Source organism: Ornithodoros turicata, chromosome 9, assembly GCF_037126465.1.
Source record: "Ornithodoros turicata isolate Travis chromosome 9, ASM3712646v1, whole genome shotgun sequence".
Taxonomy (NCBI): Eukaryota; Metazoa; Arthropoda; class Arachnida; order Ixodida; family Argasidae; genus Ornithodoros; species Ornithodoros turicata.
Genome location: NC_088209.1, coordinates 4,000,788 through 4,072,876, shown reverse-complemented (window position 1 = coordinate 4,072,876; position 72,089 = coordinate 4,000,788). Strand labels below are relative to the sequence as shown.

Sequence of the window (72,089 nt, the reverse complement as noted above, 5' to 3'; positions counted from 1 at the left end):
CCGCTCCCCAACAGAGCACGAACATCATCTTCGGGCACTCTTTACCCGCTTACAACAAAGCGGCATCATTATCAACGCCGCTAAGAGCGAATTCGGAGTCGGAGAACTCGACTTCCTTGGCCACCATGTCAACAGCCAGGGCATCATGCCTTTACCATCCCGAGTCGCTGCCATTCAAGACTTCCCGCAGCCCGTTTCCGTCACCAAACTACGACAATTCTTGGGGCTGGTGAATTTTTATAGGCGCTTTGTGCCATCATGCGCAGCCAAACTGAGTCCCCTCGAGGCTCTGCTCTGCACCAAGCGCTCGAAACACTCTGTGCTGGTTTGGACCCCTGAAGCGGCAGCTGCCTTCCAGGCAATCAAACAGGCAATCGCTTCGTCGTCCCTTCTATTCCATCCTCAACACGACGCCCCAACGTCCATCATGGTCGATGCATCCAGCACAGCTGTCGGCGCCGTCCTCCAACAACGTATCTCTGGCGCTTGGCGCCCTCTAGCATTCTTTTCACGCAAGATGAAGCCCCAGGAGACTCGCTACAGTGCCTTCGGTCGCGAGCTCCTGGCCATATATCTCACCGTCAAGCACTTTCGCCATTTCTTGGAGGGCCGACAATTCACTGTATTCACCGATCATAAGCCCCTCGTTTACGCATTTTCTTCATGCAGCACAAGCTACACCCCTCGTGAGACCCGCCACCTCGCATTCATCTCGGAGTTCACCACAGACGTTCAGCACATCAGTGGTGCAGATAATGTGGTGGCGGACGCTCTCAGTCGCGTCAACTTCATTGGGACAACCTGTCAGTCTTCGCTCGTCGACGCACTGGCCCAGGCCCCATCATCCGATCAAGAACTCTCATCTTTCACAAGTGACCCTTCGTCTTCCTTAACCATAGAGGATGTCGACCTGCCAGGCACTACACATCCTGTCGCGTGCGACACGTCACAAGGTCGACCCCGCCCATTTGTTCCGGCGGCACTTCGACGAGAAGTCCTCTCGACCTATCATTCATTGTCCCATCCTGGCATACGCGCAACTCAAGAACTCATTTCTCGGCGCTACGTCTGGCCCTTCATGAACAAGGACATCAAGCGCTGGGTTCAAGCCTGCATTCCGTGTCAGCGGACTAAGGTTCACAGGCACACCCGCCTCCATCCTTCTCAGTTTCCCGCGCCAGACAGCCGCTTCGCTCACATCCACATCGACTTGGTGGGACCACTCCCAATATCATCCGGCTATCGTTACATCTTCACCATCATTGACCGCTTCACCCGTTGGCCCGAGGCTGTACCGGTACCCGACGCCACTGCATCCACAGTTGCAGCCGCCCTCTTGAACACCTGTGTGCCGCGCTTCGGTGTACCGTCTATCATCACGTCAGACCGAGGTCCCCAGTTCGAGTCCGCCCTCTTCTCTAGACTCGTCAACACTATGGGCTGCAAGCGGATTCGAACGACTGCCTACCACCCGGCGTCAAACGGCCTCGTGGAGCGCTTCCACCGACAGCTCAATGTTGCCCTCCGGGCTGCTCCCGAAACACCCTGGCCAGAAGTCATACCGCTCGCGCTCCTGGGGATCCGCTCCACCTTCAAACCTGACATAGGCTGCGCCGTCGTCGAGCTGGTATACGGCACGTCCCTACGCCTCCCCGGAGATCTCATTTGCCCGTTGCCAGGCAGCACTGCTCTCTCACCAGCTGACTACGTTTCGCGGCTCCGCCGTACTATGGCCGCCCTTCGTCCAGCAACATCTCGGCCCTCGCGTGTGTCCTCGGCCTTCCAGCATCCAGACCTCGCCTCCTGCACACACGTCTTTGTGCGCTGTGACGCTGTACGGAAGCCCTTGCAACCGCCCTACACAGGCCCTCACCTCGTGCTGCGCCGTTCACCCAACTTTTACACCATTCAGCTGAACGGCCGCGAGGACACTGTTGCCTTAGAACGGCTTAAGCCGGCATACGTCGACGCTGTACCACCGTTGCCGCCCTCCTTCTCCGTGGAGCTACTCTACGACTCACCCTCCACGGCAAGCTGTCCGCTCACTACTCCAACTACTCTTCCCCCACCGTCGCCTCCTCGGCTGTCTACCCGACTCAGACCGCCCCGACAAGTCACTTGGGCTCCCAAGCTCGTTTCTGTTCGCCAGCTTCCAGCGCTTGGCTAGGGGGGAGGCCCTGTGGCGGCATTGCCAGCGCCATCACATCAAGGCGCGAATAATAAATAGCCTTGCCTCGCTCAGCCCGAGCTCTCGCTCTGACCTGGCAATTCCACCGCCATGTTGTTGTCTGGTCTCGTTAGTCTTCAGTAGCACTACACATTTCCTCATTCTCCGCATTCCTCATTCAAGTAACGTTGAAGAAGTAACCATGCGAAGAAACAATACAACAGTGAAGCTGGCTTCAGTACACTACAACATGTAACAATATACAGTATGCCTCAGTGTTTCCCAAACCGTGTGTCAGGACCCCCATTGAGGCCGCGATAGCCCAAACGGGGCCCAAGAGAAAGCAGATGAAGTGAGGGCAATATGCCACAAAACCAAGGAAACTATCTCTCTACGACTGCATTATATTGAAGTTGTTTTACAAAAATGCAAGTTCAGTTCAGCACACAATCAGTCGGGAAACAAGCTAACTCGCAGCAATGCTTTGAATCAAGTGTGCCGCAGTATTCCTCACTGTATCATGACGAGACCGTGGACCTACATCAGACGCTACTTGCACGCACTAGCATAACATTCATATTTCTTTATTTATTTCGAGAACCCCAAGGGTCCGGAGGACATTACCTGGGGGGCGGGAACTGGAGCGTAAGATACATTTACAGCAACTTGATAGAAACAAACAAGCAAGCAGAAAAGAAGAACACAATTAGCAGTAAGTAAACAGGAAAATAAAGAAACGACGACAGTAAAAACTTATATGAAAACAAGTATTAAAGCGTGAAACAGGGAGTTCGTTCACATAAGTACAGATAATTAACAAATATGATAAGGGGGAGGTGAAAAATTTCATAGCAACTGACATACAAGCGTGGTGGTCTTGTGGGTGGAGTGAACGGGAGATGGTGTTACAAAATACTGTATGCTCGATAATAGTTGCGAGAGGTCATGGGAGGTTGTTCCATTCGATGGCAGTTGAACAAAAGAATGATCTGGATAATGCATTGGTATTACAATGAAAGCATGTGACCTTATTAGTGTGGTGGATGCGATGAAAAATGACACTCGGGCGGGTGATGGGCGATTGGTGCGGTGGCAAGATGAAAAAGAACCAATGGAAGAGGGCTAACTTGGCAAGACGGCGACGATGTTCGGGTGAGTCGAGATTAAGATTTGATTTTAACGCGGTTACAAGGGATCGAATTTGTAGTCATTGGAAATGAAACGGGCAGCCCCATTCTGGATGGCTTCTAGGGCGTCGCAGAGATACTTTTGGGGAGGGTCCCTAATAGGTGATGCATATTCCAGCTTGCTTCGTACAAGAGCCGTGAAGGTTAGGAGCTTAAGATGGAGCCCCCCAACCTGAGGGTGCGTCTAACAAAGCCTAGGGAGCGAGAAGCGTTAGTTATTATGTGGTTGATGTGCTCGTTCCAAGTTAGGTTGGAGGAAAGGTGGATTCCAAGATATTTGTAAGAATATGCTCGGGTTAATGTGATATCACTTAGAATGTAGGGGAAGGGAGGAACTTTGCAATGTTCAGAGGCATTTGCCACTCATTGCACCAACGCCGGATTAGTTAAAGGTCGCTTTGTAAGGTTAGTTGGTCAGAAGGAGAGAGGATTTGCCTGTACACTACACAGTCGTCAGTAAAGAGACGAATCGTGGAAGATATGCCTGAAGGAAGGTCATTTATATAGATAAGGAAAAGGAGAGGGCCGAGGACTGAATCCTGAGGGACACCAGAAAGCACAGGTACATCTGGGGATAGGTGGTTGTTGCAAGTAACAAATAACGTACGATTAGTCAGAAATTCAGCTATCCAATGGACGACATACGGGTCGAGGTTAAGCAGATAGAGTTTGTATAGAAGCTTAGAGTGCGGCACCATATCGAAGGCCTTGCGAAAGTCTAAGAAAGCGGCGTCAGTCTGATGATTATTGTCCGCGTGGAGAAAGATGCCATGAACAAAACTGACTACTTGAGTTTCACATGAAAAGAGGTTTCGAAACCCGTGCTGCAAGGGATAGAAGAAGCATTTTTCTTCAAGATACTTAACTACGTTGGAGTATGCGTTCGAGAATTTTACATACTATAGAAGTGAGTGAAATGGGGCGGTAGTTATGAACGATGTGGCAGCTGCCTGATTTGTGAATAGGGACAACCTTCGCCGTCTTCCAGTCCTGCGGTAAAGCAGAATCTTGGAGTGACTGAGTCAATATGCAACATAGAATCTTGCTGGAAATAGATCTCGTGTTGTATAGAACCTTCGGGTTAATAGAGTCCGGACCAGCACTTGACGACAGCTTAAGTGACTCAATGATTTTACAAATGCCATGAGTGCTGATATGAATGGGGACCATAGGTGACAAGGCGATTACTGATAATGGAGTTTGGGTGTACCCGTTATCGGTGTTGAAAACGGATGAAAACAAGGAAGCGAAAGCGTTGGCGCAGTCGTTGTCGGCAGGTGTCAGACTGATACGGTGGGATTTTGGTGGAGATAAGATTTTCCAAAATTGTTTTGGTTTATTCGTCAAGAGAGACGGGAGGTCGATGGTAAAGAACTTAGGTTTCACTTCCTTGATCGAGCGCCTGTATTCCCGTTCACAATAGTGAAATTTAGCCCATGATACGTTGTCGCCAAGACGCTTTGCTTTCCTGAATAAGCGCTTTTTCTTGGTTAGCAAGATTTTAAGACTTTTCGTGAACCAAGGATTGTGATCATAAGATTTCACTCTTTTCTTTGGAACATTGTACTCGGTAAGATAGTTTATGTTGTCGCGAAAGAGGGACCAGTTATCCTCAATGGAGTGAGGCAAGGTGCCATGAAATGAATTTTCATACAGAGCTTCAAGACCCTCGTTGATGGCTTGGAAGTGAGCTCGAACATAGTCGTATATGGTTTTATCGTTGAATTGATGAACATTTGGACGACTTGAAGAGATATCTTAGAAAATGGCCTTGTGGTCACTGAGACCATCAGTGACATGCAAAGCAGTGATGTGCTCAGGATGGGAGGTTAAAACCAAGTCAAGGGTTGACTGCGTGGCATGAGTTATTCGGGTAGGATGTGGAACGACATCCGATAGATTAAATGTAAGGCATAAATCCACAAACAGTGTCTCTTGTGAACTCTGGGAAAGAATGCCGTGGAGCAAGTCCCAATTTATTGACCGTAACAACAACAACAACTTTATTTTCGGCCTTGGAGAGTGGGGAGTTTCATCGCGACAGGCGATACTCTACCCCAGTGCTTGGTGGAATGGGGGGAATAAAATAACGAGCCCCTTTACAATAACGATCGAAGTCCGATGGTGTCCAGAAATGTCAGAAGAGCTTTGAGCGCAGAGCGTTGCTGGGCTGGATTGGGCCAGGGACCAAGCAATTTCGGTAGGGAGAAAGGGCGAGAGTCCAGCTGACGAAGAGACTCGGAGAGTGTCATTCGGGAAGGTTCGTAGTGAGGGCAATGAAGAAGAATGTGCTCCAGATCCTCAAGAGCACCACAGTGGCAACAGGTGGGAGAATCAATTTGTCTCAAGCGGTAACGCCACTGAGCTGTAAAGGCCACATCGAGGCGCATGCGGTGGATTAATGCAGCATCCTGACGACCGTATATGTATCAGCGTATATTGAAAGTGTATATTACTGTATATGTATCAGGGCAGATTGCAAGCTTCCTGAGCGGCTGTCACACACACAGACTATGCCACAGACGAAGGCTATGCCTATCTTTGTTGATGCACGACGATGTATGACGACGACGGTTGATGTATTCGAACGACGACCTTGTGCTCTATCTTAAAGACGCAGGGGTTTTATCAGCACGGCGACAGGTTCGGCATTCCCTAGCAGAAGATGGCAGTGATGTGTTCACCCCGTTACGGAGCGTTATCCTGACTTTTGAACCTACAATCCGTCTTCCTCCCCGAATTGCCCTTGGGTTTCAGACCTTCACAGTCCAAGAGTACATAGAAGGCCCCATACAGTGTTATAACTGCCAACGATTTGGCCATATTGCACGAAATTGCCGAGGTTCTACACGGTGTGGCATCTGCGCCGGACCTCACCGGAGATCAGACTGCAACAACAAAAGAGAGCCAAAGTGTGCTAACTGCAAATCCAGCCATCCCGCATCATTTTCTTTATGTCCTGTCAAGACCGCCGCCACCAAGAGGCACCAAGACCGAACCCTACGACTTCCGTCTGACGCTCCTAGGGATGCTAGTGCCACACTCCCGTCTCGTACAAATGCACAAGAATTTCCTGCACTACCCCCTCGATCTGCACCAGGTAAACGAGGGTCGCTGAACACAGTCGCGGCTACGCCTATCACAAGCGCACCGCCTCCTCGTCCATCAAGACAGATTACAAACACTTACGCCAGTGTGACGGAACCAGCACCCTCATCAGCCCCCCAATATATGCCTCCTCTGGGACTCTTCTCAGCGGTACTCGCTGCCCTTAAGGCCATTGTCTCTGCTTTTCCTGGTGCGTCGCAACTGCCCGAGGTTCAAGCGCTTCTGGCACTGGAGGCATTATCTTCGCATCAGCATGACGGAATTGTATAAAAACGCCCTGGCCATGCAGTGGAATCCTCGAAGCCTGCGTAACAAGCTCCCAGATTTTAAATTACATCTCCAACAGTACAAGTTCCCTTTCATAGCTATATGCGAGCACGGCATGGATTGTACACATCGTGTTAGTGGATACACAATCTATCGCTCTCATCATTCCCCTGAGAGTAGAGCAGCGCTATACGTTCGCAATGACCTCGTTGCTGCACCCATCGGCTCAGTTTGCCATCGCTCTTATGATTACGTCACATGCAGGATCCGCCTTGGCCCCATGCTGTTAACGGTCGTCAGTATCTATATCCGTCCCGCGGTACAGGTCCCGTGGAGTGACCTGGAACGCTTACTTGGTTCTCTGGAAGCCCCGGCGCTTGTGCTAGGGGACTTCAATGCACATCACTCGGCCTGGGGAAGCCGAAGGACGGACAGTAGGGGAAGGAGGTTGTTAGAGGCAATGGAGAATAATAACATGTGCCTGCTGAACAACCGCGAGCCCACTTACATGCGATCCCCAATGTCACATGATGTATTGGACCTCTCGTGGTCCTCAACCGACATAATTCGCCACTTGTCGTGCGCTACGGACGTCGACACTAGAGGTAGCGATCATTTTCCTCTATATATTTCGCACGACAGACTGCCCCTCTCAGCAACTGCTGGACTGATTTCTTTCACAAACTGGAGACGTTTTCGTGCGGGCCTCAGAACATCTGTGCACACCGGTATGTCCCCAGAGGCTCTCTCTCAAGCAATTACCCGCAGTATTCAGGACGCGGTGGTCATGTCTAAAAGGGTAACAGGCCATATCGGCCATTCCCCCGCTATTAATCACCTTAGAGCATTACGTCGCCGAGCAGAAAGAACGGCTTGTCGGACAGGGCAACTTACGGACATTGTGGAATACCGCCGGATGAAAGCTAAAGTAACACGAGAACTTAAAAACGAGGACAGGAAGCGTTGGCGTAAGTTTTGCCACCACCTTTCACCGTTCGATCCGGCCACGAAGATCTGGCGGACAATCCGATCTCTGAAGGAGGCGCCCCCTCAAAAGAATCCTCTCGCGGCCTTGGCTATCGTTCAGCGTGTAGACGAGAACACGCTTGCGACGGACTTCTGTGTGGTACTAACGACTCCGGCGGCTGCCTCGACCACGCCCCTACACCACAGTTTTGTCCACAGTTTGACGGCTGAACTTCACCACGACTGGCCCCGACCCCCGGAAGTTATGGACCGCGACTTCACACTAATCGAGCTAAAGGCAGCGTTGAAGCTTGTGAACGCCAGCTCGTCCCCTGGGCCCGATAAAATCACCTATGCCGCCCTACGAAACCTTGACGGGCGGTCACTCCAAGCTCTCCTTCATGTCTATAATACGTCTTGGCAACAAGGATCTTTACCACATACATGGAAGGAGGCCTTGGTTGTTCCCATCCTGAAACCAGGCAAGCCCCCAAATGCCCTATCCTCCTTTCGCCCGGTGAGCCTGACAAGCTGTGTGGGGAAACTGATGGAGAGAATGGTTTTGCATCGCCTCGACTGGTGGCTCGAAAAACGACGTTCGTTCCCTCACGAAATGGTTGGATTTCGTCGCCACCGAAGCTCCATCGATCCAGTTCTCGACCTAGTCTCTACAGTTCAACATGCTCGAGCCCATCGACGGATCGTCCGATCGGTCTTCCTTGACATCAAGCGCGCCTATGATACCGTCTCGCACATTTGTGTGCTGCATGCCTTGCGCTCGTTTGGAGTATCCGGTCGGCTCTTCATCTGGCTCCAAGACTTCCTTACGGACCGAACTGTCGCTGTCCGTACGTCCCAAGGCGAAAGCCCTCAGCATCCTGTTCCCCAAGGAGTCCCCCAAGGAAGCATTCTCAGCCCGACACTCTTTAACGTGGTGATGGCCGGCCTACAATCAGTAATTCCTCGCAAAGTGTCGTTCTCCGTGTATGCAGATGACGTCGCCCTTTGGACAGTAGGAAAATCACGCCCGGCTCTCCAGCGCCGCCTGCAGCTCGCTTTAAACAACATCCATACGTACCTGACGCACCTCGGGATGGACCTTTCACCCGAAAAGTGTGTCGAGCTCCCTTTCACGCGTAAAGCTATGGCCAATTTCCCACTTTGGCTTGGTTTAAAGAAGCTAGAACCAGTACGCTTTCACCGCTTCCTTGGCGTGGTAATCGACTCGGACTTGCGCTGGGCTCGGCACATTAAACACCTTGAAACTAAAGTGCAGCGATGGCTCCCCGCAATCCAACATCTTTCTGGCCCAGGATGGGGCTGTGATCAGCGTTCCCTGCTCGCGGTTCACGCGGCATTGGTAAGGGCAACTGTGCTTTACAGCCTTCCTATTCTGCACAGGATATCAGCAACTTCATTAAATACGCTTCGGTCCCTGTTTGCTCGAAGCCTTCGTCGATGCCTCGGAGTTCCAAGAATGGCTGAAACACGACAAGTACTGGCTGAAGCTGGTGAGCTCCCGATTGAAGTTCTCCGTGAACGGGAAACGGCTCGGCAGTACCTCCGTTTGCGTGCTCACATTCCCCGCCACCCGCTACTCAGGAAAATTCGATACCGCCCTGGAAGCGACTTCTATAGAGTAGCGCAGAGGACACGCCAGACTCTCACTGGCTTCATAACTAAGGACACTATACCGCCGGAAGCCCCCTGGTCTCTACCGGTACCGCCCACTTTTGTACGCCTCCCAAACCTTCTGCAAAGAAGAGATCAGGTCCCCCCTCAAGTCCTCCGAGCCCATTTTCATGCTCTGGTAGACGAGAAGTTTTCTACGTTTACGGCAGCATATACTGATGGCGCATCCCGAAACAACAAGTCCGCCTCAGCCTTCGTCATTCCATCCGAAGGCGTCGTGCACGGAAGACGCCTTTCACATCCAACCTCCTCCACAGCTGCGGAACTCTATGCCATCCTTTTCTTTCTACAACACATCGCTGATTTTCCACCCCGGGAATGGGCAGTCTTTACAGACTCCAAATCTGCACTTCAAGCAATTGAAACTTCCGGCATACGAGGCCCATCCGCACCCCTAGTCACAGACGTGTTAATGGCTTACCACACTATCTACGCCGCAGGCCACAGGCTAGTTCTCCAGTGGGTTCCAGCCCATTGTGGTGTCGTGGGGAACGAGCAGGCCGACAGCGCCGCAGAAGCAGCACTCTCGTCTCGGAACCGGACCCGTATTGTTCTGCTCAGAGGAGACCGCCGTTCAATTCTGCGACGTCTAGTGACACCCCTGGCTTCCCGCCAACGGACAACCGACATTCTTCCCCCCTCTATGTTGAACAGAGTTGATCCCACGCTCGCTTTCCGCATGCCACGAAACACATCTCGTCAGGATGCTGCATTAATCCACCGCATGCGCCTCGATGTGGCCTTTACAGCTCAGTGGCGTTACCGCTTGAGACAAATTGATTCTCCCACCTGCTGCCACTGTGGTGCTCTTGAGGATCTGGAGCACATTCTTCTTCATTGCCCTCACTACGAACCTTCCCGAACCACACTCTCCGAGTCTCTTCGTCAGCTGGACTCTCGCCCTTTCTCCCTACCGAAATTGCTTGGTCCCTGGCCCAATCCAGCCCAGCAACGCTCTGCGCTCAAAGGTCTTCTGACATTTCTGGACACCATCGGACTTCGATCGTTATTGTAAAGGGGCACGTTATTTTATTCCCCCCATTCCACCAAGCACTGGGGTAGAGTATCGCCTGTTGCGATGAAACTCCCCACTCTCCAAGGCCGAAAATAAAGTTGTTGTTGTTGTTTGTTGATGCACCCACGAATTAACAGGAAGACTGCCGAAGCTCTCCCACTCGTATTAAGTACCTGTAGCTTGAACTACAAACAGTTTGGTGCACACTCCACAAAACGAGAACAGCTGATTGCTGCTTTCATGGGCGCGGCCATGCGAGCCGAGAAGGACAGTTCAACAGAGGAGCAATTTTAGGTAAGTTCGAACGTGGCGCTAGTCGTCGGTGCAACAATTTCCAGAGTGAACCGAGCTCGATCAGCTCAGATAACGTTTTTTTCATTCTTTTTCTTTCTAGTAATATTTATCATTCTTTTTGATTCATTTCCAATTCTAATTCCAATTCCAGCTCAACCGCTCAGCGTGCTGACACTAGTGCAACGTAGAGTCAAAATCTTTCGCTCGCTTCCCTAACGAGAAGAGTACTTGAAGTTTATTCGTGTTGTGTGATTCCTTTTTTCCCTCTCTACGTTCCAGAAACATACGGTTTCTGAGCCAAGACAATATAGTTGCGAGCGCAGTTGACTTACAGAAGTATCCCATACAGATCCCGTACCGTGAAGACCACCACCCTAAACGTGGTTGCCACGGTTTCGGTTTTGGCCATTTGCATGTCAAAATTCAGGGATTGATATTTTAATACACGTATGCGTTTCAAAATTTTTAAACGTGGATTTTAACTAGGACAGTCTCTCATATCGGTATCTGGCTTTTGTTCAAGACATCCTTATTAAAGTTTAATTTAATGAATTTAATTGATTAGTCATCCTTATAGTCATTATAGTCTCTCTTGGAAAAGATACGCGCCCGTAGAACTCAACTGTGGAAATGACGTGCTCTCGTGACTTTTTTATAAAAGTTTGTCCCCCACCAAGCTGAAACACACACACACACAAAATAAACGGGGTGCCACAAACGCATACTTCGTGGTCGTAGCCATTTTTAATGGAGATTTTTTAAAATAAAACAACGAGGACTATGTGTACATTAGTTTCGCACGTACCCGTACGCGAGTGGAGGAAAACCTTATCTGCAAGGTATTTTGGCATTCTAATTTGCATAATTCACTAAGATGTATTTTTGTGTGTGTGTGTGTGAAGCTGTTTTTCTTTCTTCGAGAAACAGAAAGAGCAGAATTGCTGGCAATCGGTTTAGATATGAGATGAATCCTTCATCTATATGCGTCAAATTATTATCCACAGAGGTGACATTTGTTTTTGGTGCACCGTTTCAGATTTTCCATCATCGAGATACCTCGCTCGCACTAACTCGGAAGTCGGCAAGGGGGAGCGAGCCCTAACCTAACCTAACCCAACCTAACCTAACCTAACCTGAAGGAGAGCACTGCTGGACATGGAGTTAGAGATTGAGAAGTACGGCATTTTCAAAGAGGTCCTCGGAGGGAAAATTCGTGGGGGGGGGGGGGGGGGGGGCAGAGCCAGCACCGTGAAAACTCGAGGAGCGGTGGACTGTTCCCCCTGCCCCCACATTCCGATTTATACCGAAACTAAACAGGAGCAGCTTTCCAAGCTAGGGCTCCGGAACAAACCGACAACAGTAAAAAACAACAAAAGAAAAACAAGAAACAAAAAAAAGAGGAAGGAAGCACAAAAAAGATGTATTCGCTTGAACCGCAACGGGTGAAAAAACATTGCAAACTCGTTTTTCTTGTGCCAGTCATCGGCATTTTTAGCAGCTTTTCTGAACCGTGATGTGGATTACAGGCCCAAATAATCACAAATGAGCAAGCACGCATCCTCGCTGCTTAATTTTTGGTCACTTTACGTCGTTTGAAGTGCAAATTGTTGCGCCTACCACTAGCGCCACATTCGCTTCAAATTGCTCCTCTGTTGAACTGTCCTTGTCGGCTCGCATGCCCGCGCCCATGAAATCGGCAATCAGCTGTTCCCATTTTCTGGAGTGTACACCAAACTGTTCACAGTTCAAGGTACAGATACTTAATCCGAGTGGGAAAGCCTCGGCGGTCTTCCTGTGGATTCGTGGGTGCATCAACGAAGATGGGCATAGTTTTCGGGATGGCTGTGTGTTCGACAGCTGATATCTGTGCGCTGAACTAACTTCTATTTTTTAAAAACAACTTCAATATATTGCAGTTGTAGCGTGATAGTTTCCTTGGTTTTGTCGCATATTGCGTTCATTTCATCTGCTTTTTCTTTTCGCCAACTGGTGTAACCCCCGCTTTGACTATTGCGGCCTCCCTAAGGTTTATGTGTCAGTCTTGGAAACACTGATATTGTTACATGTGACACATTGTAGTGTACTGCAGCCAGCTTCACTGTTTGACTGATAATTTGCACGGTTACTTCTTTAATATCATTTGGATTACTTTCATCTGATACTGTACCATTAAATAGGATAGGAATCCATTATGGTTCAGAATTATTTTTCCTTTGCAATGTTCCCACACTGATCTTGATGACAAGTTGTCTCTCATTAAATTGCTTTTGGGTTGTATTTCACACTGCTTACAGAATAATGTGAGAATGAGAAAATGTATGCTTCACATGTTCTCAGCATCCTCTACAGCAACTGCTCCTGGGCTTAAAATCCAGAAAATACAGACGAAAAAAAAAACTGTAGAACAGACGACATATCAAAAAGGACACGACAAAATGATTGGGACTGTGTTATGCTATACTTTTTTTTTGTGTGTGTGTGTCTGGTTCTGCATTTTTGTGAACATGTGCCATGTTGCCGGCACCCTTGCCCTCTTGTCACAAAAACGCCCTCAGACATAAAAATGCAGACAAAAAAGTAGAGAACTCCAACTTAACATAACAAGAGAGAACAAAGATGGGGACACAGGAAGCTTCTAGAGTCTCGGAACATACGCAGTGACCCCTCGGTTTTTAAGAAAAACCGTGGCCCTTACCTGGACAGTACTCCCATCTTCTTCAATAATGACCGGTTGTGCAATCGCTCATTCAGTTTGGCACTGATGATGTTCGTTGCATGACGGATGAAACGTCTGAGTAAACCTTGTTATTTTGTTATGTTAAGTTGGAGTTCTCTACTTTTTTGTCTAGTTATGTCGTCTCCCGGCTTTTGGAGTACTTTTGCATAAAGATGCAGGTTGTGAGAGGCACATAAACCCTGCTTACATTGCTAACCTGTCTATCACAAGACATGTGAAAGGATTGCCAAATTAAAATTCAGTAATACAAAAATGATTCTGAAATACATAATTCCAATAGAAGGGAGAGTAAACATTGGAATAACAGGTAAAGGTAAAGCACTGAATTGTTGGCATTCTCCTGATGTGTATGATATACTGCTCTATTTAACCCATGACATATATGTTGTCAAACATTAACTTCTTGCATTCAACGTCAAGATGTTGTACCTATTCCATCTAAGCGACTCGTCTTTACACAGACACGTGGCATTTTGGCACAAAGATTTGATATCTCTGCTTGTTGGACATATCAAGCAAATACTGTGCCAAAATTGTGTTACCTACATGACATACTGCATCTGCTGAGATATGTTACGGGAGAAATACTCCTGAAGCGATTAAAGGAAGTGCATACGAGTACATATGCTTTGCAAAGTTGTTCCAAAGTTCCAAGTAGTTGTTATGAAGTATGTTCGTGTTGAATTGGCAAAGCATTAGTCATCTCATAAAAGAAACTAGTGAGAAATACGAAGCCGCAAGCAGTGTTGCATGGCCATGTTCACAATGGGCAATGACGCTTTTCACTTTGCGTATCGCGGACTGACTATGCTCAATGAATGGTTTGCAGTGTCTATGATTGATGTAGGCCATGGCAACTACCGATGCAGTTTGCAGAGTGTGCAATGATATCTTTTGTGAACGAGACAAACCTCAATATATTCCCATGTAATTTTGATCCTACAATTAATTGAGTTGTGGGTTTCAGGTATTTAGGTGTGCACCTCTCTTGTGATATTTAGTGGAAATCACACAGTAGTTACGCATCCTCTAAGCCTCTTAAAAAAATTGTCTTCTTGAAGTGGACACGAAAACTACCTTTCGCAGACAGTACGCTGCTGGCATACAAAACCCGTGTACAAAGTGCCTTAGAAACGGTACAAATGACATCATACTGTTCATCATAAAAACAAATGACATCGCACTGTTCAACAGAGCCACCAGTGTGGGGACAGCTGAGCTACGCTCAAAGCTAGGGGGGACGAGTTCGCGTCTAAAAGGCACGGTCTTGAGGGGATTACGGTGGTCTCTGAGAGAGCACGCGATTTCCGGTCCTACTTTTCTTTCAAGAGGAGGCAGTGAACAAGTGCCCATTCGTGGATCCCAGCCCTCCCCTTCCGATTTGTTTCGGTGTCAGTCTGTCTTTGTTTCGGGATCAGTCTGTCTACTAATGTCATGATGACATTTATGAGTTTCTTACGTGCTGTCCGGGACATAAATGTAGGTAGGTATGCCAAGAAATTTTTTTATTATTAACTTTTTTTGTAGTTTGAATCCTTGGAAAAACCATTGTACAGCACCAGAACACAAAGGCTACATAATGACCCAGTTCCACCAACTTTTTCAGCATCTGAGCTAAGATGAACGGCCATTAAACTATCTGCTTCACTAAATGAGTTATTACTGAAATATTCCCCACATCACTGATGAAAAAAAAAAAAGAAGTGTCTGTTAAGTTCAAGAATTGGCAACCCTTGATATTGATCCATAACTTAAAAACCCGAGACTAGGGGACAACAGTTATGGATCTATATCACCAGCTCGCTTGCTACCTCTCTATCCTCTCGTTGTCCTTGATATTGGTTCAGTTAACCAGAGTTGGTGAAACCGGGCCTATGGAAGTCACTGAAACATTCATCACATCACAAACCAAAGTTTGTAAAAAGAATTGAGTGCTAGCATGAAGTTTTGGCAATTGTGAGTAGCATTTGAACTGCTACCTATGTAGCTGCAGCATAATTACGAGTAATTCAGAAAAAGTAGTACAAAATTTGAGGGTACTCTACTCTATCTTCGTCTGCATGGTACTAAAAACTGTGATGATTCCAAGTGCTCATCGTCTTGGCCCACATTCCGTAGCAGATTTGTCAGCCATTTGTGTTCCTATTTCTGGTGCTGTGGCAAACTAGCCACTCCATCCACATACCAGCATTCCTAGGTTACACATAACATGTAGTTGAAGTGTATACGAAGAGGGGTGTGGGTTTCTGTATTTTGTTTATATAACATGCAGTTATAAGAGTGGTTTAAACCACCTCGCAGAAGTTGCAGATGTTGTTCATCAATTTTATTTTGAGATGGACAGGGAGGTTCATTTCCTGGGGCAATACTCTACCCCATAGCTGATTGTCGTGTGAAGAAGGAAATAATGTCCCATGGAGTCCAAAATTGCCAAAAGAGCTTTGAGAGCAGGCATTCGTCGGCTCGATTTAGCCATAAGCCAAGCAATTTTATCTGAAAATGGCAGTTTGGAAAGCTTGGTAGTGTGTGCAATGACACAGAATATACTCTGGGTCTTCTACAACACTGCAGTGACAGTATCTGAGAGAGTCAACTTGCCTCAGATGGTAATGACACTGAGCTGTAAATGCCCCATTGAGTCACAGTCCATGAGTGACAGTGCACTATCTTGGCGAGAAGTGTTTTGTGGCATCCAAAAACCAAGCTCTGGGTCAATAGTGCTCAGTATAGACGGGAGGAAAATGTCAGTTGTCCATTGACAGGAAGACTATTTATACAATCCATTGATGTGTTGGTGAACGAGATCTGCTGTCTACATGACCAGTAACAGTCCTTTGCTATCTTTCACTGTGATTTAATTAAACACCTCCCTCATGTGACGGTGTTCCCGGCACACTTTTACCTTGCTGAACCACTTTTCGCGGCTCTTATCAAACGTAATATTACCGGTTCTTCGTAGGCTGCGGCGGGACGCAAGAGACGTGTACATGATGTTTACGTGATTACCGTCGTGACAAATGGTCGACACAGCAGTTTTGCGGTACGTTTTATATGTTGCTCATCCTGGACATTTTTCGCTACCCGATTTCCTGTCCGAAACAGCTACGACTGCAATGTCACTTCACCCATGAATTCCTTCATGAGTTGCACGCTCGTGTTAGCACACCAAGTCGTTGCACGTCTGAAAAATAAATACCTGACGAAATCGGCAGAAGAAACATATGCTTTATTAGAGCGTGCAGTGATTATCCTTTTTATGCAGCACATCGCGCAACACCATACGGCTCCATCGTTACTCATTTTCTCAAATAGCCTCGTCCTCAATGGTAGCCGAACGGCCGAACCGCTGAAGCGTTGTTTTCCTATTATTCATACGCGTGGTTATTTACGCCTGTAACCTAATTAAATTAATGGATAATTAAGAGATACATACTGAATACGACACAGAATTGCATAAAGACTCGTTATTCTGGAGTGTGACCCTCTTAAACACTGATTTTCTCACGTAAGACCATGCTTAACACTGGACTGCATAGACCCATTGTGATTTATTTTGACAGCTTGGATTTCAAAGGATTGGAATTTGAAGGGTGGATTTCTTAGCATGGATTTCAAAAGTTTTATTATTAAGAGTGGGTAACAGGGTGCACCCAACTCTCCCAACCCAACAAGAGTGAGCTCTCCCGCTTCCGACCGCCGCTATAGGGTGTCGTCCCGAGGAAAAAATACGCCGCTCGCGTGTTCCGTAAACTTTTGTCTGAACCTGTACGTCTTGCCACAGTTTCTCTCATTTCGTTCATATTTACGGAAAAATTGACTTAATATATGGACAGCTTGTGTTCATAAGTAACTTAGTCCAGTACAGTTCATTGCCATTCATACCCATACTGTAGGAATATTCAGACTATAACAGCATTTGAAAAATATTTCAGACACTTTATAACCCAGATTTAAATTGTGTACCCTGCATGTAGAATTTCATAAAGCGGGTGCTTTTAAACATGTTTGAAACTCGAGTTGTCCAGTATGTGAAGACAAAAATTGATTGCCACATTAGCTGTAGTCATATTTGTAATTCATGTTCTAGCATTACATGCACAAAAACAACATCAGCACATTTTTTAAAACATTTGTGAACCACTTTGTCAATATCCCTTTTGCATGCATTTGCATTGAAAGAATAAATTGCCATGTATACCTTAACAGGAGCAACACGTTGCAGGGAACGCGAATAGGTACACTTGCAGACAGACGACTGTGCACAGACGTGTATCCAGGATTTTTCTGATGGGTGTCCTGCCTTGGACAGCATGCTATTACACCACCAAAGTCAATTGAAACACTGTATAATGACTGAAATTCAGGAGGGGGTCAGAACGTCTGAACCTCCCCCCTCCATAAATCAACCCCTGTCTGTGTATTCTATGCTCCTCACATTAAATGTACTCTCTCCTATTCAGTGCTGGTTAAGTAATTGCCTTGGTGTTCTGCAAGCTTTTGTCTAGACCTGTACATACACAGGTCAGGCATGCCTTACTGACATCCTCCCACAGCTCATGTGTAGTTCACAGACAAAGAAGGAGACCTCAGTACTTAGAGCTAGAAGAAATTGATTTTTTCTCTTTTTTTACAAACAGTGTCCCTTTGTAGAACTGTTTGTGTGCGTGGCCTTCGTCGAGAGGCAATGGGCGAACAGGAGCACAGCTGTAACTACAGAATGTGTCTGGTGTGCGCAGTGTCATCACTAAAGGGGTGCGGTCTGCACCGGATGATGCCACAGAAGGGAGTGACGTGCTGCACCAGTACCGCTGCCCCCTCTTTTTTTCTGTAGTGAGGTGACGCCAAGAACACCATAAGAAGCCCTCGGCGAGCATGTGATTTTTTTTTTCTGCGTACGACATGATACTGTTATTTATCCTGTGCTGCCTTGGATGGAATGGGATTATTGCCGGAGGTGACGCCCGCTCCCGCTCCGGGTGACGCCACTGGGTGTGCACATTAATTTTTAGGGATTAATTATTTATTATTATTATTAATAATTATTATATTATTAATTAATTTTTAGGGATTAAGTGTTAGGGATGCTCCCTTTCTCACTAAGAATCCTGTATTATTGATGAAAATGTTCTTAAGAATTGTAGAATGTGGTAAAGGGGAAACTGCAGGAAGACTACAGAGACCAGGGGGAGTTGGAAACAAGTAGAACAAGCGAACGGATGTGTGTTGAGATCAGGTCAACGGACTGTGAAACTGTCACCAACGGTCGAATGTGCTGTGTGTTGTGCAACTCATCACCTCTGACCCAGTGATTGATCCAGACCCTTCTATACCCCCAGATGTTCAGTGACACCCCCTAATTTTTTCACCTGTGCACACACTACAGGGGTTGCGCTTGCAATTTCAGCTTTACACACATGTTGGTAATGATGTATTAAGCTGTAATGATGTAACTATAATAATGACTCCCCTCCCACCTCAATGTTTTTCAACACCCCTCCATGGTTGGGATCCTGGAGAAATCACTGCGCTGATCCCTGGCACAAAGCATCATCTCATCAGCCTTCTCCGCCTGGTAAGAATTACATTGGGCTCTCAATTCCACCACCGACACAAATCCAATCCTGTTCTGACGCATCCTTTTGTCCACCCATTCAGTCAGCATGTCGTAAGTGTTGTTCAAACTCTTACTGTCTGATAGCACCCAAATAGTATAGTTTAAGCACCTCAAGTATTTTAATGATCGTTATGTGGAAGTAAATCAGACTGCTGTGCAGGTTACCCTGTGTGCGACTTCCGGGTCGCGCTCTCAGTCCTCAAGAAGTGCTCACTACACAAGTTCACTATCCAAAACCTTAATCTACGTTTTGTGTGCAAAGTGTGCGCTCAGTGCGAGTAGGATGTAAACCTTGAGGAACCAAGCTTTGTATCTTGGGCTGCTCAAATAGGCATGTTGTAGTCAAAGATGATGTAACATGAAATGTGGTTCATACAGTTTATTGTGGCACTCAGATAATATCTTCATAGTATGTCTGCACACATTGTTCCAAAATAGCATATGTGATGCAGCGTCATACATTATTGGGCTTCTGGGAAAAATCATGTTTCACCTGAGACAGACGGCAGCCTTGGTAACGGTGTCTGACACATTTTTAGCGGTCATTATCTTAAAATATGCATAAAAAACGATCCAACTATGAACGTATGACGAAGTTCTTTTGAACATGATGGCAGTTGATGTTCTGAGACTGGAACACATAGAAAGGACAAGTACATACGGAGCAACAAGTGCCTAAGAAATGGATGACTAATGAAGGAAGTCACTGTAAAGGTTAGCCAGCATTAGAACTTGAACCCACATCTTGTGGATTACCTATCCAGGGGCTCGATCTTGAACTTTTCGCTATTCTCAAGCTCCGCCCACATTTAGCGAGCGTTATCGGGTCCTCGTAACGCGCGTTGCGTTAAATTTCTTCATAACGTGCGCTATCCGTAACGCGGCTCCTCCCATCCCCTCCAGCCAGCAAAAATGGCGCTGGTCGCGAGAGTATTAGCGTCCGGCGAATCGCTGCCGCCGTTGCCTTTGTTTACGTTCGTGTTATGTGCCAAACAAAATGGCAGCGCGTCAATAAGTTACGGAGTTATTGCTCGGTGGCTATAGCTATACCTTTAGAAGACCACGAAATAGTTTCACGAGACCACATAAATGTTTGTGCAGGGAGAGTGATGGTGGCCTTGTACCGGAGAGTTGGATAAACCTGTTTGCGAAGTAGTGTGCTGCGCTTTGCTGTGCTGTGGACATGTCAACTGCAGGTGTCAATACCGTCCAAATGTGGTGTGCAGCGGTGATGTGCGTCATCACAGTACGTCTTCGTTGCTCGTTGAGAACATACTTTGTAATTATGATGACTGGAATTGGTGGTAATCGTGTATGGTGGTGTGACGAAGTGGTCTCCGATCGCGTACGGGTTTCGCATAGCACGCTGCAAGGTGTGTGCTCTCGCTATTTGCTGATGTGTTGATGTCTGTAAGTCTCAGAGCGCATGCAGTCACTGGTAAATGTAATCACCTTCCTGTTTGTGTAATATTTGAACCCACCGAAGATACGGTGTTTCATCGACGAACTACGAGCGACGTAGGCTCGTCACTGGGTGCAAAACTGTCGTCTGCTTCGGACCTCTGTACCAACGTGTTTATGTTTCATCTAAAAGTTCAGGATAATAAATGTGGTGACAAGTCATTTGTATAGGAGAGCCAATATTAACTGCCTGCAACAAATTTAAATTTGCAAACGTTCCTTTACGTCCGGTGTCTGTCGTCTGCTTTGATATTCCTTCATTGCAGACGACTGACCGTGCATCTGCAAATCTGTCGTGTTCGATCCACGCGTCACTTGTTCTAACTCGTCCACAGCGATTTTGTGTAATGGGCAGTCGAGCGAGGAGTCGGAAAACATCCCGAGAACAGTATGATATATTGCTTACTCATATGGAAGAAAACCCCCTTCTACTCGACAATAAACTGACGCCAAATTTTACTATACAAATAAGGGAGGGGCATTGGAAATTGTTGTGTGAAAAATTAAATGCAGCAGGCCCTGCAAAAACAGCAGATAAATGGAAAAAGGTGAGTATTGAAGGGTGTCTGGTAATTTCTCTACAAGTGTGTGTACAACAAGACTAACAAATTGTATCTCAGGTCTGGTCAGATTGGAGGTGTAAGGTGAAAGAGAAAGCTGCTGGCAGTAGGAGAGACCTGCAGCGAACTGGAGGGGGAGAAAAGACTGCTCCTGAGATGACCCCTCTGGAGAAGAGGCTAGCTGCCCTTATTGGGATCCACGCAGTAAGTGGTGACCCACTAATTCAGGAAAGTGAGGTAAGAAGCACTAAAATCTCTATACCGTTGTGCTTAGTTCACTTGTACGGTTGAACATTGGAACATTTTGTAATTCAGGAGATGTAGTTTCATTTTATTTTGTCTCTTGCGACGTAAACCCCAATTATTCTCATTATTCTCTCAAGGCTCTACCTGGCCCATCGCAGGCACATTTGGTGCCACTAAACCTGCAGAGTGAGGCTGCAACTGGACCTGCAACTGCAGCGGAGTCCCTCCAGGATGGAGCAGAGGAAAGCACAGAGGAGACGGAAAGGACAGTGGGTTCACCACCTTCGCTGCCTCGTCCCCGCACATTCTTGCCTCCAATGGGTCGCAGAACACGAAGAGGTAGGTTATCAATTTCGCTGTTCATGTGTAACTTTTTACTATATCACAATTGAGTGTCTGAGTGTTTAAAATAACAGTAGACTGTCATTAGTTGAAACTCTGATACCTCAATGTGGCTGACCTAGAGCGCATACGACAGCAGTTCCTGACAAATATGTCCTTGTTGCATTATTTATTTTTTATTGCAGTGTTTGATCACTCTCTCATGATTTGAGCTTCTCTTAATTCAGACAGCGAGAGGGGGGAAAAAAGTTGGTTCCCAGGGGATTGACTTAAAGGTAGCGCGGTATATATGTTTAAGTCTCGTACCTAAATTGACTTGCATATTGCAACTCATCAGATTAAAAAAAACACGTTCTTCTTAGAAAAATTTGTTCTATAACGGCTGAAATCATGCTTTGTCATAAAAACATGATATAGTGATAAGATACGTGTTTTATACTACAGCTTTGCAGCAAACTTCGGTCAGACGACATAATTTCAAATGTCCTACACTGATTATGCTATCATTCATTTCCATCGTGCCAAGCTCGCAGATCTGTGCGCTGTAGAGCTTAACAGGCACAGTAATGTTTAGTCTCTCAGTTACCATTATCTGCACTCTAACATACACTTTCTTCCTTCAAGCGCCTCCGCCTTCTGCGAGGCCTTCAGCTCATGATGAGCTGGTGAACCTCATGAAAGAAATGAGGGACCAGCAGCAGGAGAACCAGACAGTGCTGCACCAGATTGCAGGGGCATTAACAGACATTTCAGGTAGTCTGTCTGTTATTGCCTCTGCCTTTTTGGAACAAGACATAGGCGATGCACATTAAGGTGAGGTTCCTCTTAATAGCAGCATTATGCTTCCTGGGTTCCTTTCTGTTCCACCGAACACAGAAGCATGGAAGTATATCTGTAATTTCTAAGTAACCTTAGATGTGTCATATTGGAATGAAAAGAAAATGTAGACATACAGCACAAACACACACACACATGTATTGCACAGAGATGTCACCTTTGTGCAAGGTACTGCACAACATAATGCCTCACCGCTGCCCCACGAGCCCTTACGTCACTTCCGTCGAGCATGTGCCCACTCATAAGGCCCTGCATGTTTTCCAGTGGCATATCTTCCACAGGTTCAGGGTCAGGGTCTGGAACATGGTACAGCTTGCATATATTGTGAAGGACTGCACAAGCATTGACAATATATGCTGCTTTGGTGGGGCTATAATGAAGTGCTCTAAAGCGCAGAAGGCATCGAAACCTTGACTTTAGCACCCCAAAACACCTCAATAAAAATTCTTGCACGTGCATGTGCCATGTTGAACATCTCTTCATGAGGAGACTGTTGTTCGCCAAGAATTGGAGTGAGAAGCCACGGTTCAAGCGGGTACCCACTGTCACCTGAAATTACAGATAATCATTCATTTTACTTATATTTTCCAGGTACCCATAAACGTCCGAAGAACCTCACTAAGGATAGGACACGTGACATTGGACAGCATGTCTACGTTCTTGTATATGGACATTATCAATGCTTTATTATGTATTTTAACAGCTTGCTTACCATATTTATTGCTTTGTTGTGTACACTAAAATCACTATATTATCTGGCATTATTAATTAGGCCTTAAATTTTTGGCACTAAAAACTTTGGAAATGGGGTGGCATTTAGGCCTTCAATACACTAAAGCAGGGAAAATGGGCACTAAAATCTAGTACGCTCTTTGCATTTGTTGGTGTTTCAGAATGGTCCATCCAGGAAAACTTGTGTGTTTCAAATCTGCGGTACCATACAAGTTTTCATTTTGGTCCATGAATACTAGGATAGCGTGAAACCACGCTACATTGAGTAGTGCATTTAGTTATCTGCCATCGAATATCTTGAGAGCAAAAGAAAGGCCAAATATTTTCATGACATATACATGAGCCCTTCTAGGAAATTGGGGTACTGAGGGATACGAAATGCAAAAAAAAGGGAAAAATATGCCAACAAATACAAATGAAAAGCAAAATGTATTGCACACAATGTGTACACACACATATAGGGTGTTCTCACATGACGTCAAACGAACCCATTTGGCCGCTATGGTGGTGGTCACTTTTTCGGCGTAGCTGCCGAGGTTATCTAGCATTTGCTCGAAAACGAAGCCTTTGATGTTGTTTTGAAATCCGTTCGCGTCCGTACCCTTCTTTTTGTCCCAAAGACACATTGTTATTGTCGTTCTCACATTTCCTTTTATGAAAAGTATGGTCGCATTGAAACAGTATGGTCGCGGAGCGCAGTTTGTCATCTTTCAATGCCGCTAGCACGAAAAGTGACCACTACTGGGAGGAGCTTACAAGCATGCCATGTCACTGCCGCGTCACAATGTGACGTAGGTGGAAACTCCCTATATGGCTTCATCTTGCACTATGATGTTTCTATCAATAATTTTACTGTCAGCCGATTGATGACTCACCAACTAGCCAGCCACCTTCGCCATTTGTGATATGGCCCCCTATGACAAGGTCACGAAGAAGGGAATGCCTCCAAATAAAAGAGTCATGGGAACTCCCAGGACTTGCGTTCACATTGAGTATGAACAGCTCTGTATCACATACCTATAGAACCGAAAGAAATTGTACCTATTGTGAACAAAAACAGAATCAGCAATGTTGTGGTTCTGATTTTCTTGAGGAGTGGGGAATGTACCACCACTGAATAAATCTATGAAAATATATTGTGCAGTTGAAAAGCAGTGGGCTAATCTTGCGCTTTCATAGTTTCTCAAAGGCCTTCCCTATCCCCAGTTTGAGCTGTTTAACACATTTGAACAACTAATCTAACACAACTATAAAATTGAGACTGAAGATACATGCCATCTGCACATTCAGGGAGTGGTACCCCTTCCTGTTGACATACACACATTCTCTGTAGGTTGGCTCTGACGGGCCAATTATGGCAACGTGCGTGCAGTCTGTGGCTCCTATGCAGGCTGGCATTCCCGATACTGAGGTGAAGCCCATCTTGAAGTGCGTCAGTTCCTCCGCGGTCCGCGGGAAACTACAATACCGCGTCAGCAGGAGGTCACATATCGCCTTACTGACACTACTGATGAGGTCACTGACACAAGATTGTGCAATAGAAATAGTGACCTCCTGCCCGACACATCTTTGATAGCTCCCTGTTGGGTAGAACCGCAGTGCGGTCAGCACCTGCAAAACATAATTACAGCACATTTTACTGTCTGTGACGATAGGCCCTTGCGTACCTTAGCTTCCACAGAAAGCGCTGTTCTCCTCGCAGTCCTTGGACTGAGAATGTCGCGCAGCTCGTCACACAGCGCACGTACGGCGTCTTTCGGAAGACGGAACAAGTCTCGAAATTGTTGTTCGTCGTACGCGAAAGCATCCTCGGGCGAGCGAAAAACTCGCTCCCGTCTGAAGCTTCTAGCAACAAGACCAGCTGCAATCACACTAAAGACGTCAGCCATATTTGCGTTACCACATAACGCGAGCCGAAGGTTTGCGTTAAAATATAAGGATCGCTACGCGCTTAGCGCGCGCTATCTCCGGTGAAATATCGCGCGCTACGAGAGGGCGGAGCTTCATTGCGTTTCAGTGACGTTCCGTGGCGTGGCGGCGCGGCAATTTCAAATAATAGCTATAACGATTGCTATGCGCAGCTCAAGATCGAGGCGCAGGGCTCTTACCAATTGAGCTAAGCTAACACTCCAGTGTCTTCCAAGGGTGCCTCATCTGAAGGTGACTCACCCTAGGAAGTGACTGGAGACGCATGTTAGCTTAGCCCAATTGGTAAGAGCACTGGATCGGTAATCCACACGATGCTGGTTCGAGTCCTACATCTGGCTAACCGTTTCAGTGACTTCCTTCTTCCATCATGAAGTTATTTCATTGGAGTTTGAAATTTACTTGAGCTCTCTTCAGCAACCCCCTGTATGCTGCCCTCTGCTTGCTCAGTGACAGTCACGTATTATGCGCATATTAGTCACTGTTGTTATACAGGCATAACTCTCTGTCCAGCCTGATCACCGCGGAGTACATTTGCAGGAACTCACAGGTACAAAACCTGCATAATAAATGTGTAATAACCTCAGACAGCTATTATATATAATAGCTAGGACATGGAACTCCAACAGCAGATGGTCAGGCAGTACAACACAGGTAATATCGCCGTCACTATGTATTTCCCAAAATGCTGCAAATAAATTAATAGAATTACCGCAACAATTTTTCACCTGAGATGCATTTTGCAGAACAAGTTGAAGTCGCCGAATCCCATCACAAGGATGCGCTACAGCGCATGACCACCGAGGTAACACTACAAAAGGGCAACATCTACCTTCAGGCAGTCGAGCACGGTGCCGCTGCTACCATGCACCGCTTACCCTTGTTGTTAACACAGGTTAGTTATCATGAGCACGCAAAGTGCTATCGTACTAGTAGTCCCTGTGTGGTAGCGGTAGCGTGGCCGAAAATTATTGTGAAGTATGCTCTATCAACCCTGTCATTGCTGAAATCATCGTTGAAATTGTCTGGGGGCGTTGAGTCGAATCGCGGCCCAATGACTCAGGACGAAAGGGCGCAACAGCATAACGTTGCTGATACCGTAACTCGTCTCGAAGCAGCAATGAACCAGCTACTTTGTAGAAATCTGGGATGAAGTGAAATCCCTTCAAGAAAGGCAACTAGTCACGGATAGCACTATTGCGACACTTTCAACTAAAGTTAGGAAAATTGAGGCTGCGTTCCAATACCCCGGTTAGTCGACTGGCTAGCGGTCTAACCGGAAGTGCCGCCATGTTAAGTCTCGTTCCAAATCTCGCCAAGTCCGCTATTCAGTCGGCTACCGCCTAGCGCGCATCGATGCAGTCTAGTTATACGCCTGACCATCTGACAGCCGGGATGGAGACGCGCGTTGACGGTACCAGCGTGCTCGCTGTTTCTGCTGGCTTTAAATGTAAAGTTGCACATAGTGGTATGTTTTTTAAAACTGCGTAGAGAGTTGCAACACATGTTTAGTTGTGAAGGTGACAGTTTATGCACGATGTCCTACAAACTTAGCGCCTTAGAGTCCTGCTGCGCTTGCGCCGTACGCATTTCTCGCGTGAGCAACGAGATGGCGCCACAGGCGCCTCGGCTAGGCAAGCCTGTTCCAATAGTGACAAGCAAAGGAGTCTACTCAGCTGCCTGGTCAGGCAGCTTCGCGGGCGCGAGGTATTGGAACGCAGCCTGAATCTGAGGCTGAGTGTTTGAGAGCTGACTCAGTGGTCCCCACCCAATCTACTCGCGACATTGATGAATTGAAGCCAAAGTGTATCGACCTTGAGAACAGGACACGAAGAGATAATCTTGTATTTGACGGAATCGAGGACACCCCCTCTGAGACATGGAAGGCCGCCGAAGATAAGATTATTTTATTCTGTAAGGATATGGTAACGAGGACCGGGCAGGTTGGTACATACTGCTGACAGTAGCCACGAAATACACAAAAGGCGAGACAGACGATGTCGCACACTTTCAACCACTTTTACTATGAATCAAAGAAACAAACATGAAGATACAGACCAAGACTACCCACTCCCCTCAGGTTTCCTCCTCTCCCACCTTTCATCCAAACCACGTGCCTTTATTTATCAGGTCTTCTTGTTTTTTTTGTTCTTTGTTTTTTTGTTTGTTTTTTTTGTTAATAACGCGGTAGGGGAGCTCACACATTTATCTCTTTCTTTGTTTATGTTCCAGCTTCAAACGACCTGCCTGATATGTGTATCATGAGATCGATAAAAAAACAAGAAGACCTGGTAAATAAAGGCACGTTGTTTGGATGAAAGAGGGGGGAGAGAAGGAAACTTGGGGGGCGTAGTCTTGGTTGTATCTTCATGTTTGTTTCTTTGATTCATAGTAAAAGTGGTTGAAAGTGTGCGACATCGTCTGTCTCGTCTTTTGTGTATTGCGTCGCAACTGCCAGCAGGATAAGTTGGAAGTTGAGCTAAATGACCTTGACATAGAACGTGCTCATCGTTTAGGGAGATTTTCCCACTTAAAGCCCAGGCCAATTATTGTGAAATTACCTCACTTCAAAACAGGTGATTCTGAGCAACGGTCCTAAATTGAAGAATACCACTTTCGCTGTTCGCGAGGATTTTCCTCTCTCAGTTCGCAATGCTCGTAAACATTTGATAGCGCTCGAAAAGAGCCTGGCTGTTCCTTATAAGCTAAGATTTGATAAGTTGTTTGTCGATGACAAGCAATATGTGTTCGACCCCCAGAAGAATGCTGTTGTTGAACAAGTGAAATAGCAATTATGTAAACCAACTCGACCGTCTGCTTACGACTCCTCATATATATGAATATACGCAGTTTTGTCCCGAAGCGGGATGGCTTGACTGAATGTATCACTTCAAGTAACTCTAGCATTATTATTTTAACGGAAACTTGGTTGAGGCGCGATGTAGAGGATCATGAGCTATTCCCAGTGGAATGAAATAGGAGCGTGTTCAGACGTGACAGAACGAGCGCGAGAGGAAGCGGTTTTTTAACAGCTGCGAATAACTCCATTCCGTCTTCATTTCTCCTTAAATGCGATGATCACGAGATACTCTTTATCCGGCTATTGTTCGGTTATGTCACAGTTGTTCTCGGCGTTTGTTGCGCCCTCCTACACTCCAAGAAAAAAGAGTACTTTTACTCCTTTTGGGGAGTAATTGCATTGCCACAAAAAACAGTCCCTTTCGGGAGTAAATGCACGGGAGTAAATGAATGTCACAGAGTGAAGACCGCATTCCACGCGCAGCCCAGGTAAATAATTGGTGCGCATGCATGAAAATACTTTGAAGCAAACCGTCAACCGTGATACATCGAGTGATATAAAATCTTGCGCATACTAGGGCACAATTTGGGAAGAAAGATGCGCTAACTGTTTCTTACTCAGTGTGGCTGGAAAATTGCTACGTTGTCTGAGTTATACAGCCTTATGTCGTTCAAATTGACCAAGGGCACATACTTACGTAGACTGTTGCATTCAGGAGACCATTCGCGAAGTTTAGTGACAATTTGCAGTCCTGGGGAGTAAATGTCGGGACTAAATATTGGGTTAGCGGACTAAAATGGGGAGAATTGCAGACTAGGGAAGTAGAAGCTGCAATTACTCACCGTCTTACTCCTTTTTTCTTAGAGTGTAGGCCGTTACCCACCTTTGTGCCTGTTGCGGAAATATTTCTTTTCGTAGTTTTTGAAGGAACCGCGAGAAAGAGGAAGAGAACGAACAAGAGGATGACGTTTTGTGACGAACTAACATGTGTGTTCAGTGCCATTCGACAATGACAGGCTTATAGTTGTATAGACGACATATTGAATTAAAGGAGTGTGCTTGGACTTTATGATCCTTGCTTCTGCATATACGAGATACATCGGTGCTCGAGAGTCCACCGACGAGCAGCGCAGCTCCGTAAGTCCCACTTCGAGTGACTTTCTATCGGTTCACAACATTATTGGTGCCGAAACCCGGGATTAACGGACTGCACTACAGTCAAGATGGCCCATCTCAAGCACAAACGTGCCGCCCCCCGAACGCAGATCGCAAAGGTGGTAAACGAGGTGACAGAGCTACCAAGCGACGTGAACGTCTCCAAGGCTGCGCTCACCGGGCTACTCAATAGACTCGTGGCTCACGACAACCAGCTACGGCAAATTAACGAGGAAATAGAGCCGTTGATACCAAACGACGACCTGGAGGAAGAATACGCAACGATGTTCAGCTACGAGGACTAAGCCCGCAACGCCATAGCCTATTGTTCTTTTATTAAACCTGTAACACTTCCAGCAGGTAGTTGCTTCTGTTTTTGCTGGCACTCTACAGGCCCTGCAAGTAGAACAAAAACCAGTAAAATTCGTGCAAACGAGGCGTATTGACACGCTGGACACAATGGTTTCAGACGAGAACTTGGACGTTACACTAATAATTCTTTAAGAATAAATCATTTAAGAACAACTCTTTCAAAATATATTGTGTCTCAGCAAACCGCGTAAAATTCCCCGATAAACAATCAACTACGCAAAAATCCCCGCCCAAAGAACAATCGCTCAAGAATCCACCATGAAAATATATCATTGCAAAATATATCGTTACAAATAAGCTCTTTAAAAATATATCGCTAAAATAAACTGTTTAAAAATGTATCGTTAAAAATAAACTGTTTTAAAATACATCCTGTAGTCCAACACGACAGCGGAGTGATAGGTGTGTATTTCGACGTAGAGGACAGCAGTAAGACGTAGCTTATATTCGCGGTTTCTGCCCTTGTGGTCTGTCATGGCTGCCATATTTCTTCTGTGTGCGTTGTTGCTATTTTTTGCTTTCTAGTGTAGAAAAGCCTATGCACTGTATGCATGTCCCGCGTTATTACGCTTGACAAAGCATCAACAGGAACTGTGGCAGTGCTGAGCGCTCGTTCGTTTGTGCGTGTGCTCTGAGTTGGCTGAGTTGGGTTTATACTGACTTTGAAATGAAGTACGCTTGCTTCGCGTGCGAAGTATGGAAGTCCGATGTACGAAATATAAAATGTACTCATGGCAGAAGTCTAGTTAAATTCGCCGACTTTTGAACTATTTGTCAAGCGGATTGTCTATTGCACTCGCGGCCATACCACGTGACAGAAGCAACCGTATGGTTAATCTTGGGGGGGATTTTGACACGATTTATTTTTAGCGGCATATTCTTAACCCGGGATTCGTTAGTGTTTTTATTTACATGCGGATATTTCAGCGATTATTTTTGTTTCGACACTGCAGTTTCGAAATCAACTGGGTTGGATGCGACCGTCCCTTTAAATTGCGTTGATCAGCATAATAATATTTCAGTACCTGGTTCCTATTTAGTGATCCTTTTTGTATTTTCCAGAATTTTGTTCCAGGTCTGCATCACGCTGGGGAGAGCTTTTAGTGCTCCAACCAGAAATTCCAAGAGCTTACTTTGTATTGATTGACCCTCCATCGCCTTTTTCACCTGCGAAAAGTACGAAATGACATCAGGATGTGTACTGTACCATATCTCTGATGACTGCCAAAAGAAAGATGAGCTTCGAACTTACCTTTTCTATATCTAGTTTGTGTGTTCCAGCCATAGCAGCAATTTCGTCCATGTGTCTAGTCCTCTCCTCTTCCATCGCCTAACACAGAAAATACGCTTTATTAGAGGGGAAAAGACCATTTTCCTTCCCGATCAAGCACTTGTCTCGATGTTCGGCATGGCTCTGCTTTGCGACAAATTGGTCTGCTGATATTCAGTGCACAATGTAATGTGCGATTTAAGGTGGAATTAAGGTTGATTAAGGTCGCATTAAGGTGGAATGTCGGAGCTGGTCATCAACGAGATGCTCTTAGAGGAGATATCCACAGCACGGTACACTTACAAGCCGCAACGCTCAAAAAGTACAGTGGAGACTTTCAACAGAAGTGGCGTGTGCATTGCCAACTCACCTTTTTTGTTGAGAGTGACCAATGAACAAACACAAACTTTGAAATATTCAGACGTGATACTATGACAACGGCTAGGGAATACGTATGAATTTTAAATGTCCATGAAAATTTTCCGGTAACTATTACGTAGGTCCGTAGCAATGTTCGCTGTACACCGCCCACACTGTACTACTACACTGTAGTGCACGTAGTAATACGTTGGGGTACACGAAGACTGATTTCCGCAAGGAATGTGCCCTCAAAGGTGTGGTCACCAGCGGTTGTCACACCGTGAGAGGCGTACTGAGGTTGTCTCCCACAATTTACTCTCTTGTTTTGGCCACGGCGCGTCCTACAGCAGATAAAATGAGCTCAAAAAGGACGACGGGAGCGCAGCTGGTGGGATTTGGAGACCTTCAAGCAGAGCAGCTGCATAGAGGATCACAGCAATAAAGACGATAACGTGAAATCCGATCACTCATATTTGTTATGCCCCATGTAGGGATTGACTTTTTCGGGTTAAACCCGATTTCGCACTTTTATTCCCCCCCCCCCCCAACTGAGCTCCGACCTATTCGGGTTCAACCCGATTTCTCCCCGAATTCCAGTCACTATGAAATCCTCAAGTGACGTTTCTACTGAAGACGAACAAAGGTCGTCACATGTAACACATGTAAGAATGGGTCACTTACTTTCCCAGCAATACACCCATGTGTGTCAACACTGTCTATGCCTTCGGGGATTACCGCTGGAAGGTCACGATCCCGCAAAAAATTTTAAAAAAAGAGGAGAGATTAGGAAAGGACTTATTAGACACGAGGAGAAACAAAAACAGCCGGTAACACCCGAAGGCACAATTATCGCCCGATTTCTCCCCAAATTACAGACTTAAAAATAGCGCCCGATTTTTACCCCCTGAATCTGAGAAAGGCATTTAACCCGAAAACGTCACTCACTACCCATATGTTACAACGTTCGATCTTGTTTTCATGAGGGACGCTTTTCGCAAAGAGATTGCCGATGCGTTATCGGAAACTAGTGTCGATGTTGTTTTGATGTTCATGTGGTAAACGCTAAAGTACTCCGGCTTCGTATAGTTATGGACATCACGGCACGAGGGAAAGCAGAATAAAGTTTGCGACGGGAGGAGGCTGGCTGGCTCGTCAATGCTGTACGATACGGTGTAAGACACCACAGGTACCAACAGCAGTAACAGAAATCGCCTGTCGTATCTCTCCTCATTTTTTATTTTAATCTAAGGTACCATGTTAGTATATTCGTGACAAGCTTTCCATTCAAGTCTTCAGTGTTTTATATAGTATGGCGGGTAAATAGATAGCGGTTAGATCGTGGGTGAAGTACATGATATAGGCGAGCCACAGCGATGGGCTAAAAGCATGCAACCCATCGCGTCCGTGTGTGTTTTGCCAATCGCTCACGCTCCTTTATCATGGAGTTTCATCAGCGATTGTCTCCAATAGTATTGTGTCTGTGCTTATACTAAGTTGCAAGGAGAACCGCAACGTAATGCCGAAACAGAAGCATGGTCTCAAGCAAACAGAAACCAAAACGAGTATCGTATACAGGGTGTTTGCTGTAACGTGTCCCTAAATTATATTTCGAAAATCGAGACGTTGTACAAGGAAGCCGCTTGTTGCAAATGCGCGCGCCGGGCAACTTACGAGTTCTTAAACGGCGTTTTCTGCTTTCTTGTTTTTTTTTTTTTTTATCCGCTGTGGTGCTGGATGCGATCAGTGCCGAAAAGTGATCAGTGTCGAAAGGTGCCGCTGGAAGCGGCACCTTTGTAGAACATGAACCTTTTTATATATAATTCACGGACATGTTACAGGAAACACCCTGTATATCTGTGGGCGACAATAACAAGGAAAAGATGGGTTGTTTAGGTATGCGAACAGAATCGGGAATGTTATTACTTTCGGGAACCAACCCTGGTTACATGGACTACACGTTAGATGCCGGCAGGTTAAATTATATAAAGAAATACTATCAAGATAACCTGTTTGAGTTTCTCTTCGAAAGCAAGCTCAATCTCTTCTCGTTCTTTCCCAACCCGATGCTGTATCTCCTGCACAGAATTCAGTGAGACATATAGGACGGCATACAACCATAGTAGCGGTACATAACAACTGGATTTACCTTGTTGTACTCCTTCAACATTGTACGAGTACGTTTGCACATGTCGAACCGGGCGTTGAGATCCTGCAACGAAGGTATAAACCCGGGTTGCATCAGTATCTGTTATCTTTCATGAGCAAATAAAGTTTCTCATCTGTAATCACGACTCAAATACGCAATGTGGGTGTGGCGGCCCGTGGACGAACGCGGCGTTCATCTGCTGCCCCGCGCCACTGTGCCAGCAAGCGAGCCGGCCGCGTGATACCGGCACCAGCTCCGTGATAGTGTGAGCCCGCGAACATCTGCCCGTTGGTACATTTCATCGTAGCCGGTGTGTCTCGTGTAGAGAAACACTATTTTCCTCTCCATTTGGTGACCTCACCAACGGACACCATGTTTTGCGTATTTCGGCCTTTTACCGTCCCAACTTTGGCGGCGACTGCACGGACCACTGCGGACACCATCGCTGAAGGTATGGTGCCTATTTCCTCCGATGACTCGCTAGGTGGTCATACTACTCGTTCAACGTTCAACGACCTGGTATTTCTCGACGACGCTCTTGCACCGCACCGCTATCAACACGCCATGGTCATATTCACGGCGTAACTCCGTCCCACTGTTCGTGACGGTGCTCCTCGGGCATTCACGAGCGGTACCTTCCTGAGCCACACGCTCCTGTACCGGTCGCTGTACGCCGCTGTTGTCCGAACCACACTTATCTCCAACGCTAGCGGTCTAGGAACGTAGTCCGCGCTACCTTCCCATCTGGCATACCCCCTTCGGCCCCCATCTGGGAAAGCCAGCACTCGACCACGCTCAGTCAGACAGGCGGCACCAGGACCACTGTTCCACTGGGGTCAGCAGGGAAGCCACAATAAGCTCTGTTCTTCGCCTCCACCTGCTTCACGATGTCGTCCCCGGGAATACCCAAGTGGCTACCCCTCAGATCACCGCTGGCGTACCGTTTGCGGTACCGTCGCCCTCTCGCAAACGTCACTTCAATCTCTTACTGAACAGCCGCAAATATGCGAAAACTTGATATGCGGCAGAAATTGCCTTAGGTTACCGGTCGCAAAGGCGTCTCGTGTTTTAGGAAACAAACTTCGATTAGCAGACTAGTTTACAAGGTTTCTTAACTGTGTCTCAGGGTAAAGCAAGCAGCCGTTGTGCTGCACAAACGATACAATATGCGAACAAGAAGCGCTATAATGCAAGGAACGCGCACGTACGACTTCCGTTGACAAGTGCAATTCACGAAAATATTTGCGACACAATTGTCGCATTCCTTCATGAACAAGAGAGAAACTGATGTTCTGAGGCTGGAACGACATAGAAGGGACAGATACAAACAAAGCCTCAAATAATACAAATACAAATAAAGCCTCGGTAATCCAGAAGATGTGGGTTCGATCCCTACAGCTGGCTAATCTTTCAGCATTCCTTCATGACGGCCCAACATTCAGAACAGCACTTTACAGTGCAGGGCAATAATATCATCATGTCAACCTATTCAACGTCGTACACTGCGAATGTTCCCATTACATATTAAAGGAAGACTGAGGTGACCACCTTTTTCTAATTCGTTTTCGTTACGGCGTGTTCTGTGACGAATAAAATGAGCTCCTGCGAAAGAGTGCAGGCCACCTACTGAGCGCGAGAACTCTCTCGATAGGTTGGCGTGGCTTAACATGGTCCCGGGGCACGTGACTGATGACGTACAGCGGCCCAGGTCAAGCATGTATAAGTGGCGCGTGAGCTGAGAAAAAGGGGACACGGGGACTTCCTCTACGTGACGCTGGGATCGTATCTGTTGTGTATCGTGGACTGCATAGTGTTACCACAGGTGTGACGAGACTCAAACTATTTCTCGTTTTGTAATTATTTCACTTTTCTTAATTGGAAGGTGTAGAGCCAAAATATCAATGAGAAAGGTGTAACGAGCTATACGACGACACGAAACTCGTCGAATGGAACTTTGTACATCTAGCGAATCCCTTTTCCCGGCTCAAAAGACTAACTTTGGGCAGACGCACGAGGAGTCAATGTCAAGTCAAAATATAAAGATGCGGTTCGATCAGAAGACTCTCGAAGCGCCGTCACCCGGGGCTCCCGCGCGACTGCGATAGATTCTGCGTCGGTTTGTTTGAGCAGTTTTGGAGTTGAGTTTGTTGTTGAGTTGTTTGAGTTTGGAGTGGAGTGAAGTTGTTAGTAGTAGTAGTAGTAGTAGAAGTAGTAGTAGTAGAAGTAGAAGTACAAGAAGTAGAAGTAGAAGTAGAAGAAGAAGAAGAAGAAAAAGAAGTAGTAGTAGTAGTAGTAAGAATCCGTTAGATGTTCAAAGTTCCAATCAACGGGTTCCGTGTCACTGTACCTCCCGGCGTAACTTCCACGCTGACATTTTCACTTATAATAATAATAAAAAGCAACGAATAGCTAAAAAAATAGCTTGAATATCCTCACACCACTGGTAATAATATGCAGTCCATCTTCATGTATATCTCTGTATCTATATCAACGCACGTACTCGTTTCTGAATTTTTGTGGCTGGTGGATTTAAACGATTACTGACTCAATAGCCCGAGAGCTACATGTGCCTTCCCACTGTTTACCTGCCTGGCCGCATAATCCGCCTGCACTAATGGCGCCATGTGCTGTACGTTCTTGACAGACGAACGTAAACGCTGCTACGGCACATTACCTTCGTTAGCTGTTCCCGAAGTTCTGCGTCGACCTTTCCCAGCTTCGGTTCGCTCTCGAACTGTGCCAAGCACTCTTTCATCAGTTTGCCGTGTTCCATTTCAATCTCAGTGTCAGATTCGGAATGAACACTTCTCTTGACGATCTGTAAAGCAGTTATGTAATGAAATGTACGGACGTATTAGAATTCCTGCGTGCGGGAACACGTCGGCATATACATATACATTAATATAATTATTATATAGTATATCATCGTAACTGCATGGTACATTTCACTATAAGCCACTTTTCCTAAAAAAAAAATTGCTACTTTGAAAGTCCTCTAACTGTTGGTTAATTGCACTTTTGTGAGTAACTTGTAGAGCTCTAGTCACCACCAACCACAGACTGGACGGTCTTTACCGGCTGCAAGGAATACAGGCGAAAAAGAGTTCACCATATGTGGGATTCGAGACGAAAAGGCATATTCCTGGAAATCCACTCTCTAGTCATGGGCAAGCTACCGCGACCAAGTACAGTGAATCCTCTTTATTTTGACCCCCGACATTCTGACACAATCGGCTTATGACCGTTTTTCTTGGGAACCGTTTCGCGGTCATGTATATCCGCCGTGTTAGTGCGACAATCCGCTTCTCAGACGATGAGCGACATTTTTGTGACCGGTAGGGTCAAACACAAGTATTGTCTTCTCGTTATTATAACCGCGTCACATGACCCGCAGAGTAGCCCGAGGGGGAGGCTACAACATACCTCGTGCAGATGGTGATACGTGTTGAAGTAGGGCGACAGGGATCAGGATAATTCCCGATGTTGTCGCATCGGAATTGCTCATAGTGCTTTTCGAATTGCCGAAGCACTGTGGTGCATAGAAATGGCAGTGTGCACGGGAGTCGGTTATACTATCGGGATAGTTGTTGCTGTCGTGCATGTCAGAACTAGTGGAATGAAGCGGTCTCCGGGATTAGCGGAGGGTGCGTTTCTCGTTATTATCTCAGTTCGCTTTATAACCAAAATCTGCGGGAACGGTAGTTGTCATATTAACGAGGGTTCACTGTATACGACGCCCTGGAATGACATATCGGTTTGTTTCACCAGGCGATGATACCTGAACATGAATTTCAACGTGATATTAAGTTTTTATTGTCGTCTGTTGCGTTGCCAGTATGTGTATGCGAATACTCATTAACTAATTAAGAAGTTACGAGGGTAGGCTATTGTTTGCAGGCAGGGGCATTGAAAGTGCTCGTTGAGAGTCGGGCGGACAAAACAGCGTTCCTCGAACAAGCTATTCATCAAATCCGAAATTGACATTGAGTCACCGGTTGGATGCCGGCTTGAACAGCTAATTTGGCAGATCAAGGAATTAATTTCTCCTTTAAAGAAGCAGTGAGTGACCCCCCCCCCCCCAAGTTTTCTTGGTAGTTCTTTTTTTATATTTTTGCTGGCTGCGTGTAGTACAACGAATAAAACGAGCTCCTGCGAAGCAACGCCGGGCGCAGGTGATCTTCAGAGGGCGATCGGGGACCTCTATTCCGCATACTTCTAAAGCAATATATTACTCTTTGAGAGAGCTAACCCAAGGAAGAAGGAAGGTAGAGGGTAAATGGTGACGTATCCTATCCCCCCCGATGGGACTCGTGACGTAGTTCTGCGCGGCCCAGCCGTGTGTAAGAGGCGCCAGAGCTGACCAGAAATGAACGAATTTACCGGACCATTTTGACGTCATGGGAGGATAGAGATGGCCAACGTTTTTTCTTTTAGTAACAATACACCAAACAGCCAACACATTTTGCATTTTGCATAGTGAGTCCTGGTGGAGCAGTCGACGAATGCGACAGAGTTTCGAGACGGGTGAAATATCTCCTGATTGCTTCTTTACTACGATCGTTGAGTTGCGATTCAGCAAATTGCTAGGACAAGTGGGTTGAAATGGGTAGTTGGCCGGACTACATACTAAAATAAAAACTGCAGCGAAATGATGCGGACAAGCGGGTTGAGACAGTAAACAACAGACAGAACTGCAGACTAGCAACTAGCATAAGTTTAATGGATAAAGACAATATATACATTATTTCCATTGGTTGTTGGACCTGTGCACTTTAGATATTGTCTCTATCCAGCAAACTTACGCTAGTTGCGAATCTGCAGGTCTATCTGTTGTTTAGTAGTCTGTATCTGTTGTCTTAACCCGCTTGTCTGCGTCCGTTTGTTGCAGTTTCTACCTTAGTATCTAAGTGCTAGAGCACGGGAAAAATGGCATGTGATTTCGGTCTATGGGAATGATAAGCTACGGTGCCACCAGTGACCACCGTATTAAACTAATGCCTTATTAATCTTCGCTACGCTGCCGACAGAGCCAAGATCGGAAGTGTGACGCCTTATTCAGCCAAATTGACTAAGGTCGTGTTCAACTCAAGAATGAAACGAAATCTAGTTCGTCAGCTCTGGAAATATTACTGCGCCGCAGATAAGTAGCCTGGCGCTCAATTGCTGCGCCTGATAATGTAATCCATTGTACTCGCTCCGATTCCGTATTGGAGCTGTTAAGATTGGTCGCATGACACCACGCTCTAGCAGAAAGTGTGATCTCCCACTGATGGTGCATGGTGGTGCTGCAGTAGTTGTCGTGGCGCGCTATTGCGTGTCCTTGCCTCCAACGGCATATGTAGTTGACGGACTATTTTTTTTGTGTCTTCTTAAACTGAACACGACTACAGTGAGTTCAAGAAAGGAGACTCTGCAATGCACGTCATAGTGACACAGCGTTCAGCCACTACGTCACTGCAGTCGAACAGCTGTTGCCACGGGGTTTCACGGCTGGGCTTCGAAATGTCCACATTGATGACACGCGTGGATTTAGCATGTCGACTGCAAAAGAGCCCCCCCCCCCCCCCCCACCCCACACATAGTGGCATGCGCCAGTTTGTGATGCTTCCCTCTATCCCTTAATAGCGATATCGTTCCCAATTGTATAGACAAAAAATGTTCAAGCGACAGAAATATGTTAATAGGCGGCTTACCCCTTCCATCGTGGCTTCATATTTTTTCACGATTTCGTCGATGATTCGCTTGTTGTGGACAAATGCAGTTGCCTGTGAATATGGTGAATACTGAAGGTAACTTCTGCCTCATTATCAAAATGCGTCAGATGCAGAATGTACAGGGGAATATTACAATTCTTCGTTGTACAAAATTTACTCCCCTCGACATATGAGAGGTATGTTGTGCTTCAACACAACGTCACTTTCATTGCATTATATACTAACAAAATTATGTGTAGTCAAACCTACGTTGAAGACAGACATGGGTTGAGGGAGCTCCTTTTGGTCGAAGACGCTGAAATAAGTCTGAAACATATGAACGAATTTTAATAGTGATTTTCCCACTAGCACTCTCACGCCACAGAGATCAATATATCTAAATCCTAAGATTTCTAGAGTGTGCTCGATAGAAAATAATTTCTCACATTTCATTATTTCAAAATTGCCTACCAATGGCCAGAGCCTACACAGTAGTGTACAACAATCATGATAACTTCAGGTTATGGAAAACCTCTCCTCTAAAATAATGAAAACAACTATAAAAGAAGTCGATGTAGTAAGCAAAAAAAACGTTAAAAGACGCTTGTATTCTTCAGGAAGGTGATTGACGAACAGCTATGTTATCTACGAGGGGTGTTCAAGTGAAACCGGGACTTCCTGTCTCCTGAGTGTACAAATGACTCGCGCTACTTCATTTTCGTGATTTTCACATGCGACAGGCCTCCGCGTTCACCACGTGGTGGTCCGAAGTTTGTGCAAAACAGAAGACACGTGCTGGACAAGATGGCCGACAACGAGGTGAGCGCGCACATCAAACAGCGAATTGTCATGAAGTTTCCCGTGAATGAAGGCGTAAAGTCATCTGAAATTCACAGAAGACTTCAGGCTCGGTATGGCCACGATACACTTAGTCGCAGCAAAGCGTTTGAGTGGTGCAAACGGTTCCAAGACGGCCGTACATCAGTGCAGGACGATCCCGTCCGGGGCGGCTCAGAGCCCAGTGTCAGGGTTCCTGCGAACATCCAACTTGTGGAGCGCCTGATCCTCAAGGACCGACGAATAACATGTCTCAAACTGACTCGAAAGACGCACCTTTCTGTGGGAACGTTGAACACTATAATTCATGGACACCTCCAGTTTCGGAAAGCCGGGCCTCCTCACCAAAGGAGTCCTCCTCCTAGAGGACAATGCACGCCCGCATACCGCGCATCTCACGACACGCACCTTACAGGAACTTGGCTGGGAGTTGCTGCAGCATCCCCCTTACAGTCCAGACCTCGCCCCTAGCGATTTCCATCTCTTCGGGCCACTGAAGGCGTTCCTTTTGCGCCGCCACTTCAGCTGCGACGACGAAGTCAAGAATGCGGTCAGATCATGGCTGTTACGCGCAGGTAAGGATTTCTACGCTGCTGACATTCAAGCCCTCGTGAAACGCTGGGACAAGTGCATTAGTGCAGCTGGAGATTACGTTGAAAAACTAACTTCTCGCCTGTAAGTTCATTTTACTTTTGCGAAAAATGAAAAGTCCCGCTTTGACTTGAACGCCCCTCGTAGATATAACAAAGAGGGGTGCGGACAGTATGTGTTGATGCATGAAAACCGAAAAGATCGAGAACAGTTTTCGCGTCTGTCATGTTATGAATACACTTGTACAGAGTGTTTCACTTAAATCCCGGGGCTAAATAATTCGTGTGCATGAGTGGGCGCCGCTCATTATTTAAGTCAAAATTCAAATGAGTTTCGTGAAAAACATAATTTCTAAAGCAGGGGAATGTCGGCATTAAAATGGTGCTGCCCATTTTGGGACATTTAGGAACACCTTTCGGAGAAAAATCTGCCACGGAAGGGGGTCATTTGTTGGAGTGATTAATCGGTTGCGGGTTACAAATTTTTGCCGCGATTGGTCGCGGTGAAGCGCGAAAGGATGCTCTTCCATTCCTTTACAACCAATGAATTACGCGTTCTTGAGTTTACTTTGCAACGGAGAGTGCTGCGGAAAACGTTTGGCCAGTGTTGTGCTAGTGGAACGACTGTGATATCAAGGTACTATGTGATTATACTGTGCTTGGTCCGTGCTATCATAACAGAAAGGACCAATATAGGTCAGATGAGCGGGGTGGGAGACTGGTGAAGCCTGTCTAACGCTGTTACTTTTTCTTCAGGACGCCTCGTTTCGATGTCCGCTCAAGAACGCGTAATTCATTGGTGGATACGGAAGTGGAAGAACTTCCTCTTGCGCTTTAACGCGACCAGCGGCGACAAAAATATGTATACCGAAACCAATTACTTACTGCAACAAATGACCCGCTTTCGTGTCCATACAACCAGCAATCGCCCGTGGATAGCCGACAAGGGTCCGAGCATGCGCAGCCTAGTGTAAAAATCCATAGAACGCCTCCGGGACGCCTTATTTGGGAAGCCCCAAATGGTATACAGCAGCAAAAGTCCCACATACGTCACCCTCTAGAGGCTGTGCGCACCCCATCCGCACTGCGTGCACAGGTGGGCGCTTGAGGCCACCTGTTCGCCCTCGACCCCCCCCCTTCCTCTGCTCTCCCCTTATGCCGCCTGACTCCGTGGTCGCCACAGGAAAAATCCTCGCATAAGGCGTATTTTTTTTTCTCACTAGACGTGGAACAGAGAGTCACGTGATGCCATAGAAGTTGCAGTCTATAATTTCAAACGCCTCTGGACCAGGAGATGGCAAACATCACGGTATCTTCGATGCCTTGGAGTAATGCGGTAATTTACAACGCGAACAGCATCAGCAAAATATGGAGTTTGTGAAGCTTCACGTGATGATGCCTCGTAGGTAACGGATTCGCCACAGGCGGCCATACTGAAATACAGGTAAACGGCTGTAGTGCCTTTGTTTATTAGGGTTTCGTTTAGCCTCTATTGTTCTTCAAGGCGCTCCAGCCCATTAAGTTAATCAACATGTAAACAATCCTGGTTGTGATATAGGTATATGTGCTACTTTTATTTTTGTGGTAGACTCACTGTGGTTTTCACCTTTCTTTCAGGCCTAACCGGTTAACCCTCTCAGAGTCTCTCAGAAAGCTTCCGATGTTTATTCGTTAAGCGAGGCTGGAATTATTTACCGTGTAATGGTTTACAGGTAAGAATGCTAGATAAATAGGAAGTATTCTCAAACTTTGATACGCGGATTGATGCTAGATACTTTTCTGATAATTTACATATTGCGAGTATAGCTCTTTTTTGACGCATGTTCTTTCAAAATACGTACTGTCATGTACAGCTGTAAGTCTGTAAGCGTGAGCACGCCCTGATGGAAACTGTTCTGCAACGCTTCGATCAACGCCAGTTCAGCGTAGCCAAAATTCTCGGGCCATGGTCGGACCCCTCACATCTGATACAAGGCCTACGAGCTGTTCCCGAGATCCTGTCCATAACTGTACTAATGGACGAATTCTAATATGACACTTTTCTTTCACTTTCCTTTCTCATCCCGGCGATGAAACTCCCCACCCATTATCCTGAAATAAAGTTGCTGTTGTCCCTTTCTCATGCCTTCGTCATAGCGGCGGTGAATGACCCATGACGTTACCCCCTTTCCTTTATCTTTAATAAACATACCCCCCCTCGATGACATCATTATTCTATTGAGGTGTGTGTTCTTGCCTGTAAAACGCAGTGAGGAGCTCAAAATACGAAAATAAAGGATTTTGAAACGTGTATTCTTGTCTTTTGGTGGTAACTGCACTGTGAGATATCATTATTATTGGAAGCGAGAAGTGTACTTGCGGCGACCAGTGTTATTATCTCTCATCTACAGCCAGCGCTTACAAGAAAATGCATTGCTCTAGCTCAAGGATAAGGACGCTGATCGTAGAAATGATTGCTTGCATTGAATATGCATGTTATGTATGAAGAGACAAAGTGATTCGAAACCAGGCCCATAGGGATTGAAACCGGGCAACCTGAGACGTCCATTTCGCATATATTTTGCTTAATTAGCATGGTTGTTCAGACGTGCAACATGCGTCACTTGAACAGAATGCATTGTCCCGCGGACGCACGCCACATCCGCAGCGCTGCGTCCGCGGGATGTTGGCAGGCGGTTACTGGTTGTGCACGGGGCAGATCCTTCTCTAAAATGTGTCTACTGGTCTATTGGTGCCGACGGCGCCCTGTTTTAGTGGTTTTGTTTTTCACGAAACTGATGTCAATATTTTATAATAAATGATGTTTTTAAGACATCATAATGTTAATTAATAAATATTAATTTCTAATAATGTTAATAAATCAGATTTATATAAATTTAAATAATGAGCGCTTCCCACTGATTTACATTGTTTGCAGCTTATTGGTGGTATCCGACGGATGCTCGTAAACAAGTAAGTTAGGTGATTGGTGCACCCGTTCGCGAATTATTTAGCCCGGGGGTTAAATTGGAATACTCTGTATAATAATCAGGGAATACTACACAAATAATACCGAAATACACAATAATCAAGAACAATTGCTAAATTATATAAGCCGATAAATAATTATTCGACAAAAGCACTTGAAATATAGACATACACTAAGAAACAAACAAATGGACGGACTACCAGAGGTAGAAGTGCAAAGGTGCAGGCGAGCTGGTACATTGTAAAAACGACGATAAAACCAGAGACACGGAACAGAAAAAAGACAACACGATACGTTCTCATAATTAACTACCAGAGACTGTCGTCATCCCCATGATAGTACAGACCCTCTACAACAAACGAACGAAGCTCACCTGAAACATGCACACGAGCTCCTTGCACTTAATAATCGTTCCACTGATCTTTTTCGGAACAAGCGTTTCGGGTGAAAGAAGATAAGACAACAGGTCTTCTATGTGGTATTTAAAATCTTTAGATAGCTCTGTGGATGAAGATTGATACTATGAGGTACTGATGGGCACTTGGGTGCGTAGTTAGAAAACAATGCACTGCTTGCGGCATACTGGTCTAGAATGTCCGTGGTCCACCTGACCCGTGTCGGCGGTGTCGTGCGCGAAAAACCCATACCATTATGGTTTCCGAGATGAAGCCTTGTTTGACATAGCCCCACCAACGAAGAGAAACTTTCTCTCGTACTCGAGCATATTGTGCGTTGTCTGTTCGCATTCTTTCTTCTCCATGCTAGGCATAAAGACGGACGACGCTCAAATATCAAATATGACCTCTTCCGGTTGGTGGCATTTTGTGCAATACGATTTCCCGTTGGAGCCTATAATGGTACGGGTCCTTGAAAAGCGACACCACCGGTAGGGGACAAGCGGGACACCTTCTGGATATTCCTGACAAGTGTGTCGCAAGCAGTATAAGTAGGAAAAACGTTCAGACGAATGGGTGCTGTAGCAAACCGATTCCTCCAACTGCTTGATTCGAAAAGGGTAACTATGTGAGGAATACGTAGAGACGTCCATTTAAAGACGACACAAAACCGACTGAACACTTTCAGTATGTTTGTTCGCAAGACTACACTCCTCTTTAAGCACACATAGCGACTGTGGTTCCTTCTATGGTAGTGAAAGAGATGCTCTGTTGACGCACATGCTCCCATTTGCGACCACGCAGGACCATGGTTCTGTTTTCGAAAATGTGCTCATATCACGGTATCAGCGGAAATCCCTTCCCATTCGCAATTTCTGACACATTGCCCCAGAAACCTTATGTTATCCTTGCGTTGCTGCCGTGCTGGTTGATTTGCAAAATTCCGCACCTCTCGGTCTGCGATAACTGTTCAGGCATGAAGTTTCGCAGTAACGAAAAACATACCATACAAGATAAAATCTTTATACGTTCAGTGGATGGAATGATAGTTATTCAGAGATATTGCCATAACTGCCAGTCACCTGTTTATATATGGAAGCACGCATGAAACATCGCATAACATTACGCATAAAACACTGTCCCAATATCGACATCGTTCTATACTCACAGAATAGGGGTCTCCCACATTTCTAGTGAAGCGCTCTAGAAGTAAAAGTATATGCCTATTACGACGTTGTGGACAGGCTTCTTTACGACGGGTGTCCGTGCGGTGGCGGCCTTAAAATTACTGTGCGTTTCCTTTTTGTTTGAAAGCTATATGGATATGTAAACTGGGAAGAATGTTTTCACCTTACGACCCCCTACATACTCTTCCCAGGGGGATGTACGAAAGCTGAGTTTACAGGGATCTTACCACGAAGCCTTCCGTCGAAACTCGTGTTCTCTACCGCGTCACCAGGTCTAGGCATGAGGAAACATCTCACTTCGCCGAAGCTGGATCTGATATTTTCGCGCAGTTCGGATACTTCACGTGGAAGTGTGGGGTTCCTTTCAAGCCAGGGGCGAAGCAGCGCTTCTCCTCCTTGCAGTCCAAACGATTTCTCTCCAGGATATTGCCAGTCACGAATGAGAAACAGGAGTTTCTGGAACACTTCATTGCCCTGGCCCTCCTTACTTCTTGCCATGCTAGCATATTCCGCAAATATCTGGAAGGAAAAAAAGCAAGTCGCTTACATACTGCTCACTGGGAACAGGTAAACACTCTTTGGTTGGTTAGCCTACGTTCACAGAAGCAGCAGGGCTCGCAGCCGTAGAGCAGAATTGTTATTATGAGCTATTTATTAATTTGTTAATAAATTTACTACTTATTAAGGGCCTTACTATGTTTTCAGGAGGTGTGAACACATTCACGGATGAAATAGTCACTAAATTATAAGAGGCGGTTCCAAGCTTAGCCTTCAGGCTGACAAAACTGACAAACTGACTCAAGTTCAATTGTTACAAAACATATGCAGGAAACTGAATTACTTGATGGCAGAGTTAACATAATTCTATTGAACATGAAGGAACTGACGTTCTGAGGCTGGAACAACATAGACGAGACTTCTATGGTCCCTTCCAAGGGTCCTTCTAAGGGTCCCCCCTAAGGGTCCCTTCTATGTTGTTCCAGCCTCAGAACATCAGTTCTTTCATGTTCATCAGTTGCCGCCTGTGTCGATCCCGTCGTATGGATGTGTGTGTGAGTGAGAAAAAATGCAAGAGTGAAAGGAGGATGAGTGAGAGAGAGTGGCTGGTTTGTCCCTTCAGATGACGCACCCTGGAAGTCGCTGAGAAGGCGTGTTAGCTTTGCTCAATTGGTAGAGCTCTGGACCGGCAATCCGGAATGTGGGTTCGAGTCCTACAGCTGGCTAACCTTTTCAGTGACTTTCATCTTTCATAATTCTGTTGTTCGAGTTGTCTATGAACTGGCCTTGGTGGCTGAGCCTGTAGTGTGTTCGCCTCCTGATCCCTAGATCGCCGGTTCGAGCCCGACCAAGGACGCCATCAGCTTGGTGCCAGGATACAAGTTACTTAGACACGCCATCTTCCGCAAGGAACATTAAATACGGTGTGTTGCGTGGTGAACATTCATTGCACATTAAAGGAGCCTCAGGTGGGCAATCTACAGACCGACTGCGGTGGCGTCGCTCATGATCTCAGTTGTCTCGCAACGTAAACCCCAATTATTATTAAGTCTTCGAAGTTTGTATCTGTCCACAAGAGTCACCACAAGAAATCTAAAAAATTTAGCCAAATGAAGAAAGTGAACTGGAATTACGAAGGTCATCCGAAACTAAGTTTCCCTGTATTTGTTATGCAAAGGAAATACCACTAGGACGGACTGAATGGTGGAGTAGTTGGGTGTGACATCTCGGCACTAGAGACATTGGTTAATGAAGTGCCGTTCACTTATGTGTCAGGCATTCAAGCATGGATCTAATACTTCCGAGTATGTCAGGCCGTGAAGAAAGAGCTATCCTACTTTTCGTTAAAGAAAAAAAAGTGTTTTAGAGAATATCCACTGACAGTTAACACCTGTTTATAGGAAACACTTTACAAGCTTTGAAATGGTGTGTCCTTCATACAGGGTCGGCGAAAATTTGCACAATGAACAGTACACTGGGAGATCCGCTATAACACCATGGAACAACGTTTATTTACTTATTCATTTACTTCGAGAACACCAAGGGTTCGGATGACATTACATGGGGGTGGGAACTGGAGTGTAAGATGCATTTACAGCACCTTGATAGAAACAAACAAACAAGCAAAAAAGAACAACACAATTAGCAGTAAGTAAACAGGAAAATAAAGAAACGACAACAATACAAATTTATATGAAAACGAGTATTAAAGCATGAAACAGGGATTCCGTTCACATAAGTACAGATAATTACCAAATAATATGATAAGGGGAAGAAGAAACATTTTTTTAACAACTTACATTCAAGCGTGGGGGTTTTGTGGGAGGAGTGAACGGGAGAGGGTGTTACAAAATACTGTATGGTTGGAAAAGAGGAGAGAGTGTCTTTTCTGAAATTCCGAGAATTGTTAACGGAAACTGGCGGGCACTGGTATTGCACTCTGATACTCATGGGAACAAATTTCCTTCGGCTTTGTCAACGAAAGCTATGCGAGATGGGAACCACATTTGCTCAGTAACGTTCGTAAAGAGCAACGAATGTATGTAGCTTGCATTTTCCTTCAATGGTACCAAGACGGTCGAGATGAATTTCTTGGAGGCATTGTTATTATAGGAACGTGCCCTATTGGAAAAAACGTCTTGAGGCTACCCCAGAAATCCTGAGGTTACCTGAGGATAACTTGAGGTTGTCTGAGGTTACCTCAGGAGCAAAAACCGCGAATGATGTACTTAAAAAGGTTTAAGTACACCACCTTTTAGGGTACCTTTTTAAGTACACCAGTCCCGCTTTTTACTCCTGTGTTTTGCGTAGCTGGCAGTTTTTTTATCGTTCTGAGGTTACCTCGGAACTGCCTGTGGTTCTTCTAAGGTTACCTCAAGATATTCTGAGGTTCTGCCTGAGGACCTCACACCTCGCATTCGCACTTTCCATGTAACCTCAAGGAATTTTGAGGTTCTACCTCAGTACCACAGACCTTGCTGTGGTTCTTTTAAGGTTCAGCCTCAAGACCTCAGACCAGGCCGTAGCTTTACATCGGCGAATCTTGAGATTCAACATAGGGCCTCACACCTTGGTACACCTTACAGCCTTGGGACTTTCTGTGAGAATTTCTCATGAGACCTTTTCGTTAGAGAGGTTCGCAAGGGTGTTTGGAGTAGAACTTAGTTTGGTGACTTGTAATTTAATTATGTTACCTTTATTAAATTGGCAACGCTAATTAAGCCTACACCAAACCGCAACGCAAAAACGTGAAATTTCTACTAATCAATTAAAGCTCTACTAGCACGAGGCGCTAACAACTTGTACACCAATGCGAAGGTAACAGAAAAATCACAATGAAAGAACTGCTAAAAAGCCACCAAGCTGGAGATTATAATTCATATTACTAAAACCCGACTGGAGAACTACGAAAACAGACGGACACTGTGCGCATGTGTCTGTTTTCGTAGCTGCCCAGTCTCGGGGGTTTTGCTAATACACAAAGGGAAATCAAATTACTCGAGTGAAAAATACACTACGGATTTTTGCATGACCAGCCATCTGAAGACACAATAAGCGCAATATAGGGTAAACGGTAGATTCACAAGTGAATTTCTATTAGAGGCTAGAATGGACAGATAAAACTGCAAGCAGGAGTTTTTGCGATATTTTCTGCTTCTATGAGCTTCAAACAGGTCGGCACACGCCACAATGACCATGTTGTGCAAATAATCTACAAAAGATGGACTATTCCGTTTCGTTTAGTTTGCAAAAAAATAAAAAATTAATGAACGCGGGAAACATGCGTCGGTATCGTTTTTAGAGCTCAACTCAGTGGCTTCGCTGCAGCCACGCATCCCTGTTTCTCCCATCTTTTTTTATCGTGCCTACTGAAATAAATGACAGAGAGCGTGGCTGAGAGTCTTACTGGTTGTTATGGTGCGGCATACGCGGTAGCATACCGGACTGTCGTATAGCACTACTGACACTCGCAATTAGCGAAGTTTAGTATACCGTTGGTAACGTTGGTAACGTCGCCCTTCAATTATCGCGCCACGCACACTATTACGCACACTTTCGTTGACGGAGTTTAAGACAAGAAATCGCGATTGTGCCTGCATAGGGGTCGAGGACCCGCAATCATAAAAAAAAACAAAAACACAAGAGCAACCTCAGGTGTGGAAAAATTGCGCGTTTCGAGGTTGCAATTTTGATATCTTCACACCTTTCGAGAAATGGAGTCACATCACAGTGGTCCTTCTTGTCAAATCTTGAACACTAACGGAATCCGCTAGGCGTGAATACTGTGATTACGCTACAGTGGGTAGACGAAATAACGACATACGTGACTGGTACCTACCTTCAAGTGCTCCAAATCGGACTGGGTTATCTGTTTGGAGAGGTTGTACACCTGGATAGAACTCAAGAGCATGCTCATTGAGAAAATTGTGACATTTTCTCCCAGCGTGGATGTTTGGTCGAATGCACCTTCCGTGTCCATCAGAACGACTGCCATGAGTCCGTGTTGTCGTGTCATGATTTTGAAAACTTTTCTCCACAACTGAATACCAGTCGTCTCTTTTTCGCTGCCATACTTCCAAGAAAAGCCTGTCAAGGGTATATTGTCCTCGTCCATCCAACCGGATGGATATGTAGACGTCTCCAAGTGTTCCAGATACCTGTCACATCACGGAAGACACACAAGTACACATTGGTGAAACAAATCTACGCTCAAGTGAGTGCTCTAAGGTTCTCTAAGACAGTGTTTCAACCGGGGTTCCGCGAACCTTGACCTGAGGTTCCTCGAACAGGATTCGGTTCATCACCCACGAGTGTAACTTAACCGTCTACCAAGGCACCCCCTCGAACGGACTTGTTGTCGGACGGTGCTCGACATTTGTTCGTTGGCACTGGTAATGGCATCGGGATTGCAGGACCGCGATTTGCCGCGGTTGGAGTCATGAGAAGAGTAGAGCTAGCAGCTGTCATCTTCACCAGTTGACTCAATCCGACAATATTTCGATATCATGCTTTTGCTTTCCTCTCGTGCTTCGAAAGCGTTACAAACACTTGCAAACTTGGAGCTACTTCGAAGAAACTTAGGAGCTACTCTCCTGCCTGATATGCACTTGCGATTTACGACAGTGGCAACCCACGATACATTATCTGCCGGGAAATATATTGAAATAGCTTTAGGAATCCGGCAAGGCTCAACCTACACCCCAAGCTGCGCCACTGCTTCACGCACATGACATTCGACTCTAACCCATGACGTTCAACACAATAAACAATCAGTTAAATCCGATGTTACGAGGATTTAGCAACCGTGCTCAAAGTGACATACACAGGACATGCAGCTTGAGTTACTCAGCGGCCCACTGTTACGAGCCGAAAACCATAACCGGTGCGTTCTCTATCAACCAATTCCCCACGCTAAAAGTCTTCCCGCTCTTCCCCCTCTTGTACGGCTATCGCTAATATCGTAGCCATATCAACACGTCTGCACCTGATACAGAAGCCGAGCAGGAAGGACTTTCCGAGTCGGAAACCTCCTGCGACTGAGAAAATTACCACCGGGAGGTCTGCAACATCGGGGTCGGTGAGAAGGCGTTCCAAGTTCTCATTCCGTAGTTCGAAGCAATCTGGGTTGTAGTTGGGACGCACGACGACCGGGCATGCTCCAGAGTCTAGCTGTCCCTGCAAAGGAGTATATGTCATATTCATTATTATGAACAGCGCCATTTTACACGTGTCTCGTTCACACAGCATTTGTCACCTTTCCAGGGAGCTCCAGCGCATTTTCTGTTCATATTTCCTCTGTGTGTTTTTTTCTCCTGCTAGCGCCGCGAGGCAACCGTGGTTACGAGTGACGTACTGATGTGGGCAGATGGAAAGGCGACAGCAGGAAGGTGTGACGGATGCGGGTCGAACGACACCTTTGTGTGTTTTGTCCCTTCCTCTGTACCAAGTCCACACCAATGTTCACCATAGATATTACAGGTTTTCTAAAAATAGACTTCGTAGCTATCCACCGTCAATAGTAAGCCGTCAAAACCTACGCTTAAAAATATACCTTGAGAGCTTGGGCTGTCACCCCGCGAAGATGTATGTACGTCAGGGGAGTAATCGACGGTGGGAGCGATCGCACCTTCGTGTCCGAGGCTTTGGCGAGCATTTTGCGTTTGCCGATAGTCGATGAAATATCCCTTAGTATTACGACCTTCGGCTCTAACAAGGCTACGTCGCCGCAAAGAAGGAAGATCGCAAGTTTGAGACTTCGATCTCAGTATGACATGCAAGAGCGGGAGATTCAGGCAGTCGTCATTCCGGTGATCTGCCATGATATCCGATCGGCGTCTTTTGATCTGCAGTTCGTCAACGAGCTCAAAGAACAAGGCAAGGACCTTGCAGATGAGCTCTGCTTTCCAGGAGACATGTCGTGCGAAGGCGTTAGTATTTTGATCGGCTCTGATCACATGTGGGCCATTCTTACCGGTGAAATCTTGAGGAAGAGTGGATCTGAGCGGCTTGTGGCCCTGAACTCTATATTAGGCTGGACCATCCAAGGGCCTACACCACTCTCCTCACAGATCGAGTTTCAAGGGCACGCCCAGAGTCACCTGTCAACAGTTGCCTGTGTTCTTCGTGCTCATTCTTCGGTGGAAGTTGTTGGCTCTACCGACGACAGCAGCACATGGGAACCAACTCTTCGTGCGTTCTGGGACATAGAAACCATGGGTCTGACGACCGGCAAGGCAACTCCAGACCACCCAGTGTTTGAACACTTTTCGCAAACCATAAAAAAAGATGGACAAAGGTACGACGTAACCCTACCGTGGAAACGTGATCCGGTTGGTTTCCTTGAAGACAACTATAAAGTTGCTCTGACTCGCCTTAAGAAGCTTGTTGCGCGCTTGAAGCGGACGGAAGGATTGCTTCTTCGGTACGACGGCGTTATAAGGGAATACTTCAACCTCGGCCACGCAGAGGTCGTCGATACTGATGCCGAAAGCAAGGGCCCGGTCTACTACATGTCACACTCCGCAGTCCTCCGAGAAGACCGCGCTGCGACAAAAGTTAGGGTCGTCTTTGATGCCTCATCTCACGCCCCCCAGTGTCCGTCGTTGAATGAGTGCTTGGACAAAGGCGTGAACTTGAACCCTGATATACTACAGCTGTTAATCCGATTCAGGAGTTTCAAGATTGCGCTTACGGCCGACATTGAAAAGGCCTTTCTTCAGGTTCAAGTTCGTGAAAAGGATAGGGATGTATTCCGTTACATTTGGTTTGAACAACAACCGGACTGTGGGACATACGTGGGTGACTCAGAAAGGCTCCAAACACTACGCATGACAAGAGTACCCTTTGGAGCGACGTCCAGTCCGTTCCTTCTGTCAGCAACCATTCAACATCATCTCAATGGCATCGACGGGAATCTAAAGGCAACAGCCGAAAAGCTACGGAAGTCCTTTTATGTCGATGATTTGGTCACTGGAGTCGATTCGGAAGAAGAAGCAAGGAAACTGTACGAAGACGCAATGCTTATAATGAAAGCCGCTGGAATGAACCTTCGTAAATGGACGAGCAACAGCGTGAACTTACAAGTCATGTTTGATGGTGGGCTATCCTGCGAGGCAACATCATCGGTATCAGAGATCTTGAGTCCACAAAAGATTCTGGGAGTGTCGTGGGATAAGGCACGGGACTTGTTGCAAGTGTCCTTGAAGTCTTTGTTTACCTTCCTCCTGGAGACAGGCGACACAAAAAGGTTCGTCTTACAAGCCTCTTCTAGGGTCTTTGACCCCTTGGGCTTCATGAGCCCGTTTACAATACGCGTGAAGAGACTATTTCAGCAACTCTGGATCGATGGAGTGGAGTGGGATGCCAAACTTCCAGACCAAGCTCAGTTGGAATGGAAGGTGTGGTGCACAGAATTGCCCACTCTGCGTCTCGTCAGCGTGTGCCGACACGTTGGGATATACTCTTCGAACGGAGCCAGACACGTGACTCTTTATGCTTTTTCAGACGCCAGCATGCATGCGTACGGAGCAGTCGTGTACGCTTGCGCGCAAGAGTCACATTCAGATGTTAATCTACTGGTGTCCAAGTCCAGGGTTGCCCCTCTGAAAGAACTCACACTTCCCAGGCTGGAGTTGATGGGAGAGCTCGTGGCTGCAAGGCTCGTCAACTATGTTCGAACAGCCTTAGAGGACTGCGTAGTTGAATGCCATTACTGGACGGATTCGACAATTGTGCTCGCTTGGATCCGTCACCACCCGTCCCGTTGGAATCCTTTCGTAGCCCATCGAGTTTCAGAAATACGCACATTAAGCAATCCTGATATGTGGAAGCATTGTGTCGGTGAAGACAATCCCGCAGATTTGATAACCAGAGGGATCTCGGCACATCGTTTGGTGGAGGAGGATCTTTGGTGGCACGGTCCAAAATGGCTGAAGGATGATCCTTCTGAGTGGCCAAATGCCAATGGTTTCAACGACACTGACGTCGAGTTGCGAAAATCTTCCGCAGGGAAACAAAACGAACTCGTTCTCCAAGTCACTTCGCAATCCGTCGAAGCTATTATAGATGTCCAGAGGTTTAGTTCGTTGGACCGGCTTTTGAGAGTGACCGCCTACGTCCTCCGTTTTACGTCAAACTGCAGGAACCTAAATCAGAAGTTAGAGGGACCTCTTTCTACGAACGAGCTGCACGACGCGAAGTTTTATTGGGTCCGCGTTGTACAGCATGAAGTCTACGACCTCAAGAAAGGGAAAAACAATTCACAATCGTTTCTCTTGAAAGATCTGCCATTTTTTGAAGACGAACTACGAGTCATTCGGTTAAAGGGACGGTTGCAACACCTAGAAGATAGCGACCCAGTGAAGTACCCCATTATATTACCTGCCGAGCATCATTTCACTACCTTGCTTGTACAGTGGGCTCATGAGCGAGTGTCTCACGGAGGAGTGGAATCCACCTTGGCGGAACTACGAGAACAGTTTTGGGTGCAACGGGCTCGCCAGACTGTCAAGAGAGTTCTCAAGAAGTGCACCTTATGTGCACGATTTAGAGCTCGGAGAGTAGCCGTACCAACGGCTCCGCTACCTGGCTTCCGCGTAGCGGCAAGTGAACCATTCCGTATTGTTGGGGTTGACTTTGCGGGCCCCCTGTATGGAAGAAAGAGCACAAACAAGTACTATATCGTCCTCTTTACCTGCGCAGTGACGAGGGCTGTACACCTTGAGCTCACACCATCTATTACAGCTGAAGCATTTCTCATGAGCTTAAGGAGGTTCGTGGCAAGAAGAGGTGTACCGACGACTATCTATTCGAATAACGCCCGCAGCTTCAAGCGAGCGGACAAGGAGCTGCGGGCACTCTGGAACACGACAAAGGATCTTCAGGTGAATGACTACCTGACACATCAAAACATCACCTGGAGATACATCTTGCCCGGAGCCCCCTGGTGGGGGGGGGCTGGTGGGACAGACTCGTCCGGACAGTGAAGACTGCTCTTCGTAAAGTTCTGGGGGAAACGTCACTCGGCTTTGAAGAACTCAGAACAGTAATGACCGAAGTGGAGGCGGTAGTCAACTCCAGGCCACTCACGTACGCTAGCTGCAGTCCGGACGACTCAAACGTATTATGTCCATCTCAGTTTCTCGTGGGCAAGAGAGTTATCGCCCTGCCGACGCCGCCAGCAACACAGCACGACGACCAAAATCAATCAACGAAAGATCAACTGACGCGTAAAATGCTCTACAGAGAAAAGTTGATGCAGCACTTTTGGAGACGCTGGAGACGCCAGTATCTCTTGCAGCTCCGGTCAGCACATCATTTTGATTCTACGTCCTCCAAGAGGCTACTACCTGGCGACGTAGTTGTGATTGAAAGCAACAGGCCGAGGAACCTATGGGACATCGGCAGAATCATGGAAACCTACGAAGGTCAGGATGGTCACGTAAGATCGTGCCTCCTTAAACGCCAAGATGGCAAGACAACGAAAACTCCCGCACAGCATCTCTACCATCTTGAAGTATGAACACCATATTTCGCGGCGGGAGGATGTTGAAACTGGATGTGGAGAAAAAAGAGGAGCTGGTGGCCAGCTCACCTGCATGGACTTTTACCTTCTTCCTTTAGTTAAGCTAGCGTGGGCACGCTCACTTGTTCGGATTAAAGCGAATACTTGGACCCGCTTTGAGTCCTTCTGTTCTTCACAACCTTTAAATGTGAGGTGACACCGGATCTCAGTCTTATGCCCGTACTGCCCAAAGTATCGTGAACTGCAAGCAAGGGACTTAAACTAACCTAACAAGACCAAGCTAGCGTAAACTAATCCAGACTAACCGAAACTAAATTAAACTAACCTAACCTAACCTAATCTATCCCGATGCAGAATACAATCAATCCGCCTCATTACTGGATGATGAGGGGGTTTTGAAACAGCCTTTTAATGGAGTAACCTTAAGCGACCATCTTTCGGCGGATATATTAAGCCGTTTATTTTGCGAGGTTTATTTTAACCGTATATTTTTAAGCGGTTTATTCTCGAAAGTTTTAGTCTTAAGCAGTATATTCCGAATGGTGGATTTCAGGTACACCCGTTGCTGCAAAGATGCGCTCGAGTTCATAGCGTTCACCTCCAGTAAATCGACTCCCAATTGTTATTATGTACTTACCGTCCCGTTGAAGGCAAAGGTTGAATACGTAGCCATTTTCTTTCCGGTTCTGCGCAGGTGCGGGAACTGGAAGCGAAAATGATAGGGTTTTAGAAAAAGGCACAGCGAGCTTCATTTGTAGAACGGGGTCATTCAGAACCATAATATTCCCGGATCTGCAATCTCAGAGAAAAGGAACTCAAAACGGAGCTAAACTGGGCATTGACACATTCGTGAATGAATAGTAATAATACTAATTAATAATTATAATGTTTATTAACGTGCCCAAGAACAGTCAAAGCCTTGATATTGGCGCACGTAGACATTATAGTATACTTACACATACAGGGTGCGCACGAAACGTGTCATTTGACGATTATAAAAAAAAAAAAACGGTTCAACAGAAAAATATATGCGGCTACCTTCCGGCCATTCAATTTGCCACATATTAAAATATTTTTGAGGACTTTTAATTGAAATAAATTATTCTTTTTAAATTGAACGTGGAAATTTAGCTAGTCAATGTAACGTTTTTCTTGCTAAATCAGATAGACCGTGGTTAAATTAACCAGACCCACCGCAGAACAAGTTACGTAGTACGGCGGGTATGGCCAGAAACTTGAGGTTTAGTTGCGCATATTTCAGCGACGCAATAAGTCGGTCGCGTAACAGCGCCGTGAGGGGGTCTCCACTCTCCATCTGATAGACAGAGCAGCTCAAAAATAAGAAAAGGGTAGCGACAATGTAGTCTGCTGCTGTCAGCGAATATCAAACAGGGGGGGTCACCGCCGTCGTTATCGCTCTGTCAGGTGGCAAGTGATATGCCCTCCTCACGCCGCTGTTTTGCGGCCGACTTAGTGCGTCGCTGACAAATGCGCTATTAAACCTCAATTTTCGGGCCACTTTTCTGGACATAACCGCCGTACTACATAACGTATTTTGCAGTGGGTTTGGCGAATTCAACCACGGTCTATCTGATTTAGCAAGAAAGACGTTACATTGAATGGAAAAAAAATGAAAGTTCAATTGAAAAAAATTAATTTATTTCAATTAACAGTCGTTAAAAATATTTTTAATAGGTGGCAAATTGAATGGCCGGAAGGCAGCCGCTTATCCCATATTTTTCTGTTGATGCGTTTTTTTATAATGGTCAAATGGCACGTTTCGTGCCACACCCTGAATATACAGGGTGTCCACGCTAAGTGTGAACAGATTTTTTAAAAATCTATCAATCACTTTTTCCGAGATGAAATCAATTGCAATATAGCATATGCTGAAGGGCACTCCCTAGGGGGGCATTAACAGACTCCTAAGGCAATGTCTTAATTAACTTTCAATAATTAACTTTTTAATTATAAAAGCTACGAAGTTGCTCCAATGAGAACATCTGATCTCTTCGGTCACCAGATACCAAAACCGTTTTCAGAACAAAAATCCGTTCGGTAGATCGTCCGCAAAAAATTCGTGAAGGAACGCCATTTGTTTCTTTATTTGGTTCATTGCGCATCTTCAAAGAAGCGGCTTTCCTTTACCCCCAGTGTGAAAGAGCACAGTGCCGCCTCATGCGTCGAAGATAGCTTTAACTTGCGGAAACAAAACAAAAACACAAATCTATCGGGTGACTCTATCGCGACTGCCCTTATCTTGGGCTGCATTTTCTGTTTTCTTTTAATCTTTTTCCAGGACGCAAGAGGCGATAGTGTGCTCTTTCATCCTCTCGTATTGGGGGCGAAGGAAAGACGCGTCTCTAGAGATGCGCAATGAATAAAATAAAGAAAAAAAAATGGCATTCCTTCACGAATTTTTTGCGGACGATCTATCGAACGGATTTTTGTTCTGAAAACGGCTTTGATATCTGGTGACCGAAGAGATCAGATGTTCTCATTGGAGCAACTTCGTAGCTTTTATAATTAAAAAGTTAATTACTGAAAGTTAATTAAGACATTGCCTTAGGAGTCTGTTAATGCCTCCCTAGGGAGTGCCCTTCAGCATATGCTATATTGCAATTGATTCATCTCGGAAAAAGTGATTGATATATTTTTAAAAAATCTGTTCACACTTAGCGTGGACACCCTGTATACATACACATACAGATTCAGCAAAACAAAACATATTCAGGACATATTCAGGAACAGGAACATAATACGAAGATATTTACATTGATACATGCAGTACAGACATACAGATGTAGAGTACATGACACTAAGGGGAATGAAAAAAAAACTGTACAACTTCACATTTTGCTGAGTGAACGTTTTGAAAACGTTTGTATGGGGGTTACAGTATCAAGGGAGGGGTGTACTGCGTTTGTCATTTGTTGAATACGTGCGATCGGATTTGCAGGCATATGGTGGGATAGGTACAATATATTAGAGTGTCTGGTTACATCGACAGGTACGACGATATGAAGCTGATGTAACAAAGATGGTGTATCGAGAAAACTGTAACACTCTCTTGTAACACAGCACAATGTCATGAAAACGGCGTCGCGTTCAGAATGATTCGAGGTTAGGAAATGACATTATCTCTCTATAGACATACATTCTAAAGTCAGGGCTCTTACTCAAAATTTCGCTATGTAGAATGTGTAGAATTCTTTTCACGACAGATTCAATTCGAGACGAGTCACTGTAGGAAAGAGAGTTCCACACTGGAGACGCGTATTCTACTAACGGTAAATGTAAGGAACGATACAGGTGTAATAATAATAATAATAATAATAATAATAATAATAATGGCAACGCGATGTTACACGTAACATTTGTCTGCGCAGTGTAGCGACATGTTGCAAGTGCCGCAGGGCAGGACCGCGGACCACATAATTTGGTTCTTTTGACGTGCACCGGAAGTCTTCCACACACGGTGCTGGAAATTTCCGGGGAATGGAAGTGACGTAGTGATGACACCAGCTTAAGTTGAGCAGTATTGAAGGCGCCGTGTCATCTCAAGTCATTCCTTGTTCCCTCGATAAGCAGGTGTCCTGAGCCCCTGGTATGAACTCGGTGGAGTGTAAATGACTTCCATATTTTTACTTCACATATGACATTGACTTTTATCCCACCGCCTAGTACGTGCGAATTATAATTTATTATTTCACGGTCTGAGTGCGTGTTTTTCATTGGATGCAGCTCGCAAGGTCGGACTTGCACTTCAGCGGTGTCTCCACACGTTTCGTGAATAGTGAAAGTTACCAGGTGTGCTTGAGCACGGGCGCAGACCATAAAGTTTCTACCCGAAAAAGGATGTGTTCACTGCTGTGTTGAGTTTTTTCCTTTGCACTTTTTTTTTAATTCTGTGTTTGCGCTGCGAAAACGGCGTATCCAGACGTGAGCAGATGGAGAGAGAGGACAGAGGAGAGGGGTGGGGGACAGAGATCATATAATACGTCCTGGGCCGACTGTGGGAACTCTGGGACCGACTGTTGGGAACTGTGCCAACATTCATCTGGAAGGCCTTCCGCAAAACCCAGGGAAAAAACCTCAGACGGCCCAGCCGGTGGCCCGAGAGCTTGTACTGTGGCGCTCTAGAACCATTTCATGGGAAATGCATAGACGTTCGGCATCATTCGTGATTGTTATCCGTTGTTGTTACCGGTGGCATAGCCAGAGGGTGGGTGTTCGGGTGTTTAACGCCCCTCCAGGTTCAACTTTCTCTCTCTTTCCTTTCTTTCTTTCTTTTCTTCTTCTTTTTTTGTGTAGACAAAACAGTGCTGAAATCATGTTCCTTATGTCAAGTTCCCAAGTTCATGTCGAGTGCTGCTATGGCGATATTGAGCACTTAGAAACACATGCTCCTTCGTTACTTTCGGGATACTTGAAGTAAAAGTTCGGCGCCGGTCTCCTATCCTCCCTGTTAAAGGGCTGAATACAAGTAGTTTATACGCATACCATTCAGGACAACACATCGCCTCACGCATGCCCCCACCCCCCAACCCAAGGCATTGCACGCTACCTTTCACAAGAGGGAGTTGGATGTCCGGAATATCTCAGTCGCTACAGCATTATGTACAGCACGCAGAAGGGAGTCTTAAGCTCTACCTCTGTGTGACCCACGGTACAGTATCCTTAAAGTTAATTGAACATGCGTAGAAGTAGAGAAAAGAGTATTTAAGTTAGTTTACTACATTCTGCTATTTTAGAAAGATGCGTAACACAAATACTCTAATCAAGTTACTGCATAAGTTTAGTGGTATGCTACTTGGGGGTGGGGGGGGGGCGACGCACCCACGGTTGCGGCACGTCCGTCTTTGACACGCTTTTGATGGCAGCATTCAGCAATGTTGCTGCGTATGACTATATTCCCCATTTCCGTTGGGACTCAAAGGGCCCTCGATTCGTCCATACGGTGATGGCGTCACACGCTATACCAAGGATCGTTGAACGAAGCACTCACATTACAACTAATACAGAAGTTCGTGAAATCAAACTCAATCAAGTATCATATATTCAACTTTTTCTCCCGGTTTGTTCAAGCAGCCACTACAATCACGAAAGAAAAACGACTCTTTTGATTTCGATATCGCAGTCATATTCGCTGTTCTACCGCTCGACCAGTGGCGTAGCCACGGGGGGGCTAGGGGGGGGGGGGGGGGGGGGGGCTCGAGCCGGTTATTTGCTCGCTCTGCCGGTTGCCGGTAGTAAGGTGATACCGGCAGCCTTTTGTTGGTATTTGTGGCTCAACACCTTTCATAGGGGCTTTTACGGGGTTTTCCTTTCAACATTCCACTACAGCTTGAATAAATCTGGAGCACAGACCCAACTCCGTAGTCACCAGTCGTTTTCTTAGTTATTCATTATTATTATCATTGTTGTCTTGAGCCAGCACACTTGTTCTTTCTCTCTCTCTCTGTATACTCTCCACCCCTCACTTACTTTCCCAGGAACATTTTCTCATTTCCTTCTAGTCCACCTCCTCTCCCTCAGCCAGTATTTTTCACTACGAAAGGTGGCAACCCTAGCCACGGACCGACCCACACAAATCGTGCATATCCGATAACGTAATATATGATGGGGGGGGGGGGGGGACAGTGTGACGATCGCGAAAGTTCTTGCAGTTCATGGCGTCTATCTAAGAAGCGCTCTTGAATGGTTTTCAAAGTATGAGCTTTTCAAAATACTTCCAATCTCGTGACACCACCTCATTGGTCATGACAGCCAATACATGTAATCGTACTGTGAATGTCTAAATCAACTATTTTTGTTCCTTTTTTTAATCCTCAGTTTGCAGTGTGCACAAGTATGTGTGTTGTCGACACAGGATCAGCGGGGGGGGCGAGTTTTCGTATTGTGCCCCCCCCCTACCTTGGAGGTCTCGCTACGCCACTGCGCTCCACCTAGGCTGGAAGCTGCTTTGTCTGCCTTTATGGAGCGAGCACATGTCTCCTTTAGTCAATCAAAGGTGTCCTTGAAACGTCACCATTATGTCAGCGCGGAGCGTATATGTTTGAGAGTTTCGCATCTTTCGGCGCAGCATGAACCAGTTGGAAACATGATTAGCTTCATTAGTATTGTATGATTCAGAAATATGCACAACGTTGAAATATGGGAGTGGCCGGAGAAGGCAGATAGGAGGCTGCAATCGAACCAAACTTCTTTTCATTGTCTGTCATGTGCACTAACCAAAACGCTTCACTGCCAGGACTTACCGACGACTTGCATAGGGGCATAGTTCATGCCCGCGAGGCTTGTGTAGTGCTCTTCTGTTCGTTAGGGCCCCAAAAAGCCTTCCATCACACACACAAAAAGAAAAAGAAAATGTGCCGAACATGGTTGCATTTTTCCTGTCGAAACCAGCCAAATTATATGTGATTTCGAGAGCTTGCGTTCAAGAGGGTGATTCTATGACGTATTTTTCAATATATTGTGCAAGTAGTGTCCCTACGTTGAATAATTCTGCAGTACCCAGCTCAAACTTTATTTTCTTCACTGTTTGGCGTCAACCTAGAGAAGTGTAACCCATACCCAAGCAGCACGCCAATATTGGTCGAATATTGAACCCATTGGAGCCCTACAAGGACTACCAATATTGGTCCCATATGGGCTGCCAATATGGGTCCAATTTGGGGAGGGCAACCAGGCTCCATATTGGACCAATATGGGCTGCTTATATTGACAGGCGCATTTTGCCCACATTGCCAAGATGGGAGAAATCATGGAAATCATTGGACCTATATCGCCAATACCCAACCAATATGGGTTGAATATTGTGTGCTGGTTGGGTATATTTGCTCTTTCTTGTTTCGTAACATCCCCTGCTAGGGAGAACGTGTATTTCACCAATCCTCCAATGTTGCGCGCAAACGTGGCGATTACTGCTTTGTTTGCAATGTTAAGCGCCTTTCTCTTAGAATTCGCGGTTAAAATAATTATGGTTCCTTATTGTGTGGTACGTCGCGAAGATACAAAGCACTCGCGTTGTGCATCAAGCGGTAGGGATGTCTGAAAACAAAAGTTTGGCGGTGTTGGTAATTTCAGACAGTGATTTACGGAGCGTTGCGGCCCACATAAAAACATCTGCAATATATCATTGGATACGCTACCTCCGAAAGAAACTTGCTTAGGGGATCTATGCTTTGACTCGACTTAGGGTTATTTCGCCGCTAAAACGTCTGCTTGCATTATATTGCTTTCTGTTTCATAGCCTACTGTTCTGTGCTTTACAGATTTACGGCGTTAGATACGATACCCGTCTTCACTCGATTTATATATTTCAGAAGCGGGCATTCTACCTCCCTATCAAATTATATACGTGGACGTCGTATGGTGACCTCTTGTTTGATTCTACCTCACTTGCTTAAAGAAGTGTTTATCACCTTCGCAATGATTGTTTAATTCTACCTTAACCTCACCCTCGCTCAAACTACGGTCCGTCTTCTTTTACTTATTATGCCAGCACGTTGTGGAGCTCGCGACATTTCGAGGATTTACGTCTATCAGCTTATTAGGCAATATCAATCGACTGAATTGTGATTAGTTTTTCTGATAAACACTGGAATGTGGAGAACTGCTGTCTCTACATTTATGCGTTTTCTGCTGCCTATGTGTATTTGGCTACACAGCCATTGTGTACCTGCATTTATTATCATGTTTGAGCCTACTCACAGGCTTGCCTCTATTTATATAAGGAATTTGTACGTGATGTATCCAAATAAATGAAGTTTAAATTGATAGAAAAAGACTTTACATTGCATCAGTTGTAAGCGAAACAGTATACATACATTGACCAGTTGTTTCTGTTTCCTGCAGTGGCTAAACAACACATACACGATTTTGGGGCGAGTACAGGTTGGGACAAAAGTTTACGGAACAGGCGAGCGACGTACTTTTTCTTCGGCGCGACACCCTAGCGGCAGCCGGAAGCGGGTGAGCTCACTGTTTCGGAGGGATGGAAGGGTGCGCTGTGAGCGACACACAGCGGTAACTCGTACTTCCCAGGGACACCCAAGCGACACTGGAGCGACCACTGCGTGTCGCTAACAGCGCATCCGTCCACCCCTCCGAAACAGTGAACTCACCCGCTTCCGGCAGCCGCTAGGGTGTCGCACCGAAGAAAAAGTACGTCGCTCGCGTGTTCCGCAAACTTTTGTCCCAACCTGTACCTCTTGGTTTCATGTACATGTTATTTTTATAGGTGCTCGCACTATCTTGGATTGGAGATGACGAATGCAAGAGTGAGTTATCCTGTGGCACATTTGCTGGCACTTCAGCGTGGCTACAGGTACGATTAACCTTGAGGTAAATGAAAACAGTTACCTTTTTATATCTGACTGCCTTAATGCCCAGTGTTCCTGGTTGACTATGTATTTGCTAATGCGATGATACACTGTTATCCAGAAAATTATGCTTTAACTCCAGGAGAGGGGAAAACGGCTTTTCCCATAGCGAACCCCCTCTAGAGGAGTTCTTTTTTACCACTTCTCGAAGGAGTAAACGTATACTCCTCCTAGGCTATAATGTATATGCTCTGTCGATAGCGTAGCGCTTAGCCCTGCGCCACCGCACATCGCTACGAAACTCGACGGCTAAACACAAGATGAAAACGGCAACAAAATACTAGGAATGCACTGCTAAACAAGTCCAGGCATGCGACAGCACGGAGAAGACACATCGAGGGAAAATGTTCATGATAAGCCGTTAGGCCTAACCGTAGCGTCATCGCACAACACGCAAAAGCTAGCACACGATGACAACCGCAAAATGCAAGGCGCAGGGTGACAAATAAATACCGCTAAACACGCGACAGCATGAAAAAAAAAAGGCTTAGGACGCACAACGCTACGAAACTCAACGGCGTGGAAGTAGCTGGTAACCAAGTCCAGTCATGGGGGGGGGGGGGGGGGACAGCTTAAGACGAGCGCGCTGAAAACGCGCAAACATCGGTAAAAAGGCCTAACCACTACGGCAAATCACTCACCTTTCCCCCGCGGCGACGGCGAAGCGAACGATCGGACGTGCTCTCACCACGAGAGCGGGCGTTCCACTAACCCAGGCGGATGAACGTGTAGCGTAATTCTATTGTCGGGAAAAGCTCACGTGACCTCCAGCGTTCGGCCAATCATAGTGTAAGTTGGGGAAGTTGGTGTAACATTACTAATTTAGAAAGGCAAAGAGATGACAGAGAAAGAAGGCGACACGGTATTTCCGTTGTGTGCATGGAGGAAAGAAAGCTAAGGAGTGAGCATGAATGAGCAGCTAAGGAGGGATGTGTCTCGCCCACTGAACTCTATTTAGAAGGCTGGATAGCGGATGGGTGAGGGTATCGCAGGAAAGGGCACGCCAACCGGCCGCCATATTGCGGTGCTCAAAAGTGCGATTACAGCCCATAGGAATGTATGTAAGCTGTGACACGTTTTGCTGTTTGTGAGCGCTTCCCTTGCTGCTTCGCTCAAATGTTGCCACGGATCGCTGCAGAAATTCCTCGTTATTGGGTTCCTTATATTTTTTGTGTGAAATCCTGTCACGTACATGTTATTTCCTGCTTATTTTGTACTCGTGTGACGCTCGTGTCGTTCCAATTTTGTACTTTGAACTTCTATTATGTGATTTGCTGGTTTCGTGTGGTGCTGCATTTGTTGTGTTACGTTTCCTTTGTGGTCTGTCATCGTGTGCGCGTGTTACTTCTCGTGTTTCTCCCATTTCCTATCGGCTTGAGAGTCTGGAATACTAGGGAGCAGTATTCTCATAATTGAGTCGTGGCATTCAGCAATGTTTGGCGCGTTTCTTTATGAAACTACCTTAATATGCCTGTGAATACTTGGCCATAAACATTATGCTTTGCACAGGAAGTTTAGATATGACTTGGTGTGACAGGAAGGACCGAACGGCAGTACAGCACTTTCAAAGGACTAGGATGAGATGAAGTATGAGATATAAAGGCTATGTAACGGTAAAAACATATCGACTAGAAAAATGTGCACTGGGAAGGTAAGTGAGAGCAAAGTCAATTCAAAATGACTGGGGGTAAAGCGAATATGTCATAAAAAGGCAAAGTAGCAAGGTCTTGTGGTGAAAGCTCCAACACCAAAGTATCGCAAGTCTAGTTGCAAAGGCAAGTTTAAAGCAGTCGACCAGGTAAGTGGGCAGAGTGCAATACTGGTTGTTGAATATGATCAACCTTGAGAATTTCTTTCGCAGATGAGGCCTGGCTGTCACCTATGTACATTCTCTGGCAAGGTGGTACAGTCCGATACTGCTGTTGCACGGCGAAACTTCTTTGATCAGACGGATCACATTGTTTTCATTTGGGCTGCATTCAAATATACGTTGTCGCAAACTCAAGCAGGGAAGAATAGACATTCCTGATTGAAAAATTATTGATTGTCTCTAAGTAAAGTTAACATGCTGGAACTCGTGCTGGAACATGCTGGAACTCGTTAAAGAGACATGTGGCTGGTGTGTTTGTATGTCCCACTAACATGAGTTTGTACGTTAGGCAAAACTTTCATGCAATACTTTTTCCTTTATATGCTTTTGCCCATCTTAGTATTGTCCTATCCAATATGGAGTGGCTCTTAATTGCATATGAATGCATAATTCAGGAGTGTTTTCATATATTGACCTAGCTGCAGCTTTAAGGTGCCCTTCTTGCAGTACTCATTCGAATCATAAACCATCCCTTGAAACTCTTAACTAGGGAACATATAACTCGTTACTGTAACTAAGTTCCTTTTATTGGTAACTATATAACTTAACTCGCTACTTTTGCGCCGTGGTAACTTTCAGAGGAACTCCTTTTTCAGGTAACTTTGCCAAAGTAACTTAAGCTAAGTTCCAAGTTACTTTAAAATCGCTTTTCACTCACGTCCACTTGTTTCCTTGCTTTCTCTACGGTTCCTCCAAGGCATTTTATGTCATAAAACGTGATGTCCAGTAAATGACAGTATTCTGTTCAGGAAGTAAGAACTGCTGCTATTGAAATGAAGCTGAACCATCGTGTGCCCACAGGGAATAAGATGTAAAGCGTTCGAATTGTTGGACATAAACGAAAACTCAACGCATGCAACTCAGGGTCGAACTCAACTGCTTACACGCGCTGCACCTGTGTTGTGCTATTTTGTCTCGGAAGTAGGGAGTAACTCGTTCTTTTTTTTAAGTGACTCCGTAACTGCGAGTTACGTTTCGGGCTGAATAACTTCGTTATTAACTTAGTTACATTTTTCACACGGTAACTTCGTAACGAGTTCCTCTTGGTGGGTAACTTCTCGATCTATGCTTTCAACTCTGCATGCTTTTTGTACACTACATAAAGCATGCAAGCATGCATGTTTTAAATGCATGCAAGTGAATTTCTAGAGGTGCATATTTCGAGCAAGATTAATGAATTTTTCATGCATGTGTGTTCAACCAGCTTTTAGTGCATATAAATCCGGCCTTTACATATGACGCATGCATTATTACTTTCTGGAGCAATTCTTGGAAGTCGAACTTGTTGGGCACAGCGTCATGCCTTCGTCGAACGGTTTGGCCCGTTCTGTCGAAGCACTTGTTTTTAAAATGTTTGCTGAAGACCAGTGATGTCCTCGACGGCGTCCAGTCCTTTCGCCTGACATTCGCCGCACACTTTTTTTAAATCATCTGGGCGGCCGCGAGGGAACCTGCATTGAGTAATTTATGCCATCAGTTACGGAAGGGATCATAAGGCTAATCCAAGCAAGCAATCATCGATACCGTGACCAACTAACTGAGCCATAGATACCACACCTGACAAGCGCAATTCAACGCCTGCTGCGTGCCGAGACCATACCCGTGAACTGCAGGAAGTCTAGACTATCACAATGACTCTATCCAGATAATGTACTGCCTAAAGTTCAACGTTTGGATCTTGAGATGCGAGTCGCAAAGCGCCGCGCACACGCTTGAACAGTAACGTTCTGTCACCCCGCTCGTGGACTAATAAATCACATGTATTTGTAAAACCAAGCCACTTGTTAAATGTCGTCCCCGGTGCCTTGCCAGTACGGGCACCACACTCATAGCCACAGCAGGCGGGCATGACACCACAAAAATGCTACGCAAAGGCGCATGCAGCTGAGTCATGGACGGCAATGTTTTGAGCTTCCCAAGATGGCGGCCGGTGATCGTACGGTTGCACCCTCAATCCGCTGTCCAACCTATTACTATAGAGATCAGTGGTCTCGCCGAACGGGACCGCGGAGGACGGGGAGGGGGTTTCTTGGCGGCCATGTTCGTTGGTCAACCAAACCTCTTCTCTCATTTCTCCGTCTCCTCGCCCGCATACATGTGATGTTGTAAACATTGGCGCCGCGCCCGCCGCCCTTCAATCGCTTCCGTTGCAAAAAGGACGTCTCCGTTGTCTCACTTCGAGTGTCCGGGTGAAGCAGCGAACCGAAAGTGCATGCAGTCTCGCCAGCATGCCGAGCTGTTTCGTTCCCGGCTGCAAGAATCACTCAGGTCGAAGTCTGGATGATGTCACTTTTCACAGGTGAGTGACCTTTGCTTAAAGCCGCAGAAAATGCGGACCTTTAACGAACCTCATCGTTTCTCGTGTAGGATCCCGAAACATCAGCAGCGTCGTGCAGCGTGGCTTCAAGCATTAGGCTACCCTCCCGACCGTGAGCCGTCAAAGTACAGCTTCATATGTTCTTTGCACTTTCGAGAAGAGCATATTGACCGAACCTCGTTGAGCTCGGTTCGTTTGCGAGAGGATGCCGTTCCAATTGTCGCTTATCAGTCAGAAGTAAGAACAAAATTTTCGTGTTAACAACACACATGCACATGCATGAAGTTCACAGCTATACTTTCACCCCGTCACACCGTCACGCAGACACTCAGCATCGCCGTATCCGGCATCAGCATCGAGCTTCGCTCCATGCTCAGCGTCTGGCCCTGAAACTGTGGACATCGGTCAGGTAGGAACGCAGCAACAGACACGGAAATAACCATATCGGTATTATCGAATCAAGCTGTGTGCAACATATGGCTTTCCTGTTTTGTAGATGTGGTCATGAATGAGCCGTATGTAGGTCGTGAAGAATTGGTAATACTTGCAATAGCAATACAGGTTGTCAGCCTTTATTGGAAAACAGGGCGCTTCACAAACAGAACAATGAAGAAAACCACATGCCATGTTTGCAGTAGTTGTTACAAGGTGCTATTTGATTTTCTTTTACAACCCTCTTCGTGCGGTGTTGCTTTTGAAATAAGAACACACACCATGTAATATGCATGCGGGTAATGAGAGATTATAATGTCTCCTAACGAGAACTACAAGATGACTACAAGATGCTCCTGATTATCTGGAAGGCTCAAATCTGGCACCCAAAGTATACTTTTGATTACTTTCAATGGTGTCAATATGACTCCTTGTCGAATTTTTTACTTTCAGTCAACAACAGCTTCTCCAGCCAGCCCCGTTCCCCATCAAGCAGTTCTGCCTGTGCACGTGGAGCACAGCAGCATGCAGGTAATCAGAATGTGGCAGCTGTAAATTATCACTGTGTCACATGCCAAAAACTACCGGAGCACCTCCACCCTTTGTCTTACCCAGGGTGTCGAACCGAAACGTTTTTCGTTCCGGTTTTCGTTCCGGTTACATCATAAACGATCCGGTACCGGTTCTGCTCCGGAGCAAAAAAATAACGGTTAATACCGGTTTTTAACCGGTTCGGCTTCTGCTGGGAATATTCATCCCAACAACAACAAAAAAAAATCAATGTTACAAAATGTAAACCCGTTTATTCCGCATACATGGTATTTAATATTAATAGACAGCTGTGAAATTGGTAGCTCCTGGTTCCTGTAGGTTACTGTCTGATCAAATGGGCTTTCTCCTTTCTTGAAGCACATGCTACAAACGGACTTGTTTGTCGTGAAGTCATACGTAAAGTACTTTCTTGCTGGATTGGAGCGATCGCGTCCCATCCGAATGTCTGTCTAGCCAGCAAGCATCACCGCACGGGTAGGATGCAAATCGAGGAACACCTTCACTCACAAACGCGCTCGACGGCTCCGTTTTATTTTCCTCGTGTACTGCCACTGCCACGTGCCTGCGTGAGCTGCCACTTCGCACAGGCTTGCCCTCGCGTATACGTAAATGTATTCAACTTAGCTGCACTCCAACAAGGGACGCGTTGCGCGACATTACCTATAAAGAAGCCGTTATGCAGCCCCCTTGGGTTGCTGTTTAGTTGAGGAGAGTTTGCGGGGATCAAATTAAAACGACCACTACGGCACATTGCTACATGTTACGGCATGCTACGGCAGAGCCACATGTACCTCTAAGTCTGTGTGCGTGCGCGAACGATAAACCATTGCAAAGGGAGCCTAAGGGTCATACTATACCGACATACATTCCACCGTAACCGTAACCCTCGTATAGTATCCATGACATGACTTCAGAGCACACGACGTCTGTTTCATTCGCCTATCCGTAGTCCAAACCGGCGAAGCTTTTTTCTTGGACCGAAAATCGTTAAATATATTTTTCGGTTTCCCTCCTGAGCGAAAAAAACGTATACGGTTTCGATTCCGTTCCGGTTCGCACCAAAATAGCGGTTTTTTTCGGTTTTCGGTTCCGGTTTTCGGTTCGCTCCGACACCCTGGTCTTACCATTTATCTTTCGTTTTCTTTGAACATATGCTAATACATAGGAACATAATTTTACATTTGCAGGAACCTACTGATCACCTCTGGGAATGTGCAGTGGTGGGAACTGAGCCATCAACAAGCGTCGAAAAAGTGGTAATGCCTGGGACATATCCAGGCGCGGATTTAGGGAGGGGGCTGCCCACTCCCCACCCCCTGAGCTCGACATCAGTGACAGTACCTACTTAGTTATCATAGACATGTGTTACATTGCAGGGCAGCACAGGGTTCCAATCGCCAGGTGAACCATATAGCCCTCCCACAGACCAAGACACAGACGTACATTATGTTTACATGCTCTGTGCTATATGCTTCTGCTCTACCACCCTCCTTAGCATTTTATAGTGTGGCATTTCACATCAGTGGCAATACATACTTACTTCATTGGATGTGTATCACATTACAGGAAAGCACAGGGTTCCAGTCATCACAGGGACCATATAGCCCTCCCACAGACCAAGATATGGATGTATGTTAGGTTTTCTTGCAAGTTGCTTGCTCATGGCATGGTGCAGTTATTATTAGAGCATGGTAATGCTTTTTTCAGTGATTACAGTCATACAAGTTTTTTTTTTACAACAGGGTAAACCTTGTGTAATGTTTCAATATCTACTAGATTAATGATTTGCATTATATTTGCTCCAGTTTCAATAGACTATTCAAGAAACTGCTGAACCTGTGCAGCATAGGACAAGTTCCCAGTCCCGATTGGTAAGACTTGCGGCATCAGACCACATAAGCTGTCATGGTAGTAACTTAATTAGGGCCTGAGGTTTTCCAGCATCCAGCAACAAGTGAACCAGTCGCAGCCTTCATGGACCCGTCCCACATGCTGAAGCTCGTCAGAAACTCACTGTGTGGCGAAAAAGGGCGCATCAACCCTGATGGTCATGCAGTTGGGTGGCATTTTATTTAGAAACTGCACATTCTGTAGCAGAAAGAAGGGCTACACCTCCCAAACCGTCTTAGGGCATCGCACATTGACTGGTGAATGGTGTAGGCAACCCATGAAGGTGAGCTTGGCTGCGCAAACGCTAAGTATGTCCGTTGCAAATGTCCTTACAGAGCGTTGCATGCAGGGCATGGATGGATTTCAAGGAAGCCAACCTACAGAACAGTTCCTCAGAATCATCAATAACATTTTTGACGTACTTAATTCAAGAAGCATGCACCGGAAGAAGGCACTGTGCGCAGCCAACCTCTCTGACGTTCAAGTTTTATTCCGACATACAGACACCTACATCTCAAAACTCAAGGTGTATGCAAATAGTCCCACTCTACTTCAGGGGAATCGCAAGACTGGGTTCTTAAGTTTCAAAATATCGATGAAAAGCCTGCTGACTATGTACGAAGAACTAGTCAAAAAGAAGAAGGTGCTCCAGTATCTTGCAGCACATAAGGTCAGTCAAGATCATCTTGAACTCTTTTTTGGTGCAGTAAGATCATATGGACGGCATAATGACAGCCCTAATGCCCAACAGTTTAGCGCTGCTTTCAAAAGACTCATTGTACAGAATGAAGTCAGGGACGTCAACTCCGGAAACTGTTTGCCACTGGAACAAATTGATATCCTCTAGGTAAGCAGCGCAAAGGCAGCATCATCTGAAGAAATCCACAACACGACAGCTGACCACACACAGCTCTTGCCAAGCCTTCCAAATGAGAGCAGTGAAGAGACCGCCGATCACGACCACTGCCCTGGCCCTGGGTACATCAGAATGTGCGGGACGGATTGTGACTTACATAGCAGGATTCGTAATATGCAAGATACAGCAGTCTTTCTTGTGTGAGACTTGTGCAAGTGCACTGACATGTGCACCGTCTTTACAGCCGACCTACTCACTAAACGAAAAAGCATAGGGGGCCTGCTGTACCAATCAGATTGTGTGGTCAGAATTGCACAGAAATGTGAGCAGGTCCTATCCTCACAGTGATGACTTCCGAGGTACTCCTGCAATTCCTAAACCGTAGCCTGTTCCCAACATTGCATGAGCACATGTTTGATCAAACACCCCTTGGAAATGATTATGTCCATCTTATTTAATGTGTTGCTGAAAGATATATTAATGTCCGGCTCCATCACCTGAGCAAGCAAACGTCACAGGACCTCCATGTCAGATAAATAAGACAGATGTTCACGAAGCTGACCCAGTTTAAGGGACAGTAATGTGTTCACCACATGAGAGTGACAGTAACGTGAGCACACTTGTGTGTATAACCATGCAAATTGTAAAAACACTCGTCATTTCAAGATACTCAAGTGTTCCATAATCTGTAGTGTAAATATATTTTGAAATTTAGTTTTTTACATGTTGCACTCCAGCATAAAGCAGCTTTTGGGTGGAAATAGATACTTTTAGAAAAGATAATGTGCACTATCGTCAGGCATTTGTCATACAAGTAGTTTGTACTATACTGTTTTCCTC

The 72,089-nt window shown here is 45.9% G+C and overlaps 1 protein-coding gene across 1 annotated transcript; it reads right to left on the bottom strand.

Moving 5' to 3' along the window:
• Positions 1-30,510: 30,510 nt before the first annotated feature.
• On the bottom strand, positions 30,511-64,074 carry LOC135369152 (atlastin-2-like). Its single transcript, XM_064602811.1, has 13 exons — positions 63,974-64,074; positions 55,583-55,648; positions 50,407-50,597; positions 49,261-49,579; positions 45,152-45,443; positions 43,716-43,843; positions 39,218-39,274; positions 38,948-39,019; positions 35,929-36,072; positions 33,255-33,317; positions 33,115-33,183; positions 30,731-30,808; positions 30,511-30,645 (listed from the first exon to the last, which is right to left on the bottom strand). Exons 2-13 carry the CDS (start codon positions 55,616-55,618, stop codon positions 30,511-30,513), a joined length of 1,584 nt encoding a protein of 527 aa, XP_064458881.1. The 5' UTR covers positions 55,619-55,648; positions 63,974-64,074.
• Between the last annotated feature and the right edge of the window lie 8,015 nt (positions 64,075-72,089).

Coding starts and splice junctions, on each gene's coding strand:
- LOC135369152 (XM_064602811.1), bottom strand. CDS start 55,618: ATGGCTACGTATTCAACCTTTGCCTTCAACGGGACG. Junction 33,318..35,928: donor TTCGGGAACAGCTAACGAAG/GTAATGTGCCGT, acceptor CCTTCGTTGCAG/GATCTCAACGCCCGGTTCGA. Junction 33,184..33,254: donor TGTTGAAGGAGTACAACAAG/GTAAATCCAGTT, acceptor AATTCTGTGCAG/GAGATACAGCATCGGGTTGG.